This window comes from Eulemur rufifrons, chromosome 7 (genome assembly GCF_041146395.1).
Source record: "Eulemur rufifrons isolate Redbay chromosome 7, OSU_ERuf_1, whole genome shotgun sequence".
Classification (NCBI taxonomy): domain Eukaryota; kingdom Metazoa; phylum Chordata; class Mammalia; order Primates; family Lemuridae; genus Eulemur; species Eulemur rufifrons.
The window spans coordinates 202,871,347-202,943,435 of NC_090989.1; the positions used below are offsets into that span (position 1 = coordinate 202,871,347).

Consider the following 72,089-nt stretch of genomic DNA (forward strand, 5'->3'; position numbering starts at 1 on the left):
GCAACAACTGTCAGAATCAACTTTGTCAGAACTCTGAAAAATAGTCAAAGGTTTATGCTAAGCCCAAAAAGAGGCAACTGAAACATGGTATTTAAGGAAATCTCGAACCACTAGCTCACCACAAGATAAAGGAGCAAAAACTTCAGAAGCTATGTTAGTTCATTTGGGCTGCTATAAGAAAATACCATAAAATGGGTGGCTTACAAACAACAGAAATTTATTTCTCACAGTTCCAGAGGTTGGAAAATCCAAGATCAAGGTGCCAGACAATTTGGTGTCTGGTGAGGGCTGCTTTTTATAGATGGCACCTTCCCACTGTGTCCTTACATGAGAGAAGGGGCTACCTAGCTCTCTGTAGTCTATTTTACAAATAGTGCCATTATAAAAGAGACTACAGAGAGTTCTCATGATCTAATCACCTTCCAAGGCACCACCTCTTAATAGCATTACTTTGGGGGTTAGGATTTCAACACATGAATTTTGGGGGACAAACATTCAGACCATAGCAGGTTCCATGTAAGACAAAAAATATAATCTTTAAAAATAGTTCATAAAAGTTACTAAACAAAAAACCATACAAACTACAGCAAACAACAATAACAAATCCTTAAGAGGGGAAAGAATCTGATTTCCAAAACAACCACATTATAACATTAAAAATGTCCAGTTTTCAACAAAAAATTATCAGCCATGCAATGAAATAAGAAAAAAGCCTCATTTACCAAAAAAGAGAAAATAAGAGAAACTATCCTTGAGCAAGAACAGACATTAAACTTATTAGACAAAGACTTTAAATCAAATGTTCTAAAATATGCTCACAAAACTAAAGGAATCCAGGGAAAAATAAAAGAAACCAGGAGTACAATGTAGGAAAAAAAAAATAGAAGATATCAACAAAGACATAGAAACTGCAAAAGGAACAAAATAGAAATCCTGGAGATGAAAAGTACAATAAGCAAAATAAAAAGGTCACTAGAGGCTTTCAACAATAAATTTGAGTAAGCAGAAGGAAGAATAAGCAAACTTGAAGATAAGTTGTTTGAAATTATCCAGTCTGAGAAAAAGAAAGAAGAACAAAAATGAACAGAGTCTGAGAGACCTGTGAGACATATACAAAAATGAACTCAAAATGGCTCAGAGATTTAAATATAAATGCTAAAACTATACAAATTTTAGAATAAAACAGGGGAAACTCTTTATGACACTGGATTTGGCAATGATTCTTTAATACGACACAAAAAACACAGGCAGCAAGAGATAAAAATAGATAAATTGGACTTTATCAAAATTTAGAAAATTTTGTGCATCAAAGCACATTATCAACAGAATGACGAGGCAATCCACAGAATGGGAGAAAATATTTTCCAAGCAATCACATATCTGATAAGGAATTAATATCCAGAGTATATAAATAATTCCCACAACTTAATGATGACAACAAAAAAAAAGCAAACAACCCAATTCAAAATGGGCAAAAGACTTGAAAAGACATTTCTCCAAAGAAGATATACAAATGGCCTATAAGCAAATGAAAAGATGGCAATGAAAACAACAAAGAGATACCACTTCACACAGATTTGGATGGTTATTAATTTTTTAAAAAGAAAATAACAAGTGTTAGTGAGGATGTAGAGCAATTAGAATGATTGTGCGATGCTGGAACGGTGTAGCTGCTGTGGGAAACAGAACAGCAATTTCTCAAAACTTAAACAGGAAATTACCATATGATCCACAGATTCTTCTTCTGGGTATACATTTAAAGGACTTGATAGCAGGGACTTGACCTGATTTTTATAAACCCATGTTCATAGCAGCATTATTCACAATAGTTAAAATGTGGAAGTTACCCAAGTGTCCATTAATGGATGAAAGGATAAACAAAATATGGTATATACATGCCATGGTGTATATTCAGCTTTAAAATGGATGAAATTCTGATATTGGCTTCAACATGAATGAACCTTGAAGACATTACAAGTGAAGTCAGTCACAGGACAGATACTGTATAATTTCACTTACGTGACATATTTAAAGTAATCACATTCATAGATAAAGAAAACAGAATGGTGGTTGCCAAGGGTTGGGGAAGGGAATAGGAAGCTATTATTTAATGGGCGCAGATTTTCAGGGTAGATGAAAAAGTTTTGGAGGTGGATGGGGTGATGGTTGCACAACAATGTGAATATACTTAATTCCATTGAATTGTGCATTTAAAAATGGTTAAAATGGTAAATGTTATGTTATTTATATTTTCCCTCAAAAAAAAAAAAAAAATTCCTACACGTGTTTTAGGCTTTGGTCCACAAGCAGCTAAAGACGGATTCCTATGCAAAGGGAGACAAACAAGGGTGCCCCACGACTGCCGGGCTTCCTGCGGCAAGCTCATTCCTTACCATGGCACAGCTTCTATTCTTGGATGACAAAATACAAATATTTTCTTTACCATCCGTTGCGGTGTGTGACATAATGTCCATTTCACTGTTTTCCTAAAAAATAATGACAGATTAGATAAAGGTTCCTTTAAGGTTCAGGATCCTTCAGGTCACTCAGGACCTGACCCCAAAGTCTAAAGATTAGGGTTTCATGGTTCATTGTCCTCTGCAAGGTAAAAGCTGAGGATGGGGCGGGGCGCCACTGCAGAAGTAAAAACCTGGCTCTGGGAGTCGCCAGGGGTGTGACTCCTGAACCGGGAGGAAGAGGTTAGTGCCCCATGGAGCCACGGTTCAGGACCACAGAGCAGGTGACTCTGGCAGGTGCCGGGCGACTGCGCGTCTGGTTGGCTCTCCGCCCTCCCCTCCCATGGAGGACACAGAGTTGCGCCCACAGTCGAGACAGCGACGTCCAGAGGGACGGGGCTCACGGAACCGCCCGCGCCCGCCGCCAGGTCGCCGGGCCTGGGCTGAGCCCATGAGCCGGGGTCGCGCTGCTGAGCGGCCACCGTCACCCTCTGCTCCTCCTGAATCCCGTTTCTCTTCTTCCCGCCCTTTGTCCCATTCTCCCCAGTTGTTCTGCCGACTCCTCCCCACCACACACGAGCACACACGCCCGACGTGTTCCCCCTCCATGAAGACCTCTTTTCCAAAGAGGCGCAGAACTCGCCGGGGGAAGGCGGGGTGGGAGTGGAACAGCCCGGGATGAAGGGGGTCGGAGACGCTGCTCTTTTGTTCCTGAGAAAGAGATTCACATCCCGCACAACTGATGGGTGCATCTTCCTGGCCCCACCTGACAAACCCCTTCACGTGACCCAGTGAACTGGCAGATCTGATCCCCGGTAGTCTTTTATTTCTAAATCCTTCTGGATGGGAAGACCAAGTCCTATAGGGCTCTTCTCTTCCATTATGTGCCAGGTTACTCAGAATGGTTTTCCCAAGGGCTATTGTACTCAGCCAGACTTGTAATTATCAGCCCTTCTGGTGGGTGTGGTGTGGGCCATTCGTTCCTATTCTCTCCCAGTCGTATTCTCCGTTTCTGATTACCCTGTCTTGGTCTAGTCGACCTGGGAGTGATAAACGTTTTCATAAACTGAATTAACTTCTTGCTTTGAATATGAAATAGTGACCTTAAAAAAGAGAGTAGACATTGCTTTGCATTCTTCATTACTGAGGTTTGCTTGACAATCTAGTGCAGACAAAAGAGAAAGTGGTTCCTGTTAGGTTTGTTTGCTGTCAGAACCCGAAAAATATCATAAAACCTGTGAAACAAAAACCGCAGGAGTCTGCGGAGTCCAAGCCTATAAATCTAACTTCGACCACAGGCAGCTGCAGCCACACCGGCATTCCTATCCAGCCCCCGCCCCATAAGGCCCCCTGCCTTATCTCTGCAGGTGTTACTCCTCCCCTGCAATAAAACCCTCTATAAATCCCAACGCTTTCCCCTCCCTCAGGGTGGAGTTTTTCACTTCCGCCCATCTGCACCCAGATGCTAAAAATAAACAGCATTTTGCTACACATGAGCCTGAGCCTTCACGTGTCTCCTTCTATGCTCTGGGCTTAACAGTTTCTAGCCTGACATGTTCCAGACACTTCTTAGAGCAAAGTGAAGGCAACATTCTTAAAGGCCTTAAGAGTCTGAGCTTGACTTTCACATCTTAAAATGGGATAAAATGTTTCCTATATCAGGGCTCTTGTTTTTCCTACCTAGGGGCTTGTTCTGCCATTGTCCACATGGTTTTGTTCTTCACGTGTTTCCTCCTTCCCATTCTTCAAGTCTCAGTTTAAGTGTCACCTCCTCAAAGAAGCCCTCTCTGACTACCCTATGAATTCCTGTGCTTTCCTTCTGCTCTGTTGTCTCCCATCATAGTCAGTAACCCCTCCACTGGCCCCCAGGCTAGACGAAGGCAGGCAATATCTCGTTAATCACCAGAAATCCACTGCCTAGTAGTATCTAGCAGTTGTAGGCACTTTTTCTTTACTTAAGAAATATTTGAGGACATATATGCTCAGTGAAACAAGGACAAAGTCCCTCTCCTCAGGAAGCTGACCTTTTGTTGTGGCAAACACACCTAGGAAACTGTGTAGTGAAAGAACTGTGAGAAAAAGAGAAAGCTAACAATAACTGTGGAGTGTTATGCTACTCTGGGTGGTCACTGACTCAATTAGCTTAAATTCTATGATAATATATTTCATGGAATAAACTAGAAGCTAAGATTTAGGAATATATTAGATATAGGGAAGGTATCAGGTTAAATATGGACTTTGACTATTTAGGATGTATAGAAACAATAATGTCACAACTTTAAAGTGGGAAAACAGAGAAGACACATTTTCCTATGGCATGTAATTTTAGTCAGAATCTATATAATTCAGAATAGAAAGGGCTTGTGAATCTATCATAAACATCTATACATTCAACTACTTGCAAATAATTGTAGATCTAAACATTCTATGAGTAAATAAATAACTGCCCAGTTTTACCTTCTGAGCCAGTAGGTTCTGGTCTGAAAGAATAGGGAAGACCAGGAACCCACTGCAGAACACAAAGAAGTAATAGTTGAGATGGATAATTAATCACCCACCATTGACTAGAGAAGTATAAGGTTTAGAATTCAACATAACTTACTATAGTTTTAAAAACAAGTATTTTATTTATTTATATTTTTTATATTTTTATAATTTCTTTCTATTTTTAGTAGAGATGGGGTCTCGCTCTTGCTCAGGCTGGTCTCGAACTCCTGAGCTCAAACGATCCGCCCACCTCGGCCTCCCAGAGTGCTAGGATTACAGGCGTGAGCCACCGCGCCCGGCCAAAAACAAGTATTTTAATAAAACTTGATTATCTAATTTATAGAAAATAGAAGTATCTGTATTTATGAGTGAGTAATTTTATTACATCCAAATTGAGTCTCTTTTACATTTAACACTTGCATAGATGATGTGAATTGGGACACAGTTTGGTCCAGATCTTTTTTTGTGTGTGTGTGTGTGTATGTCCGAACATCGATTAAAATATATGAGTCTAAGTGAAAGGTATGAAAAAGAACCATTCCAGTTGCAAACTGGGCCTACAGAAAAAGTATAGGCCCGGTTGGTGTGATGCTGAGGTAAACTGGAGCCTTTCTTGGTACTTGAATCTCTTGCAGTTAGCTTTTTAAAAACTTTTAAAATTCTACCTAAAGGAGACCTTGTAGCCAATCATTCTACTTCCATTCATATTTTATCTTATGTTTGAAAACAAATCCTGTACTTTTGCTTTTGTCATTTTGCTGCAGTAATAGTCTTCTGGTTGCTGGTTCTAGGGTGTCATTCTAATTCTAAAGCACTTTCATTATTACTAAAAAGTGACAAAATATTTGATCACTCCTCTCCTCCCCATAATCCCTGTGCTATCAATATCTGAAAATAGGACATAAAGGTAGGCTTTTTCTGTAAAAAGGTAAAAATACATCACATAGCATCATAAAATAGATATCCTAAATCGAACAAGCTACCCGAGATAACTATTGGAATACAGCCTTAAAAATAACTTACCTTATTAAAATTTCTCTGGTCAGAGAATGTATTTCAGACAAAACATTACTTTCTTCTTGCATTTCACTACCTTATACATTATGTGAAAAATTTGTTAATAATAAATGCTTATTTTTAAAAAGCCAATGTTTCAACATTTGTATTGATCACATTGGAAAAGCCTTATGTTACTATTCAAAAGCCATCACAGAGCATTTCATTTAACCAAATAATTCTACATTATGAGTTTGAATAATAGTAAAATGGTTATAGCATCAAAAGATTTGAGGTTTCATTGGAATCTACAGAAATGATAAAACACCTCACACTATGTTTTAAAAAATATGAAAAGCTAAAAAAATATGACCCCGAGAATTACATCAACACTCACAAGGTAAGCACCAAGTATCACAGGTGAAGTCCAACTAAACTTCAAAAAGACCTATTCTTATAGCTTAAAAGCAATGCAATTCAAAACACAATAAACAGACTTTGGTTTCTGGTCTGACATGCAAACAGCTTGGAAGTCATTACTGTCATCCTCACAACAAGAATAAAGCTGAATAAACTGAAAACTAACAACTCTTCTTAGCTCAATCTGAGAATGGAGATCATAGGACAAACTGTTGTCCTGCAAATGTGGGAAACCTACAGGCAGATACAGAGAATCACAACTTATCAGAAGCAGATGTCCAGAGACAGATGCCCACAGCTGAAGTCAGTATGGCTAGCAACACTTTCACCTGTAATTCCTGAGTTGCTAGAGGCTCAATGTAGACTAGCTTTAGAGTTAAAAACTCTGAAGGGGCTCAGTCTTAGGGAGGGCCCCCATATTTTACAGAGCTTTGCAAGATCCTTACCAGGTTTTCACTATGATAATCAGAGAAAAATCCTTGTGATTTTTCTCAGGGTGGAGGGGAAAAGTAACCATTTTTGAAATATGCCCAGAGCTTTCTGTTGTCCTTAACAAAGTCTGCCCTCAAGAGAAACTATTTTACCAGAGTCTAACCTAATGGGGCTTTACCAAAGTCTAACTGACCAGGGGAAGGAAAACAACTGACTCCAGCCCCTGTTAGACTTTGATATGGAGGAAAAAAAATACATAACTTCAGCTTACTAAAAGACTGGGACTTAATCATAGGATTATAGAAGGCTTGCCCTCTGCCCACACATTACTACTGAATCAATAGTGCTCCTGTATAATATAATGGCAGGGGCTTATAGCTAAAAGAACTGGAAGCCTCGGGCCCTCTTTCTGGAGTTTATAAACACTCAAAGACAATATAGGAGACAAAAACAAGAACACTATGTAGCCTCTGACATCACAGCTACAGCAAACAGTAACCATAGCTTAACTCTTAGACAGATAAATATTAAACCTTACACTAAAGACCTATTTACCTCAGTTCCTTTTATGTGATAAATAATTTTTACTTTCAATAACAAATTACAATGCACTAAAAAGCAAAATAACAGTCTGAAGAAGCAAAGCAAGTATGACAACCAGAGTCAGAATTGTCAGAGATTTTGGAATTATCAGACTTGGAATTTAAAATGACTATGATTAATATGCTATGGGCTCTAATGGAAAAAGTGGAAAACCATGCAAGACCAGATGGGTAATATAAGCAGAGAAATAGAGATTCTTAATAAATAATCAAAAGGAAATGTTAGAAATTAAAAACACTGTATCAAAAATGAAGAATGCTTTCATGGGCTCATCAATAGACTGAACGTGGCTGGGAAAGGATCAGTGAGCTCAAAGGAATGTCAATGTAAGTTTCCAAAAGGTAAATGCAAAGAGAGAAGATATTTTTTCAAGATGGACCAGAATATCCAAGGACTGTGAGATAATTACAAAATGTGTAACATACACATAATGGGAATATAAAAAAGAGAAGAGTGAACATAAGAAATATTTGAAGTAGTAATGGTTGAAAATTTTCCAAAATTAATGATATGTACCAAACTATAGATCCAGGAAGCTAAGAGAATGTTCACCTAGGCATATAGGATTCAAACTGCAGAAAAGAAAAATAAACAAAGAAAATCTTGAAACAAGGCAGTGGGGAGGAGAGGTACATATAGAGAAATAGAATAAGAATTACATCAGACTTCTCTTCAGAAACCATGCAAACAAAAGGACAATAGGGTGAAGTACTTAAGAGTGTTAAAAGAAAAAAATCACCAACCTAGAATTCTGCATCTAATGAATAACTCTATGCCCACAAATCCAATAACCTAGATGAAATGGACCAATCCCTTAGAAGACATAATCTACCAAAACTCACACAAATAAGAAAAGGCTCTCTGAGTAGGCCTGTATCTATTAAAGAAATTAAATCAATAATTAGTAACCTTCCTTTGAAAAGCTCCAAGCCTATACAGTTTCACTGTGAATTCTACCAAACATTTAAGATAGCAATTCTCTCCCATCTTTTTCAAACAATAGAGTGGAAGAAATACTTTCTAACTCATTCTACAAGACAGCAATAGCATAAGACTAAAACCAGACAAAGATAATATTAATATAAGACAGAAAAACTATGGGTCAATATTTCTCATGAATATGGATGCAAAACCCCTTAATGAAGTAATAGTAAATAGAATTCAATAATATATAAAAGGAATTATACACCATAAACAAGTAGGATTTATCCCATGTATGCAAGCTGTTTCAGCATTGCAAATTAATAAAGGTAATCCATCTCATCAATATGCTAAAGAAAAAATCATATTAATAGATGCAGAAATACATTTGACAAATGTCAACCCCAATTTATAATAAAAACTCTCAGCAAACAAGAAATGGAGAGAACCTCCCCAACTTGGTAAAGAACATCTATAGAAAGCCAACAGGTAACATCATACCTAATGTTGACAAACTAAATGCTTTCCCCCTAAGATAGTGAACAAGGGAAGGCTATCCCCTCTCACCACTCCTTTTGAACATCATACTGAAAGTTCTAGCTAATGGAACAGAACAAGAAAATGAAATAAAAAGAATACAGATTGAGAAAGAAGAAATAAAATTATCTTTGTAGATGACATGATTGTCTATGGAGAAAATGCCAAAGAATCAACAACAAAAAAATACTTGGAATTAATAAATGATTATTACCTTGCAGGATACAAGGTTATCATACAAAAGTAAATTTCATTCCTATAAGCCAGCAATGAACAATTAGAATTTGAAATTAAAAGCATATCATTAGGCCGGGCGCGGTGGCTCATGCCTGTAATCCTAGCACTCTGGGAGGCCGAGGCGGGTGGATCGCTCAAGGTCAGGAGTTCGAGACCAGCCTGAGCAAGAGCGAGATCAGCCTGAGCAAGAGCGAGACCCTGTCTCTACTAAAAATAGAAAGAAATTATCTTGCCAACTAAAATATATATAGAAAAATTAGCCGGGCATGGTGGCGCATTCCTGTAGTCCCAGCTACCTGGGAGGCTGAGGCGGTAGGATCGCTTAAGCCCAGGAGTTTGAGGTTGCTGTGAGCTAGACTGATGTCACGACACTCACTCTAGCCCGGGCAACAAAGCGAGACTCTGTCTCAAAAAAAAAAAAAAAAAAAAAAAAAGCACATCATTTACATTAGCACCAAAACAATGAAATATTAATAGGTATAAAATCTAACAAAATACATACAATATCCATCTGAGGAAAACTGCAAAATTTAAATAAAAAATAAGGAAGTAGTAAATAAATGGAGAGATATTTCATGTGAATGGAGAAGAAGATTCAATGTTGTTAAGGTGTTAGTCCCTACAAATTTGGTCAATAGATTCAACATTCAACACAATCTCAATCAAAATCTCAGCAAGTTTTTTTTCAGACATTGACAAACTGATTCTAAAGTTTGTATGTAAATGCAAAAGATCTAGGATAACCAACTCAATATTAAAGAAGAGCAAAGTCAGAGAACTGACACAAACTAGCTTCAAGAATTATTAACACTTTATAGTATTAATAAGCTACAGTAATCAAAATTAGTAAGCTACAGTAATCAAAATAAGACAGTGTGGTATTGATGAAATAATTGACAAATAGATCAATGGAACAAAATAGAGTTCAGAAATAGACTCACACATATCATCAATTGATCTTTGACAAAGGAGCAAAGGCAATAGAAGGAGAAAAGATAGCCTTTCAGCAAATGATGCTGGAAAAATTAGACATCCATAATCAAAAAAATATCTATGTGGGTACCAAACTTATACTTCTTATGAAAAATAACTCAAAATGGATCATATTGGTTTAAATATAAGACACAAAGCTATGAAACTTCTAGACAATAATATAAGAGAAAATCTAGATGTCCTTGGGTTTGCCAATAGGTATTTAGGTAACACCAAAAGCATAATCCATGAAAGAACAAATTCATAAGTTTGACTTCATTAAAATTAAAAACTTCAGCTCTGTGAAGAACTGTCAAGAGAATGAAAAGACAAGCCGCAGATTAAGAGAAAATGCTCACAAAATATATATCTGATAAAGAAATTTTATACAAAATATACAAAGAACTCTTAAAATTCAACAATAAGAAAATAAACAACTGAATAAAAATTGAGTGAAAGAGTTAAACAGGTACCTTGACATAGAATACACACTTATGACAAAATATGAGAAAAAGCCTGGCATCATGTTATTATAAGTTGCAAATAACGAGATTTACAATGAGATACCACTCACTATACACCTATTAAAATGGCCCAAATCTAAAACACTGACAATATCAAATACTGGTGAGAATGTGGAGACTCTTGTTCATTGCTGATGAGAATGCAAAATGATATAGTAGACATCATCAGTTTACAAGACAGCTTGGCATACACAAATTAAGACAGCTAAAAAATTGGTTTGATAACTTATGTTCACACAAAAGCTTGCACACAAATGTTTATAGCAGTTTTATTTGCAATTGCAAACAAATGGAAGCAACCAAGATGTGCTTCAATAGGTGAGTGGATAAACTGTGGTACATATGTGTAGTAGAATATTATTCAGAGATAAAAAGAAATGAGCTATCAAGCCATGAAAAGACATGAAGCAAGATTAAATGCATATTGCTAAATGAAAGAAACCAGCCTGAAAAGCTACATATTGTATGATTTCAACTATACAACATTCTGGAAAAGGCAAAAATATGCAGACAATTAAAAGATGAGTGGTTTCCAGGATTTCAGGAAAGGAGGGTGAATAGGTAAAGACTAGGGGATTTTTATGGCAGTGAAACTACTTTGTATGATACTGTAATGGTGGATTTTACATCATTGTATTGGCGGAAATCACACCAAATGATAATATGCACTTGGCAAAATCCATAGAACTGCACAAGACAAAGAGTGAAAGCTAGGTAAACTATGTACTTCATTCATTAATTGTACAAAATGTAACACTAATTCAAGATGTTAACAAAAGGGGAAACTGTGTGTGTGGGTTAACGAGAGGGGCTATATTGAAACTCTTTGTACTTGTTGCTCAATTTTTATGTATACTTAAAACTGCTCTAAAAAAGTATATTAATTTAAAAATGCATGCTATTGTGACCATATGTCTCTAATTTGTTAAAAATTCAGATGTGTGCATAAAGTTTCAAGGAAGTTTTCCCCATGGAAATGCAAGGTGGATACAATAATCACTTTCTTATTTTGAGTTGCATATGTTTTCATGTAGTATTTGTGTAATTTTGAATAGCTAGCCTCCCACTTTTCCTCCCCAGATAAACCCTGCTGGTCACAGATGTTGATCTTTTATGTTTTCGAATATTTGTTCTATTTCTCAGCCTTATTCATGACAGATACTTGAATGCACCTTTACTTCTCTTGGCAGCTTTGTGTTTAAAGGCGTACTTCTGTACTGATGGTAAAGTGCTCTCCCCCACCACCACATGTCTTTTACTGTGCATAAAAAAATTAGATAGAATAGCAGAAATGAGCATCATATGCACATACCTCCCAGATTTAACAAATTTTCACCGTTGACATATTTGCTTTCTCTTTTGCTGAATTATTTTAAATTATTTTAAATATAATTGCAAACATTTCAGTATCTTTTAAACAATTTCCTGCATCGTTCAAATATCATCACACTTAGAAGATAATGGTAAATTTCCTTAATATTTCTGATGTCCAGTCCATATTCATGTTTACCCAATCGTTACTGTCTGTTGCAGCTGATTTTTTCTCCTGCCAGGATTCGATCGAGAATCACGCGTTGCAGTTTGTTGTTTTGCCCATAACCTCTGGGGATTCGGGAAAAACCTGGGCCTCAGAACAACTGTCACATCCAACCCGCTAATTAAGCGGAAAAATTATTTCCTTCGGGAGCATAGGTTTATGGGAATTGTAGTTTTCTATAGCACGTACCTCTCGCGCAGCACTCTGGGAATGGGTTCTCGGAACTCAGTCTGCGCATGTGCAGAAGCAGACCCAGCTCCTGCTGACCGCCCTCTCTGGCCTGAAAGTGACAAGATACCTGCATCTTTAGGTCTGTGCGGAAGCAGAGGGTGCGCATCTGGGGTGAGAGCGCCGGTTACAGGGCTCTGCGCGGCCTGGGGACCTCAGGACAGGTGGGCTTATGTGCGGGGGACTGGAGCAAGAAGTCTCGGGAATCCCCAGGCTGGCCCTCCCCTCCCCCAACCCCGCGCGCCGTGCCGCGGGCTGCAGGGGCGCAGGGGCGCAGGTCCGGTTGAGTCCTGCTCCGCAGAAGATGCTCGGTACCGGCCAGGGTGTGCAGGACTGCCAGCTCGGGAAGGGCATGTGCGCGTATAACGCGATGACGAGCAGAACTAGTAACTAGTGCTATTATTGTGAGAATTCAATAAGTTGTCATCTGTAAAACATTTCGTCAAGTGCCTGTAATAATCACTGTGTAAGATGTAAGCTGCTGTTATTATTATGAGACACTCGTTCTCATTGTTTGGTATTTTATTTAACCCTCACAACCCTACTTGTCTTTATAAACATGCCATTTTTAAAAATGAAAGGAATTTCATGGGAGTGAATATCCCAGGGCGCAAACTAGTAGGTGAGGTAGGTAGGATGCAGATACAGATAGGCTTGACTTCCTGTCCCTCCCTCATCCTAATTTCCTGTCTACCTAAATGCCAAGAGTTGCCAGTACCTGCCTAAAACCTTCGGAGCACTGAGGCAGAGTGGCCTGTCCTCGGATATGATTGTGAAATGAATGTGGACAAATGTCACCATGTGGTGGATATGTTCTGGGATTTGTGGAGTCTCCACAGAACCCCTGGTTGGGACTGAGCTGAACCCACCTGCACTGTTCAGGCTGTCTCTCTCCTCAAGATTGATGTTCTAGTGCAGTGCTGTCCAAGAGAAAGCTGCTGCGAAACACAAATATATTTTAGAATTATTCAGTAGCTAAAATAAAAAAGTAGAAATAGGCAGACAAAGCTAATCTTATAATATATTTTATTTAACTGATTACATCCAAAATACTATTTTGTGGCACTGACCAAACTTTAGGTGTTCATTAGCATGCGGCTTATGGCTAATGGCTACAGTACTGGAGAGCATGTTTCTAGTGAATTCCAAGAGTTGGGTGTAGGGTGTGAGATGAAGTTTTCAAAGAAAGTGAATTTGTTTCTCAGGCCCATGTCCCAGCCCCTCTAGAGCAAAGCAGCTCTTATGACAGGAAAGAGGATGTCCCAGGGACTCCTGCCACTTTGAAGAATAGCCCATTTGATAGAGACCTTTTCCAGAGCTTTAGAGCAGAGTCAGAAGATTTTAGAAAGGAGCAGGTCCTGAATGGCTTCCTCAGTGGCAGTTGTTGATTCCCCGTATAGCATGAGCCAGACATCCAGAAACCATCATAGACTCTGTGACCATGGATGCTGTGCACTGACTTGCAGAAGGTGGTGACCTGGTGTTGAAAAGAATGGGTGACTGTTGAGCTGAATAGAAAACTTTAATAGAGGGCCAGTGAGGCCATCATGTCCAGGGAAGACATAATCAGCTGACAGTCCACACTTGGAGTTGCTCTTATGCCGTGTCACCACATGTGGCATTTAGAGTTATGCTGATGCTCCCTCTTTCCTGATCACAGAAAATAACAAAATGATAGTAGAGGAAGAGTTTCCTAGATTTGAAGGCTGAAAATATTGGCCCTGAAATGAATGATTTTTGTAGAGTTACCCAGGGCAAAACCAGGAACTAAGCACAGCACTGTTCAACTAAACAGGTAAGTGCCATAAGCATCTTTTAGAATTGGCAACCAATTCAGAACAAAAAGTTTAAAAATATATTCCTTGCATAAAACGTCCCATTTTTATTTCAGAGTTTTCTGTGGAAGCTCTGAGTCGGGGTGTAAAGAGAATCAGAACTTGATTAATATGCTCTTTTTTTTTTTTTTTTTTTTTTTTTTTTGAGACAGAGTCTCACTCTGTTGCCCTGGCCAGAGTGCTGTGGCATCAGCTCACAGCAACCTCAAACTCCTGGGCTCAAGCGATCCTACTGCCTGAGTCTCCTGAGTAGCTGGGACTGTAGGCATGCGCCACCATGCCCAGCTAATTTTTTCTCTATATATTTTTAGTTGTCCAGCTAATTTCTTTCTATTTTTTTAGTAGAGACGGGGTCTTGCTCTTGCTCAGGCTGGTCTTGAACTCCTGAGCTCAAACGATCCGCCTGTCTCGGCCTCCCAGAGTGCTAGGATCACAGGCGTGAGCTACTGCGCCCGGCCAACATGCTCATCTTTTTTGACATTAGTTTTGACATTAGTGTTAATGAAGGTGGAGAGTTTCATGTCTGTAATATCTGAACCTATTTAATCCTCTGCTGTTTTACGTTTACTTGTCAGTCAGAAGGGAACATAAATTGTTAATACATCAACAAAATCTAGTTTTACCTACTCAGTGAAAATGAAAGTTTAAGTGCACATAATCCTGTCAGAGGTGCACAGGTTCAGGTGCTGCTACCTTTGTGTGGTCCTTCCCATCCCTTTTCAAGAGTCAAAGGGACATTCCTCGTTAGAAAGCATTTTGTCCAGCTGGGTGAGATAAGATTTTTAGGCAGGTGAATACACATGCTCCTTGATTACAATGGGGTTGTATCCTAATAAAAGCATTGTAGGCCGGGTGTGGTGGCTCACGCCTGTAATCCTAGCACTCTGGGAGGCCGAGGCGGGTGGATCGCTGGAGGTCAGGAGTTCGAGACCAGCCTGAGCAAGAGCGAGACCCCGTCTCTACTAAAAATAGAAAGACATTATATGGACAACTAAAAATCTATATTCCAAAAATTAGCCGGGCATAGTGGCGCATGCCTGTAGTCCCAGCTACTCGGGAGGCTGAGGCAGTAGGATCGCTTAAGCCCAGGAGTCTGAGGTTGCTGTGAGCTAAGCTGACGCCATGGCACTCACTCTAGCCTGGGCAACAAAGTGAGACTCTGTCTCAACAAAAAAAAAAAAAAAAAAAAGCATTGTAAAGCTTAAGCATACATAGTGAGTCGGGGACCATTTGTATGGGATCTGGAAGGCAGACCAGGTCTGTCATGACCCCATTTCTCTTTCCTCCTCCTCAGCTTAACCTTCACAGCTCTTTGTACTCTTCCAGGAACAGCAGAAAATGAACATGTCTCAGGTGAGTTCAGTTTTAAATAATCAGTTTGTTTTACAATGGATTTGATAAAGGTTTATGTGTCTGTACATTAACATGGAAAAGCAGAAATAGAAGTGGGTCAGACACATTCACAGGAGACACAGAAATACAGATGAATAGTGAGCAAAGGTGGCATGTGGATAGATGCAGGTCCTCTGATATTACAAATTTACGGAACTGAGCTCCACATTTATTTCTGAGGTTTTTGATAGCCATGACAGAGTGTCAGATAGTACTTAAAGATTTACATTGATGAGAAAGAGCAAACTGATTCTTCATGGGATGTAAAAATAAATGTATTTCTTGTTCTTTAAGTAGGTAATTTGGTTAACACCTTGCTAAATAACATAGAACATAGCCTGCACTTGTGCTTCACTGGAAGTAGAAAACATTATGCTAAATGAGAACTTGCTCAGTACTGTTTTTCAAGAACTCAAACATGGGGGTTAAATTAGACATTTTTCCGATGAATCAATAGACTGTCCTTAAAATTACCCTCCGTAAGTATTTTGAGTACCCATGATACTCAAGTTGCTCAGCAGATGGTTTAAAATTCTGTTCTCTTTCATGTTTCCACACTTTGCATTCAACTTCAAATCTTCATGTGATGCCATGGTTTCCCTTCCCACTTGCCTGTGTTCTCCAGTGATCCTAACGGGATTATAATCAAGTCCAGTGGGTGTTGTCCTTTCCTTTCCTTACTTGACTTTTGTGCAACACTGGCCTCTATTTCTCTGTCCTTCTGGAACGTTTCCCTGTTAGTGATGTTCTCCACTAGCACTAGCCCTGCTATACCTTCATGACATCACCTTTCAAGTGGCTCATCCCATTTCCATCCTTGGTCCTTTAATTTTCTCTATTTCTGAATGATTTCCGCTTCTCTTTTTTTTTAACAGCTTTATTGAGATTCAATTTACATATTGTACCATTCACCCATTTAAAGTGTAGAATTCCATGATTTTTTTTTAGTATATTCACAGATATGTACAGCCATCACCACAGTCCATTTTATGATGTTTTCCCTCCCCAAAAAGGAAACTTTGTACACTGTATTATCACTGCATTCCTTCCAAGCCCCAAGCAACCATTCATCTACTTTGCCTCTGTAGATTTGTTGAACCACTCTCTTTACTATTTCTTGTTGGGTAGTTTTGCCTTGTTATGAATTCTCTTAGTTTTTGTTAGTGGGAAAGGTTTCCATTTCTCCCTTTTTGGTGGATGCAGAGGATTCTTGGTTAATAGTCTTTTTCTTTCAGCATTTTGAATGTGAAATTTCTTTTAGCATTGCCTTCTGTCCTCCATGGTTTCTAATTATTAATAGAAATCAGCTTTTAATATCTCTCTCTTGCCACTTTCAAGATTGTCACTGACTTTGTCACAGTTTATCATGTGTCCAGATTTGGATTTCTTTTTCCAACTTTATCCTGCTCAAAGTTTATTGAGTGTTTGGGTGTGTAGATTAATCATTTTCATCAAATTTGGGAACTTCTTAGCCATTATTATTTCTAATATCCTGTTAGACCCTTTCTCTCCTCTCTGTCTGGTACTCTCATTATGTGTATGTTGGTAAACTTGATGCCGTCCTACAGTTCGTTTTTTGTTCTTACTTTTTCTTCCTGTTTCTTACTGTACAATCTCAATGGACGTGTTGTCCAGTGCTTCATTCTTTCTTCCACCTGCTCAAATCTACTATGGAACATATTTGAACATACTTTTTGGATGAAATTTTTGTTTTAGTTATTATACTTTTCAACTCTAGAGTTTCTATTTTTGGTCCCTTTTTTATAATTTCTATCTCTTTATTGATATCCTTTATTTGGTGAGATATTGTTCTCATCCTATCCTTTAGTCCTTAGATACCATTTCTTCTAGGTCTTTGACCATATTTAAAATTGCTGATCTAAAGTCATTGTCTAGTTAAATCCAATGTCTGCTTCTATCTGTTACACTTTTTTCCTGCATACGGGTTTTACTTTCTTGTTTCTTTTCTTGTTTTGCAATATTTTGTTGAAAACTAGTAAAGATCCTAGAAAATTCTCTGTTCCATAAAAACAAGAAGAAACTGGCAGAAATTATAGAATTAACTTTCTCAGAATTCTGAAAGCTAACTAAAAGTTTATAGCAACCTGCAGAACATTTATACAAGAAAAATAGCTGTATCATAGTAGGAATAGTGATCTTGTGTTATTTTAACTTTCCTTCTTTCCATCCCTCTCTCTGTGTTAGCTTTGAGAACCAACTGTCCGAAATAACTGTGAAAGCCAGCAGCCTGATTTAAAATAATGTGGCAATGCTAGAAGAATTTCTCCCCTCCCCCGGGGTTGTTGTTGAAATTTTTCTATTGATTTTTTTTTTTTAAACTAATTCAATAGACCCCGTATTTGTTGTGTGTGGTAGCTGAAGTCTCTGCAGAAATTTCCTTAAATGCTTGAAACCAGTAAGTCTCCTAGTTTTTGCCAAGGGGCCCTATGAATGCTGGGGCATTCCTTCAACTGTCACCCAGGCAGTTTAGAAGGCCACCTACATGCATAGGGCTCAGCACGTGCCCAGGGCTGAGCACGTGCCCAGGAAAGATGTGAGAAGACCCTACATTGTCCCCTCTGGGTGATCTTCAGGTTTGGAGTAAGCAGGAAGTGAAGGCTAAAACAGAGAACTTGCTACCCTTTGACCAGCATCTGCCCAGTCCTCGACCCCTGCCCCCTGGCCTCTGGTAACAACCATTCTACCCTCTACTTCTATGAGTTTGAGTTTTTTAGATTCCACATATAAGTGAGATCTTATTTGAGATATTTGTCTTTCTGTCAATTGAAAATAAAATAAAATTAAAAAAAAAGAAGCTGCTTGTACAGCTAGATTGGGTAGCTGCCAAGAAAGTATTACTAGTTACCAAATGGTGGTTGCATCTCCTGTGATTATATCTCTGTTCTAATATCTGCTGCTATTACTTCAGTGCAGGTCATGTTCTCTTATACTGGTCTCTTTGGTTCCAACTCCTTTGTAAGCTGTTCTCTGCTTTTCATGAGCTCTAGATTTATATATTTTTATACATTTGTTTATACCTAAGTTTGGCCAGGTGTATTTCCAGAGCTTATATGTATCTTGCTCAGCTCCCACGATTTGCAGTGATGATGCCCAGGGAGGGTGTGACTGTCCTAGAGAATGCCCAGGATAATCCATTGCAACGTGGAAAAAGAATTGTAGGGAGTCTACTTGCTTTGAATTTTTTTTGTCTTAAAAAATATCTAGAATTTATAAATATATATAAATGAATTGTGATAAGTTGAAAACCTTTTTAACTAATTGAGAAACAAGTTTTAAGACAAAATTAGGTCCAAAGTAGACCTTTGTAACCATTCATGTTAGAGACCCAAGAATAAATAGGAAGAGAATAGTTCTCAAAGGTATTTTCCACGTCACCTAACTATGAACCCTTGAACAACATGTGCTGTTACAGGCATCAGTGTCATTCGAGGACGTGACTGTGGAATTCACCCGGGAGGAGTGGCAGCAGATGGGCCCTGCTCAGAGGACCCTGTACAGAGATGTGATGCTGGAGAACTACAGCCACCTCGTCTCAGTGGGTGAGCAGACCGTACCACGTGACTCCCTCCAGAATATGTAAACTTTTTAAAAACTATCAAAACACATGGATCCTTTATAGAGATAAATGTTCAGGCTTTAGATTAAAAAGTCTAAGGTAATTGAAACCTTTAAGAAATAGAAACAATGTTCGTGTCATTACCTTACCATTGAAAATGTCAGATGAGCACCTTCATTTGTGGCTTTTCCTGCTGTATCTTTTTCCACCTTCAGAAACCCAAAAGCCCATTGATCTGGTCCATGTACCCTCTCAATTATTCCATTTACAGGGTATTGCATTACCAAACCCAAGGTGATCTTCAAGTTGGAGCAAGGAGAGGAGCCCTGGTCCTTAGAGGATGAATTCCTAAGCCAGAAGTACCCAGGTGAGTGAGTATTGACAGAAGGAGCCCTGGGGTAGTTGGACCTCAGGGAGAGAGCACCTTTGAAAGTTTTTTATTTTTAACTGCTTTATTGAAATATGATTCAGATCTCTCACAATTCACCCATTTAAAGTATACAGTTCAATGACTTTTGGTATATTTACAAATACAGTCAGCCCTCTGTATCTGTGGGTTCTGCATCTGTGGATTTAACCAACCGTGGGATGGAAACTATGCAGGAAAAAAATTTTGTCTATATTGAACAGGTATAGGCTTTTTTCTTGTCATTATTTCCTAAATAATATAACACCTGTTTACCCAGCATTTACAGTGTATTAGCTATTATAAGTGATCTAGAGATGATTTAAAGTATACAGGAGAATATGCATAGGTTATATGTAAATACTACACCATTTTATATCAGGAACTTGGGCATCTGTGGATTTTGGTGTTCTTAGTGGTGGGAGGAGGGTCCTGAAACCAATCATTCATGGGTATTGAGGGACAGTTGTATGTGCAGACATCACCACAGTCAATTTTCATCACCTCAAAAAGAAACCTGTACCGTTTAGTCATCACCCTCTTATCACTGTCATCCCTTCCCACTCTAGGTAGCCACTAATCTACTTCTGTCTCTATAGGTCTGCCTATTTTGGACATTTCATAAAAATGGAATCATATAATGTGTGATCTCTTGTGATTGGTTTCTTTTGCTTAGCATAATGTCTATAAGGTTCATGTTATAGCATATATCAGTATTTCATCCTTTTTATGGCCAAATAATATTCCGTTGTAGGAGTATACCACCTGTTTGTCCATTCGTCAGTCAATAGATACTTGAGGTTTTACCTTTTGGCTATTACGAATGAATAATGCTGATATAAACATTCATTTCCAAGTTTCTGAATGGACATATGATTTTATGTCTTTTGGGTATATGTCTAGCAGTGGAATTGCTGAGTCATGTTGTACCTCTGTATTTATCTGTTTGAGGAACTTGCAGACTAGTTTTCTAAGTGAGTGCACCATTTCCCATTTCTAACCACAGTATATGAATGTTCTGATTTCTCTACATCCTCACCAGCACTTACTGTTATCTGACTTTCTGATTCTAGCCATCCTAATGGATGTGAAGTGGTATCTCATTATGGCTTTGATTCATATTTCTGTATTAGCTGGGGCTGTCCTAATAAAGTACCATAGGCTGGGTGACTTCAACAATAAATTCTCACAGTTCTAGAGGCTGGAAGTCCAAGATCGAGGTGCTTTTATGGTGGGTTTCTGGTGAGGCCTCTTTTCCTGGCTTGCAGACAGCCACCTTTTTGCTGTGTTCTCACACGCAATGGGGAAAGAAAGAGAACACTCTGGTGTTTCTTCCCCTTATAAGGACACCGGTACTGTTGGAATAAGGCCCCACCCTTATGATCTCATTTAACCTTGGTTACCTCCTTATAATCCTGTCTCCAAATACATTACACTGAGGGTTGGGGCTTCAACATATGAATTTGGGGGCAGGAAGAGTCACAGTTCAGTCCATAACAATTTCCTTCATTACTAATAATGTGAAGCATCTTTTATATGTCTATTAGACTTTGTCTGTAATAATTCCAGGAATTTTTAAAAGAGTTTTCAATGTAATTCCTAGAACAAAAAAGTAAAATCATTTAGAAGTGAAGCGCACTTGCTGGAAGTTTTGTTGTGAAGCCATATAAGCAAATAGGATAACATAAAGATGGACATAATTTAGATCAAGCACATCTCCCAGTCACTAAATGTAAATGATTGGATCATTTTGAGTATCTAAAAAAGATATCCCCAAATAAGTAACTTAGAAATACTGTTATGAAAGAATGTTAAAGTTGTTGAGACAATAAAAGTAAAATAACAAAAGTTTTATTTTCTGTTGTTATTCACATTTGAATTTTGGCAATAATACATTAAATTAAAAGAAGCCTCTCTAGATCAAAAGCACAGGTAAGAGAAAACCTTTAAGAATTTGAAGGATTGTAGGCCGGGCGCGGTGGCTCACGCCTGTAATCCTAGCACTCTGGGAGGCCGAGGTGGGCGGATCGTTTGAGCTCAGGAGTTCGAGACCAGCCTGAGCAAGAGCGAGACCCCACCTCTACTAAAAATAGAAAGAAATTATATGGACAGCTAAAAATATATATAGAAAAAATTAGCCGGGCATGGTGGCGCATGCCTGTAGTCCCAGCTACTCGGGAGGCTGAGACAGGAGGATCGCTTGAGCTCAGGAGTTTGAGGTTGCTGTGAGCTAGGCTGATGCCACGGCACTCACTCTAGCCTGGGCAACAGAGTGAGACTCTGTCTCAAAAAAAAAAAAAAAGAATTTGAAGGATTGTTACAAATAATATGCTATCAATGTTGATAAAATATAAAATAATAGAGTTCTAAGAACTTAAAATTCATTAGAATTAGGATATCATGATATACCTCATCTGATTAAATAATAGGTATAGTCAACATTAAGTAAATATGTCTGTAGATTACATAAATGACATTTGTATTAAAGTAAACCATGTATTTGTATATGTGTATACCAAATGCAAATAACAAACCTTTCAATTTCCCATGGAATAATCATAAGACAGTGAAAGTATAGCATTAGTTTGAAGAGAAAATCCCAATAAATCCAACAAATTAGAATCACCACAAATAATAGTCTCTGAACGTAGTTTGGTAAATCTAGAAACTAATAATAAACAAAAAACTCCACATGAAAATTTAAAAAATTTTCTCTTTTAGACAGTATACAAAAAAGGAAATCAAATCCAAAATTGCATGATACTTAATGAAATAATAAAGTAACTGCATATTGGAAACTTCCAGATATAGCTAGCTAAATTAGGGAATAGAAGTAAATTTATAGTCTCATATTTGTTATAATAAATTAAGCAAGAATAGTAACAAAAATACACTAATGAAAGCAGAAGAATTTAAAAGTGAAATTAGAAATAAATTGGAAAACTAAGAAATAGAATGTTTCTTAGAATAAAGAAACAATAAAATGGATGAAGTTAGCGAATCAGAATAAGAGCTCAACGGAAAACGTACACTGTGTAGACAGCTGGTCTTTCCCACTGCAGATAAGTGGGGAAGGGATCGTGAGGTATCCATGTAGACCAAGGATTCAACTCAGTTAAAGACCTAATTATCAGAGTAAAACTAGAATTATTTTAGAAGATGATAAAGGAGAATTGGTTTATGATTCTTCTTAGGGAAGCATTTAATATAGAAGGCATTAACTGGGGAGAGATGGAGTAAATGTATTCCTTTCTACTTTACCCACTAGCATAGCTAAATATGTACTCATATACAGGCATAACTCAGAGATGTTGCAGGTTCAGTTCCAGACCACTGTAGTAAAGTGAATATTGCAATAAATTGGGTCACACAAATTTTTTGGATTTCCAGTACACATAAAAGTTATGCTTACACTATACTGTAATCTTTTAAGTATGCAACAGCATTATGTTTAAAAATGTGCATATCTTCATTAAAAAGTACTGTATTGCTAAAAAAAAAATACGCAGACATGAAGTGAGCATATGCTCTAAGAAAAATGGCACCAATAGACTTGCTCGACACAGGGTTGCCACAAACCTTCAATTTGTAAAAAATCAGTATCTGGGAAGTGCAGTAAAGTAAAGCACAATCAAACAAGGGATGCCTTTGTGTGTGTGTGTGTGTGTGTGTGTGTGTGTGTATGTGTATATCAGACATAAGATTCTGAAAAGTGGAAAGAAGAATGGAGCTGAACAATGAGGAACCTTGGCATCTGAGCAAATACAAGGTGGTTAGTATCAGCAGAGGGCTTGTGGGGAACTTGATCTTCCACCCCTGTCCCAAGTTAATGTGGAAGCCTTCTCTTCCACCCCCAGCGTGTCAGCAGAGATTAGTGGGGAACCTGGACTTCCATCCCCACTTGGCAGTTAGTGATGATGAACCCCACTTCTCTTTCTGGCATAATTTCAGAGGATGCTGGCTAAAACTGAGCATTAATTTTGATAAAGTCCAATTTACTAATTTTCTCTTACGGATCATGCTTTTTTTGTCCTATCTAGAAACTTCAAAACTAATAGATTTATTCCTGTGTTTTCATCTAGAAATTTTAAAGTTTCCTTTTGTACACTTAATAGATCCATTTTCTGTTAAATTTCATATAAAGTATGAGGTATATGTCAAGTTTAATTTTTTGAAAAGGGGAGTTTACTTATTCTAGTTCTACTTGTTGAAAGGACTATGGTTTCTCTATTGAATAGCATTCTACCTTTCTTAGAAAACAGGTGAGTTTATAGTTTTGGGTCTCTTTCTGGATTTTGTTCTTTTCCATTCATCTGTATGTCTTTCCTGATTCCAGTACTACATTAACTTGATTACTATAGATTGTTAATTAAATTTTGAAGTCAGATAGTTCTCTGTCATCTTCTCTGTGAATTTTTAAATGATCTTAATCCTAACAAAAAAAGCATGCTGGCATTTCAACTGGCTTTGTGTTGAATTTATTGCTTTAAGAGAATTGACATCGTAACAATATAGAGTCTTCTAATCCATAAACAAAATATTCCTTCCCATTTAATTAGTATTTAATTTCTTTCATCAATTTCTTACAGTTTTCAGAACACAGGCACCAAGGCTTTTTTCTGTTTGTTTGTTTTCATGCTTTGGTTAATGATACTATTTTTCTAATTTCAAATTCCATTTGATCATTGTTTTCATATGCATATGATTGTGTATTGGCCTTGTAGTCTGCCCTTTCCAAAAACATTTATTAGTTCAAGGAGGTTTCTGTAGACTTATAAATGATTTTCTTTGTGGACTTGCTCTATATCTTTTTGTTTTTATTCTTGCCTTATTGCACAGGCTGATACTTCCAGTACAATCTGGAGTAAAGGTGGTCATAGTGGACATCCTTGTCTTTTTCCTGATCCTGGATGGAAAACATTCAGTCTCTCAAGTATGATGTTAGCTATAGACTTTTTGTAGATTCCGTTTATTAGGTTAATGAATGGATTTTGAATTTTGTTAAAATTTTTAGCACTGATGTATCTGTGTAGTTTTAATTCTGTAGACTATTAATGTAATGGGTTACGTTGATTTTTTAAAAAAATATTTTGAGAGTTTTACATTTGGGGAATGAATCTCACTTGTCATGATTTATTTATTTTTTTATATATTTCTGTGTACTTTTTATTTTGAGGATTTTGCATTTATGTTATAAGGGATATTGGTCTTTAGGTTTCTTTTCTAGAATTCTCTCTGTCTCATCTTGCTATGAGGAAGAAGCAAGCCTCATAAAATGATTTGGGAAATATTCCCTCATCTTTCATTTTCTGGAAGAGATTCTGTAGAACTAGTGTTATTTCTTCCTTAGATGTTTGGTAGAATTCACTAGTTAAAATCATTTGGTCCTGGTGCTGTTATTTGGAAAGCTATATGTATATATGAGAACTGTGTGTGTATATATATATGTGTGTGTGTGTGTGTGTGTGTACAACATATATAATACATATTCAATTTCTTAAATAGATATTGGTTTGTTCAAGTTACCTCTTTTATTCTTGAGTGAATTTGATGATTTGTTTAATACCAAGAAATCTGTTCATTTGATGTAAATTATAAAATTTATGGGCATAGAGTTTGCAATGGACTGAAAGCTTGAGGCCCACTTCCCAATTCATGTGTTGAAACCCTGAACCTAGCATGATCTATTTGAAGATGGGCCTTAGGGAGGTAATTAGGTCATGAAGCACATTGTTGAAACTATTTGACATGCTTCCCTTCTAACTGTTTTTCTGAAAACTTGTGATTGCATATCTATAAAACCGATATATATTTAATTTTTAGAAATTATTTTATTAGATAGAATTAAAGAACAGATTTTGTAGCAATCTTAAGCCTTATTTACATATGCAAACATAGCTTTTATTTGGTCTCAGTATTCTGAAATTAGATTAGACATTCAGTTAGTAGATCCACCATTTTGAAGAATTAAGTTAATATGGTATATAGTAAGCGTCCTTTTCCTTTCACTGACAGCTCCTTTTGAAATAAATGTCTTTTACCTTATTCTGCCATTATGTTCTAACATTTGACATAGAATATTTTCCCTCTGCTTACAGTAAACTTTCACCTACCTTTTTCTCTCCAGTTAGATTATTCAAATAAAGTAGATTTTGATTTATAGTAAAAAAAAGAAAAAAGAAAGAAAGAAAGAAAGACAAGAATGAGATTAGAATGCCATTGTGAAAAGAGGCCATAGAGCTAGCTATAACTCTCTTTTGAGTGTGTGAGGATATAGCAAGAAGATGGCAGTCTGTACCCCAGAATACAAGTCTGTAACTCACAAGAATACAAGAACATGACCATGCTTGCACCCAGATCTTGGACTTCCAGCCTCCAGAACTGAGAAAAATAAATGCTTGTTCTTTAAGTTACCTAGTCTATGGTGATTTATTACGGCAGTCTAGGCCGAATCAGACAGAGTTTTTGTTAATGTTTTACCTCTTGAATGTGTGTTGTGTGAGTAGTTATGTCCCCTCTTGCATTTTTGATATTAATAATTTGTGTCTTCTCTGTTTTTTTCCCCTCTGCTGGTTTTTATCATTTAAAAAATCTTTTTAAAGAACTAAGCTTTGGTTTGGTTTTCTGTTTCCAGTTTCATTGTCTTCTCTAAGTTTTATTCTTTTCTTCCTTCCACTTCCTTTAAATTTAATTTCCTTTCTTTGTCAAGTTTCTTAAAGGGGAAATTTAAGTATCTGACTCAAGATCTTTATTTTCTATTATAAAATTTTTAAGCCACAAATTTGTTTCTGAGTACTGTTTTAGCTGCATCCACAAATTTCTATGTATTTTTTTGTTCTCATTCACTTAAAAATACCTTAATTTTCTATGAGACTTCCTCTTTACCCATGGGTTCATTAAAAGTGTGTAATTTACATATATTTTGTATTTCTCTAGAAAAATTTGTATTTACTGACTTGTAGTGTAATTTCTCTGTCGTTTGAGATAATCCTCTCTATATGATTTTTTTTATATTTGTGAAGATTTGTCTTATAGCCCAGAATAGGTCCTATCTTGATTAATGTTCCATGTGCACTTGAGAGGAATGTGAATTCAGCTGTTGTTGAATGCATCGTGTCTTCAGGTTTTGGAGGTGTGGTTATCACAAGTGCTACTTTATTTCTTTTACCTGTAGTGTTGGGCCTACCATGTATTCCTGCCTCTTCTCTTGTTTCTGTGCTTCTTCTTCTTCTTCTTTTTTTTTTTTTTTTTGGTCTTCTTTCCTTCCCTTAGCTGCTGTGAGTTCCTGCTCATGCCCTAAAACAACAGATGTGGTGTGTTCTTGCCCTTGCAGATTAAGATGTTTGTTCTATAAATTAGATAAGAATATGGTTCCAGGCAGAACTTTGGGAGTGGCTACTGTCAGCATCTCCCAGTATATCCCAAAGATGAAACTTTCTCAGGATTCTGTATGATCTTTCTTATGAGCCCCATTTGCCTCATGGAGAGAAATATTACGAGAGTGTGCAGATCCTGTTTCTGTGGCAGTGGAAGATTAGTTCCCTGCTTGGCCTCCTTGGAACCACAGGAGCATTCCATTGTTGTTTGGCCTGAGTACGGTGGGTATTGTCAAAAATGTTTTCTGTTCTGTAAGGTCACCTTTTTCTCAGACCTTTGGCTAGAAGGAACAGGCTTTTTTTGGAGCTCTCCTTGTCTGTGCCTATTGTTGGCTCCGAATTGTTGTCTTCTTCAGCACCCAGTCTAGATATATTGGAAGCAGAAAGAAAACCCTTGGAATTCTCCACTGTAATTTCTTAAGTCCTCAGGTCCATTTTCTTTTCATTTTGTAGATTCATCCTATGCTTTTTAATCTTTTTCTTGTCCAGGGATTTTTAACTATAAGAGAGAAGATCTGGGGAGGAAAGAGGTTACTCCATCTTGGCTGGCCCTGGAATACCTGTTTTTTTTTAAATAACTTGGATGAGGAGAGAGAAAGAGAGTGTCTGTGTGCATGAATTATTTAATCTTGGAAACATGACCAGAAACAAAAGAATAAAATACATAGCAAAACATGGGTATAAGTTCCTCTCCATGCAAAGTATAAGATTTATAATACGCTCTCAATTTTTCTAATTTTAGGATATTATAAAGTTGATGACCACATCAGAGGGATCAAGGAAAAACAAGAGAAGCCTCTGTGGCAAGTAATATTTATCAATGATGAAATATTGAATAAAGAAGGACATAGATTTTTAGAAAACCCATTTAATCTAGGCATAACTCCAGAGTTTTCAGGAAAAATACCCTGTAAATGTGACTCATGTAGAATGAATTTGCCAATTATTTCTGAATTAATTTTAAGTGAAAGCAGCTATTCAAGAAAGAAGCCTGATTACTTGAATGTACGTGAAAGATTGCAGCTTGATATTAACCGTGAGAACACTCATGCTGGAGATAAATCTTATGACTATAATAAAAATGTGAAAGCTTATAGTCATAAGAAAGATCATTGTCAAGGATCTCAAACTTTGAAGCAATCTTTTGAATGCAATGAATTTGAAAATGTTTTACATGATAAGACCGTCTGTATTACAGCTGGGAGTTTTCCAACAGGAGAGAATTCCTGTGAGGATGATGAATTTAGGAAAAACTGTGATAAAACCACAGTATCTCACCACATGAGAACTGACACAAAGGAGAAATGCTCTGATCTTAATGAATGTGAGAAATCCCATGACAAAACCACCATTGTGGAATACAATAAAGTTCACATGGCTGTGACACACTATGAACATAATGAAAGTGGGATTAATTTCAGTAGGCTGTTACCCCTTACTGAATCTCAGAGAACTTTTACAGGACAGAGTGCTTTTGAAAGCGATAAATGTGAAGAAAACTTTAGCCAGAGCTTAGCCCATATAGTACATCAGAAAACACAAACTGGAGATAAATCATGTGCATATAATGGATGTACGGATGCCTTCTACCAGAAATTAGACCTTACAATATACCAGAAAACTCCCATAGAAGAGAAATTCTACCAGTCTGGTGAATATGGGAAATGCAAGAAATCCTTTTACCAGAAAGCACACTTCATTCAGCATGAGAGGACCCATTCAGGGGAGAAACCTTACCAATCTGAGGAATGTGGGAAACGCTTTTGTTCAAATTCACACGCTGTTCAGCATCCTGGAACTTACATGAGGTTCAAACTTTATAAATGTAGTGAATGTGGGAAAACTTTCTGTCAGAAGTCAAACCTCACTAAACATCTAAGAATTCACACAAAGGAGAAACCTTATGATATCGGTGGCTATGGGAAATCTTACAAGTCACTCCTCATAGGACACCAGAGAACAGACACAGAGATGAAACTCTATCAAGGCAGTGAATATAGGAAAACATTCTCCAAGATGGCCCATCTCAAAGAACATCAGAGAATTCACATGGGGGAGAAACCCTATGAATGTACTGAATGTGGGAAAACTTTCTCCAAGACATCACATCTCCAAGCACATCAGAGAATTCACACAGGAGAAAAACCCTATGAATGTATTGAATGTGAGAAAACTTTCTCTCACAAGACACACCTTAGTGCACATCAGAGAATTCATACAGGGGAGAAACCCTATGAATGTAATGAATGTGGGAGATCTTTTACCTATAATTCAGCCCTAAGAGCACATCAGAGAATCCACACAGGTGAGAAACCCTATGAATGTAGTGACTGTGAGAAAGCTTTTGCCCATAATTCAGCCCTCAGAGCACATCAGAGGATTCACACAGGGGAGAAACCTTATGAGTGTAATGAATGTGGAAGGTCTTTTGCCCATATTTCTGTTCTCAAAGCACATCAAAGGATTCACACAGGGGAGAAACCCTATGAATGTAATGAATGTGGGAGATCTTTTACCTATAATTCAGCCCTGAGAGCACATCAGAGAATTCACACAGGTAAGAAACCTTATGAATGTAGTGACTGTGAGAAAACTTTTGCCCATAATTCAGCCCTCAGAGTACATCAGAGAATTCACACGGGGGAGAAACCCTATGGATGTAATGAATGTGAGAAAACTTTTGCCCATAATTCAGCCCTCAGAGCACATCAGAAAATTCACACAGGGGAGAAACTCTATGAATGTAATGAATGTGGGAAAACTTTCTCCCAGAAGACTCACCTCAGTACACATCAGAGAATTCACACAGGGGAGAAACCTTATGAATGTAGTGAATGTGGGAAAACTTTCTCCCAGAAGTCATACCTCAGTGGACATGAGAGAATTCACACAGGGGAAAAACCCTATGAATGTAACATATGTGGAAAAACTTTTGTCTATAAGGCAGCCCTCATAGTGCATCAAAGAATTCACACAGGGGAGAAACCTTATGAGTGTAATGAATGTGGAAAAACTTTCTCCCAAAGAACACACCTCTGTGCACATCAGAGAATTCATACAGGGGAAAAACCCTACGAATGTAATGAATGTGGAAAAACTTTCGCAGATAATTCAGCCCTCAGGGCACATCAGAGAATTCACACAGGGGAGAAACCCTATGAATGTAATGAATGTGGGAAAACTTTCTCCAAGACATCACACCTCAGGGCACATCTGAGAACTCGCACAGGAGAGAAACCCTATGAATGTAATCAGTGTGGGAAGACTTTCTCTGAGAAGTCATATGTTAGTGCACATCAGAGAATTCACACAGGGGAGAAACCTTATGAATGTAATATATGTGGGAAACCATTTGCTCACAATTCAACACTCAGAGTACATCAGAGAATTCACACAGGGGTAAAATCCTATGAATGTAATGAATGTGGAAAAACTTTCTCCCAGAAGTCACACCTTAGTGCACACCAGAGAATTCACACAGGGGAGAAACCCTATGAGTGTAATGAATGTGGGAAAGCTTTTGCCCAAAATTCAACCCTCAGAGTACACCAGAGAATTCACACAGGAGAGAAACCCTATGAATGTGAAGAATGTGGGAAAAGGTTTGTCCGTAAGGCAGCTCTTAGAGTACATCACACCAGAATGCATACCAGAGAGAAAACCATAATCTGTAATGAATTTGGGAAGCCCTGAAGAAACTGATAGCTTATTTTATAATACACAGTGGAGAAACTCATCTCCCATAGACTGGCAAATTGTTCCCTTAACCATTTCCTTTTCCACTAGGCTCATAGCTTGTCAAAAACTCCCAATCTTTTGTTCATCCAGATGGGGCCGACCATAGAATGTGATGCTAATGATATATATTACATTTAATCCTGGCCCTTGAAATAAATCACCTTACAATCTTCTTGGTATTTGTTAAGATGGAGTGGAGATGAGTTCTGCATCAGACTTGGGTCCTCTGTGTTGAACATGATAGAGCACAAGGTCAAAGAAGCTAAAGTCTGAAAAATTGTGTGGAACCAAATTCTCCACTTCCAGATACTCGCCAGTTGGATTTTTTTTAAAAAATAAGAATTAAGTTTATATTCTGTTGAGCTCTTACAGGTTTGGACTAGTAGCTAAATACACATAGTTTAGCCAACTCTCTGTTAGAGTGGGATGAAACCCTATGAATATAACAAATTTTAGAAGAACTATAAGAATTCAGCTTATCATTGGACATCAGAGACTTTGCATGAAGAGGAAAACTGTCAATATCCTGAATGATCTGAAGCCTTCATTAAAAATCAGAAAAATTAAAATTTCAGGGAAAAACACAAAGCCTTCATCATAGTTAGTTGCATTAAGCAAAAAATCAGAATAAAATTTTATATTTTGAATAAATAACATTTTTCAACAAATATTGAAAGTCTTTTTTCAGATAATTTTTTCTGAGTAAATATGTCGGTTTCAGAATTGAAGATAAAATCTTCGCCTAGAACTGATGTACTAAAATTTGTATGTAACATCAAAAATTTTATAGAAAAGATACAAGAAAATATTTACGTATAGAAAACCTCACTTTTGAATGGGAAGTTTTAAAAATGGAGGAATGACCTAAATTCTGTGGAAAATACCAATAAACATTTGTGAATAGTCTCTGAGCTATGTAGAACATCCATATGAGTCTATGTATAAACAGGTGATTTATTATTGCTGGTGAGTTCTAGTAGGAGCCAACAGCCAAACTTGTTCTGGATATGTCCGCTTCCTTTTCTGAGTGTGTCCTCAGAGTGTGTCCTCTGTTGGCTTCCCTCAGCTTGGTGCTGATACTATTTCAGTCTGCCCACTATGTCTGAATATTAATCTTGCCCTCTTTTTCTAGGACCTTGGAGATCCCTGAGATTCCCCAAGCATTCTGTGTGTGTGTGTGTGTGTGTGTGTGTGTGTGTATGGGTGGTAGTGGTGGTATTGATTCTTACATGCATTTTTGAGGCCTTCATTTTATCCCACTCTTGTGGTTCATTTTGCACTGAGTGATTATAAAACAAGTTATCTCTTCAGCCCCGTTGTATGCATATAGCCTCTGCATCCAGTCTGGGATCTTTTCTCCAACATTTTGATGCCTGCTCACACTGTGCATTGTAAATTAGTAGTATTTCTACAAAGCTGAGACAGCAGGTTTTGGAATTGGAATGAAAAGGGCTACTTCATGGCAGAAGCACAGCACTGGTGCTGAAAAACAGACTCACTTATGGTAAAACAATATAATATAGTATAAGCCAAGAAAACCTTTGGTTATTCTGTCATCATTTTAGCCTACATGGTTTGGTCAGCACAGAGAAGAAAGTAAACAAAATCATTTCTAAAACCTGGACCACAAAAAATTTCTCTCAACCCTTTCTGCAAGTTTGGTAGATTGAGCATGAGGACAATAAATCATTTGAATCTCTGAGAAAAATTTCCCTAATCTTTATCCTTTGTTTACACTGTATGAAGGGAAAAATGATGGTATGTCTTTGTCTTTAGCATTAATTGGAGGACAGGTATTTCTTTGACACTGGGTTGTTATCAGTTAATGTAGTGCCAAAAACAAGAGCCAGGAATAAAAACCCACCAGTGGACGAGGGTTATATCATCGAACCCCCACATCAGAGACTGGATCATCACTCCTGGAAGAAAGGTACTAGCAGCTAAGGGAATCTGTTTCCCCTTTCTTAGTTTCTGACACCTTGATGTAACTTGAGTTTATTACAGTGTCCAAAGGGAAATGAGAGCCAAAACTCATGTTTCTACATACTTAATTTTTAGAAAAGTATAGATGAAAAGGAAATTAACCCTGTGTACTTTTTTAAAAAAAAGTAATTTTAGATTTAGATTAGAAAAATTGCAATGATCATTTCTGTGTACTCCTCACCCAGTTTCCCTTATTAATATATTACTGTTGTACATTTATCATAACTAAGTAACATTGGTACATTGTTAACTAAACACTTTTTTCCCCCAGATTTCACTAGTTTTTCCCTAATGGCCTTTTCTATTCCATGATCCTATTGGTGTTCAGAAAATGATACCCTAAACTCCAGGCCTCAGAAGCAATGTTTTCTCTGACCTTCTCTGCCCTCCTGTTTCTCAGCCTCATTCTTCCCCAAGGCTAGCCACAGAAACTAGAATACCTTTTCCCCAAGGTGGATTCTATTAATAGAAACCAGAACTTTTTCCCCAAAGCTGGCCATAAAACCTAAAAATGTTACTCTTAACTTTCTGTGTAAGAACTGGCCATGAAGAAATTCCCTGACCTACCTTATTTGATTATAGGTCATGAGACCTTCATTCCAGAAAGGATCCTGCCCCACACCTGGAAGGAAGGAATGCTGCCCAGAGAGGCCAAGAACAACCTAGGCAGACAGGCTTTGCTGGGTTCCTCCCTGCTCCCCTCAGCCTATTACTATTAGATATGCTCTTTTTGTCCAGTCATATTTCTACATGGCTGTCTTTTGTTATAAGAGTGTCTGCTGTGCCCTTTATGATAGAGAGGAAAGATATCACACCCTTTCCACCCCTACAATCCAAACCAGGATCCCATATTGCATTTGGTTGTCATGTCTCCTTAGCCTCCACTGGTCTGTGGCAATCTCTGACCTCCTGCATTTTTGATTACCTTGATAAGTTGAGGAATTCTTATCAAATGCTTCATAAAATATTCCTCCTTGGGGACTTATCTGGTGTATATTTTTTTTTAAATAATTGCACTGGTGTTAGTAAGTGTTGGGTAGGAAGACCACAGAGGTAAATGTCATTCTCGTACATATGCTGTTAACGTGAATGATCACTGATGCTAATCTTTATCACCTGGTTGAGGTACTGTTTGCCAGGTTTTTCCACTGTAAAGTTACTTCTCCCTGCACTTAATAGTTTTGTTCATACAACAACCTGCTTGTCTATGCAGTGGGAAGGTTATATAAGCATTCTCCAGTTTACAAATGGATTGTAGATGTGACACTCATTTGCTGGATATTTGGTATTATCTATTTTTTCTGGAAATATTATTGCAAATAATGGCTAAGCTCATAAAAACCTATTTTGCCCATTACGTGCCTTGTTGATAGCACTAATAACAATCCAGCATCTAACCACTGTCCCCATGGGGAAATGCAACATTCTAGGTGAGGGTTTCTGGAAGCTAAGCATGCATAACAATAGAATGTGCATGTTTCCCTTGCAGGTCCATCCCCACAGGCTGCCAGGCTCTAGAATTAGGGACTCCACCAGCTTAAAACCTCTGGTGAAGACTGTTTGGTCCAGAAAGGGACAGCTAGAAACTGGTGATCCAGCACCTCTTGTATTATCCTGGATAGAGATGGAGACCATCTTTCAAAGTGAGGTATCACAAGGATGGAAAAACAAGCACCATATGTACTCACCATCAGATTGGTACTAACCGATCAACACTAAGGTGCTCATATGGTAGTAATATTCACTGGGTGCAGGTCAGGTGGGAGGGGGTGGTGGGGGTGGGTAAACTCACAACTAATGGAGGTGAAATGCACTGTATGGGGGAAGGGCACGCTTGTAGCCCTGGCTTGGGGGAGGCAAAATGTTTGTACCCCCATAGTATTCTAAAATAAAAAAAAAGTAAAACAAAACAGACCACTGAATAAACTAGATTATATGTGCCTTATGAGCAGATAACTCATGAGACAGAGAAACAGGTTACACCTTAAGAAATGGCCACAAAGCCTAAATCTACAGAACTGACTGCCACATTGCCAAAAATAATAAAACTAAAGTGGTGTACTAACAGTGGCAATTAAATAGGAGTCAATTGCTAAAGAAGGCTTATAGGACCCAAAATGAAAATTTTTAAAAATCTACAGTTTACTAAGGGAAGAGGATACAATACAGTAACATCATTGAAGTAAGTATTTACGTTACAGCCAAAGGCTGCCTCACAGCAAGCTGTCTGGATAAGGGCCAGGCATGTGCTACTGCCAGGTAAGGAATTAACATGTGCACAGAACACCTCAGAACCCCCCAAATGGGTTCTCTGCTGGGGTTTCTTCCACTCTGCTGGACATACAGATATATTCTCAGTAGCCAACCACCCCCAACAGCAGAAAGCGCTGAAGGGTTCAGCGAAACCAGGTGTAAATCGTCAGTCTCACTGTTACCAGTAAACACTGCTGACAAGCTGCTCAAACCTGCTCCAAAACATCTTGGACTCATGGCGACAAAGCAGCATTATTAATCAGTATGTTTTATTCCTTGATCAACGGTCAGTATGTGCAGACACTTTAGCTCAGACTAAATTCATGTCTGCTGGACTTTCACAGCACAATCCACCGCTCCCCCCACGCTAAACTGTGGTCACAGCCTTTTATAACAAAACCATCACTCTCATTTGACAGAATCATTTGGCTTTCAACAGTATATAATCAATAGACAATCAAAATGTACATATAGATTTCAAAGAGTTGTAATAACTCCTGAGGGATTGTGTATTTAAACCATCTTACAATGCCAACACAAGCTGTCACATGTTTTTTTTTTTTTTGAGACAGAGTCTCACTCTGTTGCCCGGGCTAGAGTGAGTGCCGTGGCTTCAGCCTAGCTCACAGCAACCTCAAACTCCTGGGCTCAAGCGATCCTCCTGCCTCAGCCTCCCGAGTGGCTGGGACTACAGGCATGCACCACCATGCCCGGCTAATTTTTTGTATATATATATTTTAGTTGTCCATATAATTTCTTTCTATTTTTAGTAGAGACGGGGTCTCACTCTTGCTCAGGCTGGTCTCGAACTCCTGACCTCGAGCGATCCACCCGCCTCGGCCTCCCAGAGTGCTAGGATTACAGGCGTGAGCCACCGCGCCCGGCCTGTCACATGTTTTTGTACATTATTTCCCCTGATCTATAGCTGTCTGTACTGTATGGTATACATCTATTGAGATTTATACTTCTATTAGTATACAATTATTGAGGTTTATATAGTTAAGAATCCTCGCTAATTTGTCATCATTCAAATCTAAATCTTCCTTAGGCCATTTCTACTCTACAGAGGTAACATTCTATGAAACAAGAGCCATACGAGACAGCCACGTTAATGTTCCACACAGTCATTGAGCTCTGATCTGTTCATCGATTAGAAGGACATGGATCAATAGGGGAAGTATGTATATTAGGTTGGACATTTTACAACTTCTTCATTTTCTTTTAAAGTAGAGAAAGTTTTCATAGTTTTTTGCCCCAAGGAGCATCTCAGTCAAAGCTAAGAGAGTATATTATTCATTTGTTGTAAACCTCTCTTAAAATACCAAAGTTATCTTAGATTTTTCCCTTTTGTAACACTTATTTATTCATTCTGTCCCACTCAGCAAGAATCCACTTCCCCCCATTTATGATCAATTTTAAAACAAACCTTTCCCTCCTAATGAGTTACTCTGATTAAGCCATAGTGATTGTAGCAAGATGAGACACCCCAGGGCTTCCTCTTTGGTCCCTTCTCAGGCATATGTGGTCGGCTTGGTTAAGTAGAGAAAAATATGGCTCTCCTGTCCATTAGGCACCAAAACTTCAGCGTAGGCAGCCCCAGCTTGGTGAGGTGCAGGGAAAGGATCATTCAGCCCACCAGTCTCTTTGGAATTCTCAAGGGAATAGACGTATTCTCTGGTTTTGTAATGTTACCAGACACCTGAACCTTAATTTTAGCCCCGTTATAGAGACTGCCAGCATTGTGGGGAAAAAAATGTTGTGAAGTAGGGAAGAGTTGCATGTAAAATCCTTTCATCCTCTTTTCTATCTTCCCTGGTACCACCACAAAAGCATACTAATTTATCTGATCAGGACCCACCCTTAGTTCCCTCATGTTAAGTTACAAAACAACACTGGAGATTTATAGATCAGCTCTTCAATCCTTTGTCACCTTCCATCTTTTTAAACAGGTATTTTAATTATTCATTTCACTTATATATCAAACCATTACTTTAAGGGTAATATGGAATATAACATTTCTTTCCACAGCATTGCACTGCATGGGCAGTCAAGTGAGTACCTTCATCTGAAGAAATGTAACAAAGACGATAAACTAATACAACATATATTTTGTGCTAGTCCTTTGATAATATTAGAAGATTCATTGGGTACTTGAAGCCAACCCTGGAAAATCTATCCAGTTCTGACAACAGTCATTTAACATCATTCAGAACAATAGCTACTCAGTTAACTATACCCAGAGTAAGCAATACTTAACAGCTAGTTACTAGACCTTCTAATGAAAATTCAGCTGTTAAGCCTGTTAAGGAGTTGCCTTGTATATGATGAGTCATTTTTCTCTTCTTTCAAAATGTTTTTTATGTAGCTTTCAACATTCTTACTATGATGTGTCTTGGTGTGGATTATTTTGTGTGTATCTTGCGTGGGGTTTGCTGAGCTTTATAGAATAATATTTTTTTCTTAAATTTGGGAAGTTTCCAGACATTATTTCTTCAAATATTTTTTTCTGTTTCTTGCTCACTCTCTCCTGTCCTCCCATTATGTATACACTGGTGCATTTATTGGCTTGCCATCTTCCTCTGAGGTTCTGTTCATTTCTATTTTTTGGATTGCATAATTATCAACTTATCTTTCAAGTTTCTTATTCTTTCTTCTGCCAGTTCAAATCTGTTGAGTCATTCAAGTGAATTTTTGGTTCAGGTAATGTATTTTCAACTCTAAAATTTCCATTTATTTTCATAATTTCTGTCTCTTTATTAATACTTTCTTTTGCATGAGACATTGTCATCATATCTTCCTCTACCTCTTTAATCATGGTTACCTTTAGTTCTCTGAACGTGTTCATAACTGCTTTCAAGTCCTTGTCTGCTAAGTCTCACAGCTGGGCCTTCTCACAGGCAGTTTATACTACCTGCTTCTTTTCTCATGTGTATGGGTAACACTTTTCTATTTCTTTGCATGTTTTATTTATTTATTGTTGAAGATTGGATATTTTTAATAATATAGGCCTGGTGCAATGGCTCATACCTGTAATCTCAGCACTTTGGGAGGCCAAAGTAGGAGGATTGCTTGAGGCCAGGAGTTTGAGACCAGCCTGGGCAACATAGTAAGACTCCATCTCTACAAAATAATAAATCAAAAAAAATCCAGGCATGGTGGTACACACCTGTAGACGTAGCTACTCAGGAGGCTGAGGCAGGAGGATCACTTGGAACCTGGAGTTTGAGATTACAGTGAACTGTGATCGTGCCACTGCACTCCAGGCTGGGCAACAGAGCAAGATCCTATCTCTAAATAAATAAATAAATAAAAATAAATAAATATATTTTAACAACTCTGGATACTGATTCCCCTGCCCATGGGACTTAGTTTTTTGTTTGATTATTGAGTGACTTGGCTGGACTTTTTCGGTAAAGTCTCTTTCCCAATAGTGTTCAGCTTCTGATGTTTCTCTTCAGACAGCACAGCTTTGGGCATGTGCACAGTCACCTTAGGATGACCCTAGTTTCATCAGGACTCACTTAGGTTGTCTCTTTTCCTGATTTCTCTGTTAAGCTGTCTGCCTCTGTTAGTCATGCCCAGCTGTTTGCTTCCACTAATTTCCAGCTGATTGCTTTATTGTGTGTGACAGTATCCTGGGGCATAAATTGTTCTGTAGTTTAGGCCAGTTAAATTTGTTTTCTTTTCAGGGGTATTTTTTGAAGCCAATGTTTCCAAGTTTGTTCAACCCTAGGAGGGCTCTTCTTAGCTGGCTTTTTTCTTGGTTTTATTTGGTAAACTAGCTGGCCTAGAGTTCAGCTCTTTACTGTCCTGGAGCTACAAGCCTCTTTGTAATTAATTGCTTACAAAAAAATCTCCACTATTTCCAAGAATTGCCTTAGGCTTGAACTTCCCCAAACTCTGTTCCAAATAAAGTCAGAACTCTTGGGGAGAGCATTAGAGCTCTCTGTTTTTATGACCTTTCTCTCCTCTGGGACAAAATCTTCTCACCGCTGCTCTGGATCTGGGGCTGGAGACAGTGGCCCACTTCTCTCAAAGTGACACCCCTGTTTATGTGGAATGAGGGCAGTGGCCTCTAGTCTTCTTGGCTTACCTCTCTGTTAGGGAACCTCTCCGTATGAGCCCTATCAGCCTGCCATGCATGAGATGGAGACTTTGTTCTACGAGGGATGGAGGAGGAGAAGGAAACTCTTCCCTGCACTCACCTGGAATTTCGCCGCTGTGCCAAGCAGTTGGGAGACTGAGTTATTCTGCCAGCCCTCTCTTCTAAAGGAGACATTGTAGCTCTTGGGTGAAAGCTGGGAATAGAGAGAACTTCATCTACTTTGCCACACCTATTCAGAGTAGAGATTCTGTAGGTTGAGCAGGGGAAGGAAGTGGAGGGAGGGAATCCCATCACAGCTCAAGTGCTGGAAACTCTCAACTCTTCTTACTGAAATTTAGTAGATTTTTGAAGAAATTTTTCTTCACTTTCTGTATAGCCTTAACATAATTTGCACATACTTTAAAAGGTTGTTTTTTCAAAAAGATAATTTAAACTAGTTATGGTTATTTCACTGAAGAATATTTAAAGAAAAATATCCAGATACCAAAATTCAAAATGCCTGATATCTAGTAAAAAATTACTAAGAATGCAAAGGACAAAAATATGATCCTTCATGAGGATAAAAACCGATCACTACAGAAGACTCATTTCTAACACAGAAGATAGAATTAGTAGACAAGAACATTTAACAAGCTATTTTAAGACTTCCCCTTTCAGCTCCAAGATGTAAAGAGTTTAGAAGCTGTCACTTCTGTCCTAACAATAAGAAAAGCTGGAAGAAATGGAAATCAAAGCCTTTTTATTCTATGCCATCAGAGAATTCAGGTCACAGGGCAAACTTTCACTCCAAAATCTAGAGAGAGACAGGCACTTCCAGAGATACACATCTGAGAGCTGCTTACCTGGAGCAGAGGCCACAGAGCCAAAAGTTCGTAGAAACACTTAAGTAGTGACTTTGATGAACTACTGGAGGCTGAGTGTGACTACTTTGAGCAGGAGAAAACTTCTGAATTCTGAGGATCCCAGTTTTAGGGTGACCCTTTTACTTTTACTGCAGGAATTGCAATAGATTCTCAGAGTAGAGATTTAAGAAAGATGCCTCATGGCTCTAGTTTGGGAGGGGAAGAAGAATCCATGTAAAATATACCTAGAAATGTCTTCAAACAAAGTCATAATCACCAGGAGAAAAGATTTTGTCAGAGACTTATCCTGGCTGAGAGAAGAAAATTATTCCCACTCCAGCCAACTTCAGCCTTTTTGTATTAATATTATCTAAGAAGGAAAAACAGAGGTTGGGGCTTCAATGAAATAGATTGGGAATTCTGTAGCCTGAGAAGGGAGTGGGAGATGGGGAGAAGGAAAGCTATATACCGTTGGAAAAGGGTCAGAAATACTTGTAAAGTTCACAGTTCTGGCACATAGTCCCATTTAGAGATTTAGATTTAACTGGAAGATTACAGAGCACCCCAAATTCCCCAGACCATACTGCTGCACCAGCAGGATCACATGGAATAATAGTGAATTACAGTTGAAAGAGTTCCAAGAAACAGACTCTCTCTGGGAAGTCCAGAGGAGACAAAAATATGGACACTAGAGGAATTTGCAGCCTTTGGTACTTGTAGCTAGAGCAAATAGTAACCACAGCTCAACTCCTAGCTATAAATCCCCACACTGTAGGCCTATGACCTCAGTCTGTATTACCCAATACTTACTTTCCAACCAAAAATTACGTGGCATGCCAAAAGACAAGAAAAAATACCATATGCAGACAAAGCAATCATCAGAGCAGACTCAGCTATGACACAAATGTTGGAATCACACAGATAGAAAGTGTAAAATAACTGTGATTAATACATTAAGGGCTCTAATGGAAAAAGTAGACAACACGCGAGAATAGATAGGTAATATCAACAAAATGATGGAAACTCTAAGAAAGGAAAAATAAAAGAAATACCAGAATAAGATTAGGATTAATGTCAGAATAAATAAAGAACTCATACAACTTAAAGACAACAAAAAACTACCAAACAACTGAATTTAAAAATGAACAAAGGACATGAATATATGTTTCTCCAAAGAAGATACACAAATGGCCAATAAGGACATAAAAAGATGCTCAACATCAATATTTATTAGGGAAATTCAAATCAAAACCACAATGAAATACCACTTAAAACCCACTAAAATGGCTAACGCACACACACACAGATTGTAAAAAGTGTTGGCAAGGATATAGAGAAATTGTTGATGCATTGCATTATTGGTGAGAATGGAAAAATTGGTGGTGCAGTTACTATGAAAGTATTGTGGTTCCTCAAAAATTAAACATGGAACACCATATGATTCAACAGTTCCACTTCTAGATATATACCTGAAAGAAAAAGCAGAGACTCAAACAAATATGTGTACACCAATATTCATAGCAGCATTATTCACAATAGCCAAAAGATGGAAACCACTCAAATCCCCATCAATGGATGAATAGGTAAATAAAATGTGCTATATACAGTCAATAGAATATTATTCAGCCTTGAAAAGAATTAGCTTTATAGGGCTGCCATAACGAAGTACGAGAGATTGGGTGGCTTAAAGAGCAGAAATTTATTTTCTCACAGCCGGGGGATGGATGTCCAAGATCATACATCAGCAGAGTTGTTTCTTCCCTTTTTGATATTTGTCTTCTCCCTCTGTCTTCACATGGTTTCTCCTACGTGCTTGTTTGTGTCCTAATTGCCTCTTGTTATAAGGACACTTGTCATATTGGCTTACGGTCCACCTCTATGACTTATTTTACCTTGATTGCCTCTTTAAATACCCTATGTTCAAATTTGGTCACATTCTGAGCAGCTGAGTGTTAGGACTTCAATATATGAATTTTAGGGGGACACAATTCAGCCCACAACATGGACGAACCTTGAAAACATTAGGCTAAGTGAAATAAGCCAGACATAAAAGAACAAATATTGTATGATTCCACTTACATGAGGTTCCTAGAATAGTGAAATGCATAGAGATAGAAAGCACAGCAGTTATCAGGGGCTGGGGAAAGAGGTGGAACTACAGGGAGTTATTGTTTAATGGGTACAGAGTGAAATAACTGGAGATGGACAGTTGTTATGGTTGAACAATAATGTGAAAATACTTAATGCCACTGAGTTATGCACTTAAAAATGATTAAAATGGCAAATTTTATGTTATGTATATTTTAGCACAATAAAAAATAAAATTCTAGAATAAAAAATATAGTAACAGAAATGAAGAATGCCCTTGATGTACACTGATCACAGCCAAGGAAAGAATCAGTGATCTTGAAGATATTCCAATACATTGGAGAAGGAAAGAATGATATTAAAATTAAATCTTCTAATTTTCCTAGTTTTAACATATATAAAAGATAACTTTTGAAAAAAGTAATAGTTACAATGTGTTACATGATTTAGGATATGGATAAGTGAAATTGACAGCAATATCACAAGGGACAGGAGGGAAGACATGAGAATACTCTGTATAAGTTGCCTGCATTACACATGAGGTAACAGAGTAACATTTGAAAGTACACATAGAATGCAAAATGTATACTATAAACTGTAGGTCATCCATTAAGAACTTTATAAGAGAAGTATAATTAATATTCTAAGAAAAGAAATAAAATAGAATCATATAAAATTATCAGTCAAAAGAAAAAAGGCAGAAAAAGAGTAGGATGAACAGAAAACACAAACATGGTAGATATCAGTCCATCTATATCTATAATCACTTTAATTATGAGTGGCTTAAAAATGCTATTATAACTATATTCCACATGTTCAAGAAGGGAGAGGGAATCCTATGTATATTAAAGAGAAACATGGCTGATATAATCTCCAAAATCAAATTTCTAAACATAAAATATAATGTCTGATATATAATAAAAATTTACTGGATGACAGTAACAGCTGCTTAAGCACTGCAAAGAAAAAGATTAATGGACAAAAGTCACAGCAATTGAAACTATCCAAAATTTCACACATATAGGAAAAAACAGACTGAAAATGATGAACAGAGAATGAGTAACTTGAATAAACTGCAAGCAGCTAAATACATGTACAATTGGAGTTCCCAAAAAGCAGCAAAGAAGAGAAAAATAAAAAAAATATTTGAATAAATAATGGCTGAAAATCTACTAATTTCATGATAATTATAAACCCACAATGCCAAGAAGCTCAATGAACTCCAAAGTCCAGAAACATGAAAAAATTACACCAAGACACATTAAAATCAAACTCTAAAACTAGAGTTGGATAGCCTTAAATGCAGCCAGGTGTGAGGGTGCATTAGATACAATGTAGCAAAGAATAAAATAAGAATAAAAGCATATTTCCCATTGGAAAAGAGCAATCAGTAAAACAATAGTGTAACTTTTCTAAAATACTGAAAGAAAATGAAAGTACTGAAATAATTCTATACTTTCTCTATCAGGGAAGTCAGACTTTCAAAAATTAAGGCAAAATAAAGACCTTTTCACACATACAAAAGCTAAAAGAAGTCATTAGCAACAGAACCATACTACAAAGAAATGTTAATGGAAATCCTTTAGGCAGAAGGAAATAATACCCAATAATAGCCTCTACTCTAAGGAAAGAAAAGCATCAGAAATTATAACTACATGGGTAAATATTTGTCTCTTATTATTTAAATTTCTTTTAAAGATAATTGTCTAAACAGAATAATGATAATATATTATTATAACATATATGTATAAGTAAAATATATGACAACAAAGCAGAAAGACTGAGAGGGGAGAAATGGGGTATACTGTTGTGAGGTTCGGATACTCTATGTGAAATGGTATACTATCACTTGAAGGTAGAATGTGATAAGTTTAAGATATATACTATTAACCCACAGCAAATGTGAAAATAACAAAATAAAGAATTATAATTAATGAGACAAAAAGGAGCTAAAATACGATTAAAATGTTTAATCAAAAAGAAGAAAGGGCCGGGCGCGGTGGCTCACGCCTGTAATCCTAGCACTCTGGGAGGCCGAGGCGGGTGGATCGCTCGAGGTCAGGAGTTCGAGACCAGCCTGAGCAAGAGTGAGACCCCCGTCTCTACTAAAAATAGAAAGAAATTATATGGACAACTAAAATATATATATACAAAAAATTAACCGGGCATGGTGGTGCATGCCTGTAGTCCCAGCTACTCGGGAGGCTGAGGCAGGAGGATCGCTTGAGCCCAGGAGTTTGAGGTTGCTGTGAGCTAGGCTGAAGCCACGGCACTCACTCTAGCCCGGGCAACAGAGTGAGACTCTGTCTCAAAAAAAAAAAAAAAAAAAAGAAAAGACTGTTATTCTTTTCTTCTTTTTGATTAAACATTTTAATTATAACAAGGGCAACATACATAACCTAAACTCTTGTATCCCCACAATATGCTGAAATAATAATAAAAAAAGAAAATATTTGGAAAAAAAAGAAAACAATAAGAAAACCCCAAAAATTATAAAAATAAAAAACATACAGTATAAAAAAGAAGAAGAAAAGAGAACAGATGGAACAATGAAAATCAAAATTGGAGACTCAAACCTAACCATATAATCACATTAAATGCAAATGGTTTAAATACCACAATTAAAAGTCACAAATTATCAGATTAGTGAAAAAAGAAAAGACCAAACCATATGCTTTTTAGAAGAAACATACTTTATATTTAAAGAATCAAATAGGTTAAAAGTAAAAGGATGAAAACATATATATCATGCTAAGAGAAGTCAACAAAAAGCTGGTTTAGTCAAAACATTATTATTAGACAAAGTGGATTTCAGATCAAAGAATATAACTAGGGAAAAAGAAGATCATACACCGTATTTTGGGCCTTAAAATAGGCCACAACAAATGACTTATTTAATTTTAATTTAATAGAATGAATTAGATAGCTGAACAACTAATTTATTTTAGTTAAATAATAAATCAAATAAATTAAATTGATTAAAATAATTCAAGTCATATATGTTTTGTAACCACAACTGAATTTAATTATAAATTAATAACTAAAATCTCTAAGGAATATCCACAAACATTTGAAAATACGGACAGTATATTGAAATAAATGAAAATGGAAACAAGATATCACAATGAGTGTAAAACAGTACTAAAGCAGTTGTAACTGGAAAAATTATAGAATTTAACATATATTAATAAATAAAAATGTCTCAAATCCACAAGAAACTTAAGAAGGTAGGGGAAAAAGGGCAATTGAAACTCAGTATAAGCAAGAAAAAAAGATAAGAACAGAAATTAAGGAAAATAAATACCAGAAAACAATAAGAAAAAACAATGAAACCAAAAGCTTATTCTTTCAGAGAAACCTATAAAATTGGTAAATCAGGAATTAGAAGGAAAAAATGCCAATAGTAGGAATGATGAAGGTGACATGATTATAGATTTTACAGATGTTAAAAAATAAGAAAATACTATATACAACTTCATGTCAATAAATTTAGTAATTTTGATAAAATAGATGACCTCCTTGAAATACACAAAGTACCAAAGCCCACTAAAGAAGAAATATGTAATGTGAGTATCCCTGTATCTATTAAAGCAATAGAAATTGTAGTTGCAAAATCTTCACACATAGAAAACTCCAGGTTCAAGTGGCTTCACTGGTGAATTATACCAAACATTAAAAAAAAAAGTAATACTGATTCTACATGAACTATTGAAGAAAATTGATGAGGAGGTAATATTTCCTACCTCATTCTATGAGGTCAGTATTACCTCAATATAAATGTCAAAGACATTACAAGAAAAGAAAAGGAAACCAGAGACCAACATCTCTCATATATAAATTATAGCAACATACAAAGAGAATAATATACAAGAACCAAGGGTGTTTATCCTAGAAATGCAAGATTGGTTTAACATTTAAAAATTAAGAAGTATACTAAGAAAAAAAGAGAGAAGACAAAACCAGAAATGAAAGAGGAGACATCATGACTAATGCCATAGAAATATAAAGGATCCTAAGAAACTACTATTAGCATATATACACCAACAAACTGGATAACCTAGAAAAAATGGGTAAATTCCTAGAAACATACAACCTACCAAGACTAAATCATGAAGAAATGGCCTAAACAGGCCAATGAGTAAGGAGCTTGAATCAGTCATCAAAAACCTCTCAAAAAGGCAAAGCACATGACCATAGGGCTTCACTGCTGAAGTCTACCAAACATTTAAAGAACTAATACTGATGCTTCTCAAACTCTTCCAAAAAATTGAAGAGAAGACAAACTCATTTTATGAGGGCAGCATTAGGTGAATATTAAAGCCAAAGACACCACAAAAAGAAAACTACAGGTCAATATCTCTAATGAATATAGATGTAAAGATTCTCTACAAAATAATAGCAAACCAAATTCAACAGCATATTAAAAGTATCATACACTATAGTTCAATGTATGAAAATTAATGTGATACAGTTAACAGAATAAAAGATAAAGATCACATAATCATCTCAGTAGATTCAGAATAAGTATCTGATAAAATTTAACACCCTTTCCCATTAAAAACTCTCAACAAAATAGTAACAGAGGGAAATTATGTCAACATATTGAGGACATATATGAAAAGCCGACATCTAATATCATACTCAAATGTGAAAAACTAAAAGCTTTTCCTCTAAGGTCAAGAAAAAAGCAAGGATGCCCACTTTCACTACTTCTAGTCAATATAGTAATGAAAGTCCTGTCCTGAGCAATTTCTCAAAAAAATAAATAAATAAATAAATAAAATGCATGCAGAAAGGAATAAGTAAAATTATCTCTGTTTGCAGATGACATGATCTAATATACAGAAAACCCTAAAGACTCCATAAAAACTGTTAAAATTAATAAATGAATTCAGCAAGGTAGTAGGATAAAAGATCAACATGGAAAAATCAATTGCATTTCTATACACTGAAAATAAGCGATCTAAAAAGGAAATTAGGAAAATAATTCCATTTGCAATAGTATCAAAAAGAATAAAATACTTAAGCAAGGTGGTGAGAGACTTACAAATTGCAAACTACAAAATATTAATGAAAGAAATTTAAAAAGACAAAAATAAATGGAAAGACATCCTGTGTTCATGGATTGGAAGACTTAATATTTTTAAAATGTCTATACTACTCAAAAACTCTACAAATGCAACCAATCCCTATGAAAATCCCAATAACATTTTTTACAGAAATAGAAAAAAAATTCTAAAATTCATATGCAATCACAAAGGACCATGAATAGCCAAAACAATCTTGATTTCAAAATATAGTGCAAAGCTACAGCAATTAAAACACTATGTTAATGGCATAAAGGCAGACATACAGACCAATGGAATCAAATAGAGAGCCCAGAAATAAATCTACATATTTACAGTCATCTGATCCTTTTGACATGGGTGCCAAGAATGCACAATGAGAATAGGATAGTCTCTTCAACAAATGCTGTTGGGAAACTGGATATCCACATGCAAAAGAGTGGAATTGGACCTTTATCTTATACCAAAAATTAAATCAGAATGGATTTAAAAACTTAAATGCAAGACCTGAGACTGTAAAGCTCCTAGAAGAAAACATTCGGGAAAAGATAAGGGGTTAACTTCCAAAATATATAAGGAACTCAACTCAACAGCTAAATAAATAAATAAGTACCTGATTTTTAAAATGAGCAAAGGACTTGAATAGACATTTCTCCAAAGAAGACATAAAAATGCTCAACAAATATATGAGAAGATGCTCAATGTCACTAATCATCATGGAAATGTAAATCAAAACCACAAGGTATCTCCTCATACCTGTCAAGATGGCTATTACTAAAAAAAACACAAGTGTTGGAGATCATGTGGAGAAATGGAATCTTTAAACATTGTTGGTAGGAATGCAAAATGGTGCAATTACTATGGTAAATAATTTGGAGGTTCTTCAAAAATTAAAAGTACAGTTACTATTTCCACCAGCAGTCCCACTTATGGGTCTTTATCCAAAAGAACTGAAATCAGGATCTTGAATAGATACTATAATACCATTACCATCTTCATTGCAGCACTATTCACAACAGCCCAGATGTGGAAACAGTATTAATGTCCATTGAAGATGAATTCATAAAGAAAATATGGCATATATGTACAATGGAATACTATTCAGCCCTTAAAAAGGAAGAAATACTGCAATATGCAACAACATGAATAAATCTTGAGGATTTTGTGCTAAGTAAACTGTAAAAAAACAAATCCTGCATGATTCACTTATATGAGATACGTAAAAGAGTCCACTTCATAGAATTGAGGAGTAGAATGGTGATTTCCAGGATAGAAGTGAAGGGGAAATGAGAAGTTGCTTATCAATGGATATAAAGTTTTAATAATGCAAGATTAATTAACTTTAGAGATCTGTACAATATTGTGCCTATAATTAATAATATTGTAGCCTGAAAAATCCATTAGGAAGGTAGATGTCATATTAAGTATTCCTACCACAATAAAATAAAAATAAAAAAATTTAAAAATCAAGCATTGTAGTTCATCAAATTAAGAAATTAAAAAAAGAATAAAGCCATGTTATCTCAATATACTCAGAAAAAATAACCCTCATCAAACTACATTTAACAGGAAACTTCCTCAACCTGACTAAGGTAATTTACACAAAACCTACAGGTAATGTCACGCTTAATGTTGAAAAGCTGAATGCTTTCCGCCTGAGATCTGAAATAAGATGAAGATATCAGCTCTTACCACTTCAGTTCAATATTGTAATACAGGCAATAAAGCCAAAAGTTTAGTGTTCATAAAGTTGTGCAGGAACTGGAATTCTCATACATCAATAGTCATTTAAAATGGTACAGTATATCCACTTTGAAAAATATTTTGGCATTTTTTTCAAAAGATAAACACATGCCCACCACGTGTTCCAGATATTCTGCTCCTACGTATTTACCCAACAGGAAAGAAAGTCTATTTTTATACAGTGACTTGTACATGAATGTTCATAACTACTTTATTTGTAATAGCAAAAAACTGAAACCAAGCCAAATGTCCATCCACTGGTGAATGTATAATTGTGATATATCTGTGGTGTGTAATACTGCTCACCAATAAATACAAATGAGCTGATGATAACACAGATTACAACAAGATGAATCTGAACATAATTATGGTGAGTGAAGGAAGACAGACAAACAAGAGTACACATTGATGATTCCATTTATGTATACAGCCAGAAAATGAAAACTAATCTACAGCGATAGAAAACAGACCAGTGACTGCCTGGCTTGTCAGGGAGGAGTGGAAAATAATTATTGCTAAGGGGTAACAGGAACATTTTGGGGTGATGGATTTTTTTAATCTTAATTTTTAGTGATGGTTTCATGTGTATAAATACACATGTCAAATATTACACTATACACTTCAAATATGTGCAGTTTATTTTGCATCAATTATACCTTACTTTGGAATGAGAAACAGGCAATATACATTAAATTTCCTCTGTATTACTTTCTTTCCCAGTGCTTCAGACAAAGATGTGGGGTGTGGCAATCACAGCTGTTATAGCTAAACTGGCCCAAAAGATCTGTTGAACTCAGTGGCAGTAAAAAAACGAAAAATCATTTTGCTTGAGAATAATTTCTCTTTTTAACTTCCTATGCTAATAGCAATTGCATCACCATTTCTCTCCCTTTCTCCTTTTGATCTCAGAAATGATTCCACAGGCAGACCCTGAACACTAACCTTGACTGGAACAGCAGGATAATCTCATGTGATTTCTGAACAAGCTGTGGTGTTTATAACCCCCAGTCTTAGAATTGTCCCAGCTTCTTCTCCTAGGCATTCCTTGTGCTACCACACAGAGTCATGGCAGGCACAGGAAATGGAGAATTCCTCATAAAGCTGTTAAGGGACTGAGGAGTAAGTAAGACTGTCTCTCAAACATTGAAGGATTCCCTAAAATGCACATACAATCTCATAGACAGCTATTGAGTTATTTGTTCAGCTATGTCTGGTGAATGTTTCTCCAGGTGTAGGTTTCCTTAATCCTCCTAATCTAAAGATAGTTGAGATTTAACAGCCCCCCTTTTTTCCCTTGACTAACGGTCTTAAGCTATAAAGCTATGCAGGTAAATAATCGGCAGAACTCCTTGGAAATCGCCTTATTTTAAGACCTCAAGTAAAAACGATTACTCAAATCTTACCCCTTGAAGAATTGAGGTAATTCTCAGATATTTAGAGTTTCCTCTTCCTGCAGCATTTACCTTACATGTCTGTGTTTAACCTGGAACATGCTGATGCTCAAGAAAGTGATTTTCTTACACTTACCTCTTTGGAATTATTTTTCCATTCACACTATTTTCTCATAGGTCTGTTTGCATTCACAAGGTACCTGTGGATGGGTGAGTTTGTGCGTCAGATTTAGACTTAGGTCACTCAAATTTTGCAGGGATCGCCCTTATTCCAGTTTTTCATAATAGGAGCATCACCAACACCAAGTGCCATAAAATATCCACATGGAAGGATGATCTACAATATGTGTCATCTACAGGACTCCCAGCAAAGCCTTGACCTTATTCCCTGGGGCTATTTTAAAGCTGAGCCTTGTGCATCTCTAGGTGAGCCTACCTGCCTAAGACTCTAACTCACAGGGGTGAGCAAGAAGTTCTACAGTTAAAATTTAGTGGAATTTTCTCACATTATTTTTTCAACATTTCCAGAAAAAAAATTATTGACTTTGTTGGGTTTTCTTTTCTTTTGTAACCTATAAGAATGTTCTCTCTACTCAGTACTTTTTGCCTGCAAACAAACTCTGACTTCTCAAAACTCTAGTTGAACCACTTTGCTGTGATTCTGAAGACATTATCTTCTGCTATTTGCATTTAACATGCCAAAGTTTTGGCCTTAGGAACTGGCTGGAAAACATTGGCCACTGTGGACTATACTCAAAATGTTCTTCAATATAAAGAAATATTTGGTTGAGAATGGCTTTTACATTGGAAGATCCTAGGGATGGTTGAAACATATGAGAAATGGTCATTGGTCCGTTGTTAATAAGGAGGAAGAAAATTGTCAGGATAGGGATTGAACTATTGAGATCTGTCACTGCAAGAGTCAGCTTAGTTTCTTTCCAAATGAGAAAGCAGTCCTCTCAAACTCCCTCACATAGCCTTGAAACATGCCAACAATCTGGGCTTCTACTGTCTAGATGGGGGCTGCTTCTCTTGAATTCTCTGCACTTAATTTGAAACAATAAAATATAGGCCATTTTTTAGTATTCTGCATGGTGTCTGTGTGTACATATATAAATATATATGTATGTGTACATATAATATGTGTGTGGATCATTCAATATTTTTTGAAGTTTTATAAAGTTTAATAATTGCATTACTAAGATTGCAGTTATTTCTAGCATATTGTGTTAGAAAGCATGCTTAACCTCTCTGAGAGAGCCCCAGAGACCTGGGAACATTTATTTGTGTAGAACCACATGAAGGCTGAATTTGTGGATTTATCATACACTCAACAATAATCCAGTACTTGGTGAAGGATATTAAGACACTTTCCTGGACATTTTTTGCAACTTCACGTGAATCTACAATTATTCCAAAATAAAAATGTTTGAAAAGTAACTGTGAAAAGAAATCTCCTGATAAACATAAAAATAAAATTGGAAACTTTGTCAGAAACAGACTGATAGGCTTTCTGTGGTTGCCTCTTATGACTGTTACTTGATTCAAAATTTATTTATTTTAACATCCAGTAGATAAGTCCCCTCATGTCAGTACTGCATAGAGTGCCTCTTGTGGTTTTCTCTTTTGGCGGGGGGGAGTTTTGTTCTTTCATATTAATTTTACATCAGCTTATAAAAGTCCTTAGGAAATCTCAGTGAGGTTTTGGCTGGAACTGCACTGATAGTTGGGGTAGAATTTACATCTTTTATGATTTTGACTCTTTTTATTATACTTATAGTATAAATTTCCATTTATTTGCTTTTTCTTTTTTCTTTTGTGAATAAATTCACCATTACAATGGTGAAACCACAGTATTCATCTCCCAGGATAGGTTAATTTTCTTACGATAGTGAGTGGGAGCTATAAATTTTTTTTTTTTACCTTTGGTCAGGTTTACCCCTAAGTTCATAGAATGTCGAGTTGCTATTGAATAACATGTTATTAATATTTTAAATTAAACAATTACTTTATTTTACCAATTACTTCATTCCTAAGTATGCTAATCCTAAATTAAATAATCTCTCCTCACTGATGTGTATGTCCCCTCTGTAAGACACCATGTGACTATGAATTCTAGGTGTGATTCTGGACTCTCTATTCTTTTTCTGTGAGCTTACCTACAGCATACTGTCTTATGATTCTAACTTTATAAGCCTTTATTAGTAAGGCACATCTTCCTAGTATATATTTTCTTCTTCAGATATTTTGTGAGTTTTCTTGTATCTTTCTTTCAAATGAATATGAAAATCTGGTTGTCAATGTCCTCACTCAACCTGGTGGATATGTCCAGTGGGAAGGCATTGAATACATACATCAAACTGAGGTGTAAGATGCATTGTATGTGGAATTATCTCATCCATGAACATGAATCTGATGTCAAGTTATGAGCATTGATAGCTCAAAAAGATGTGTTTAGGATTTGAGAAGAACATAAATGACTTCTCTTCCCACAGAAATCCCCTCCAAAATTGAAACAAATTCAAGAAAAAAAAAATTAAATGAAGTTCAAAATATATCTCATGGATAACGCATAGGAAACAACCTATAGGGTTGGATCTTAGCCATTTTTAAAGCTCCAGAACTTAAAAGGTCTCCAGTTTACACCTGAGGCTGTTTTCAGGCCTGTCAGCCATACTAAAGTTGGAATGGGTTGGTACTTTGGGATAGACATTCTTGTTCCCAGATTAGTGCCAACTTTGCTCTGTTGGCCTCATCTGTTCTAATAAGACCCTATACTGGGGACATCAGAAGGTGCCTCACACAATGGGAATATGGTGTTTGGAGTGGGGAAGGCAAAAGTAGTGAGCTAGCAATTTCAAGGTGTGGGATACATTAAGATCAACCCACTTAGAAAAATGGCCTTAGCAACAATTTCTTTACCAGGAATGCCCTTAGCAAAAACATCCAAGAACAGTGCCCTCAGCATCAACACATTTAAAAACAGTGACAGCGAATCTTATTAACAATTGCCCTTTGCAACAAATCCTTAGCAACAACACTCTTAGCATCACCACCATCAGGGGGAATAATGTTTTAGGACAAACATTGTTAGCAGGAACCCTCTTGGCCAAAGACTCAACAACAGTGATCTAAGCAACAGTGTCATTAGCAAAAATGCCCTCAGCAACAATATTGTTAGCTACAACTGTTAGCAATAACACACTTGGCTGAAATCAATACTCCTAGCAGCAATACTTTTAGTAGTATTGCCTTAGTAATAATGGCCCTTAGCAACAACTCTCCCTAGGAACAAATAGCTTAACATGAACACCTTTATCAAAATGTCCTTAAAAAAATGATCCTTAGGAACAAGGCCCTTAACAAAAATGGCCCTTAGAAACAACCATAGACACAACACTCTCCAGCAATAGTGCCTTTAACAGCATTGGTAGCAATAATGGCCCTTAACAATAATGCCCTTAGCAGCAGCATTATAAGCAACAGTGGACCTTACTTTACTGAAAAACCTCACAGCAATGATAGCCTTAGCATAGTTGCCTGTAGCAATATTGCCACTGGGAATTAGGCCAATTGCAACAATGCTCTTGGCAGCAATGTCTTTAACATCAATGCCCAGAGCAACAATGCCCTTGGGAACAATGCCATGTCCATTTAGCTCCATAAATTCCCATGATCCTTTGGAAATGGCCAAACCACAGCCTTTTGAAACCATGGCCTTTTAGTGTATCTTAGCAAATACACCCTTAGAAAAAATGCTTTTAAAAACCATGCCCTTAGCAACAACAAAATTAGAAATAAATCCATTAGCAACAATGCCCTTAGTAAAAATGACCATGACCTTTAGTAACAACATTAGTAACAGCACCCTTACCAATAGCACCTTAGTAAAAATGCCCTTAGTATCAACCACTTAACAAAGCTATAGCAACAAAATACTTAATATCAATGAACTTAGTAACAATGGCTCTTGGAGACAATGCCATTCATGACAATGCCCGTAGAATCCACACCGTTAACATCACCATTAGCTAAAATACTCTAAACAGCACTGTTAATAATATCCTCAGTAAAAATATCATGAGCATCACCCCCTTAGCAATAGTGCCCTCTAACCAATGCCCTTAGCAACAGTGCTCTTATCAAAAATTGCCTTACCAACAATGCCTTTAGAAACCATGGCCCTTAGCAAAGACACCCTTTGAAACAATGTCCTAACAACATTGCTATTAGCAACAATCCCTGAAGACCAGCACTCTTGACAAAACAGTATTATTTGCTCTTAGAAGCAATGACCTTAGCAACAATGGCCCCTAAAAACAAAGCCTTGGTCATAATGTCCTTAGCATCAACCACCTTAGTAACAATGGTCTTATCAATAATGACTTTAGCAAGAGTACCTTTACCAAAATTCCCCTTACCACCAATGCCCTTTGAAGGAAATACCCTTAAAGGCAGCACCTTTAGCCACAATGGCTTTAGCAAAAAATGTCCCTTGTCAGCAACACCTTATGAACCACCTGAGAAATAGTGTCCTTAACAATATATAACAATATCCTAAGTAATAATGCCCTAAGCAATAATATACTTAGTCATATCATCCTCATTAGCAATGCTCTTTGCAACAAAAGTCTTAGAATTAGTGCCAATAGCAAACAGCACCATTAGAAATCCTGTCCATAGCAATAATACTTTTAGCAACAATAGCCTTCAACAATTATCTTACTAACATCACCATAACAACAATGCCCCCAGGAACAACATACTTAGAAATAACTTCCTTAGCAACAATGACCTTAACATCAGTGCCAATTCAGATATCACCCTTAGCCACAATGGCCCTTAAGCACACTATGTATGGCAACAACATCAGTAGTAACAATCACCTTAGTAACCACAGCTCTTTGCATCAATGACTTTTAGCAAAAACATGCTTAGCATAGTGCTCTTAACAAAGGCCCTTAGAAACAATGCAGCTAGCATCAATGCCCTTAGCAACAGAGCCTTTAGAACAAATTTCTCTTAACAACAGCACTCTTAGCAACAGTGTCCTTGACAACAACTTACTTAGCAACCATTCTTTTAGCTAAAATGGCCATTAGTAAAATCACCTTTAACAACAATGCCCTTGGGGAAGATACCTTAGTAACAGTGTCCTTAGCCACAATCCCTTTAGGAGCAATGACTTTGCCAAAATGCATTTACAACAACACTGTTAATAATAGTGTCCTTTAGCAACAATATTCTTAGAAACAATGCTCCTATTAACATTCCCTTAGGGACAATAACCTTAATATCACTGTTCCTAATATGAATTAGCAACAATTACCCTCAAAACAATACCCTTAGCAACAGTGGCCTTAGAAACAGTTACCCTAACAATGGCTTTAATGACAAATGACCTTAGCCTCAGTGCCTTTAGTAACGGTGTTCATAGTACCACAATATTGTTAGTAATAATGTGTTTAACTTCAACATCTTTAGAAACATTGTTCTTAGCAACAATGGCCCCAAACAACAAAGCTCTTAAGGATGAACTTAGAAACAATACCCTTAGCAGCAGTGCCTTTAGCAACAATTACCTTAGCAACAATACACTTTATAAAAATGTCACAATAATGCACTTAACATGAACACTCTTAGCAATAATGACTTTTAGTGATAATTCCCTTAATTACAGTGTTCTTAGCATCAAGACTCTTAACGTTAAAACCCTTAGATTTAATTCCATAACAACAATGTCCTTAGCAACATTCCCTAACAATACTCTTAGGAACAACGCCTTTACCACAATATGTTTAAGTTCAATGCCATTAGCAACACTGTCCTTGGCAACAGTAGCTCTTAGTGACAATGATGTTAGCAGCAGTGACCCTCAGCAATAATTTTCCTTGCTTACAACACCCTTAACAACAATGTCCTTAATAGTAACACCCTCAAAAGGAATGGCTTACTAACAATGTCCTTAACATCAATGCCTTTTGGAACATCAACCTTGGTAACAATAGCTCTTAATAAGAGTGCCTTTGGTATCAGTCCCCTTAGCATCAACACTATTCAAACCAAGGCCCCTTAAAAAATAATTCTAGTAACAGCACACTTACAAACAGTACCTTAGGAACAACATCCTTAACTAAACCCTCTTTGCAACAATATCCTTAGGAATAAGTCCCTAAGCAATAGAGTCATTAATAGCAATGCATTTAACAGTGATGATTCTTTGCTATAATGCACTTAACAATGAACATAGGAATAATACTCTTAGCAATAAAGGACTTGGCAAGAACAACCTTAGCAACAATACTCATAGTGATAGTGTCCTTAAAATGAGTACCTTACTAACAGTGCTCTAAGGATTGACCAATTTAGCATCAATGCTCTTTGCAACAGTCGTTCTAGCAAAAATACTTTTAGCAACTAACACTTTAGCAATAATGTACTGAACAATTATTCCCTAGCAAAAATGTACTTAACAATATCCTTAGGAAAAATACTCTTAGCAACAATTTCTTTTAGTGACAGAAAGCTTAATACCAGTGTCCTAAGAAACAATGCCTCTAATATCATTGCCCATACCGAAAATATTCTTAGCAACAGTAGATCATAGCAACAACACACTTAGCAGCAACTCCCTCTGTTACAATGTACTTAATATAAATGTCCTCACTCACAATGCCCTTAGCAATAGTGACTCTTACAGACGATACCCTTAACAATACTTATAATAATGGTTTACTTAGCAACAAAAATCTGGAGCAATAATGCATTTAATAACAATGTCATCAATATCGATGTTCCTAACCACAATGGTCTTAGTAACAGGGGATTTTAAAGACAATGTATTGACAACAGTGTGCTGTATAACAATACCCTTAGCAACAATGCCTTAGTAACAACATCTAAACAACCATCATAACTACAATGGCCTTTAACAATAATGCTCTTAGCATGAATTTTTTAGCAACAGTACCTTAAGCAACAATACTTTAGCAATAGCACCAATTGCAACAATGCTCCTAGAAGTAATACTCCTAGAAACAATGCTCCTTAAAAGTATTTATTCTAAACAACAATGCTCTTAATAACTCATTTAGAAACAAGGCACTTACCATCAGTGACCTCAGCAAAAATGTCCTTAAGAATGGTGCCATAGCAACAGTATCGTTAGCAGCAACACTCTTAGCAACATTGGCCCTCACCCTCAATGCCATTTGCAACAATCTAATTATCAACAGATTTCTTAGGAAACATAGCATTCTCAACAAAAACCCTTAGTAACAATTCCTCTAACAACTCTGTGACCGATGTCCTTGGTAACAAAGCCATTTTCAGTGATAAGCTTTAATATTAATTGCCATTAAAAACAATTTCCATGGCAACAATGACCTAACAACACAATCTTGGTAACAACATGCTTAAAAATAGTGCACTTAGCAACAACTATTTTACATCAATACCTTTAGAAATATCTCCTTTAGTAACAATGGCCCTTAGCAATAATGTTCCTAGCAACAACACCCTAAATCACAACCCTTAGCAACCATAGGTTACTGGCAACAATGTGCTTAGCCAGAATGACCTTCATTAACAACAACCTTAGAAACAACACCAGGAGAAACAGGACATTTACCAAAAGCAGCTTAGTAATAATGTCTGCAGCATTAATCCCCTCCAAACTGATGGCTTTAGCAACAATACACTTATTAATTATGGTCTTAGCAACTCTGCCTTTAGTAACAAGCTCCTTGGCAAAATGAGTTTAGTAATAATTTCCTGGCAACAATGCACTTAAATTCAAACACACTCAGCCTTAGCAACAATGGCTTTTAGTAAAAACAACCTTAGCAATAATTCCTTAATAGCAACCCCCTTAACGACTATCCACTTGGCAACAAAACCCTTAACATCGACACCCTGAACCATAATTGATCTTAGTGACAATGCCGTTAACAACAATTCTCTTAATAACAACTTCCTTAGCATCACCCCATTAACAACATGTAATATATACCACTCCCTTAGGAACAACCATTTAGTAACAATGCCCTTAGCAACAATGACCTTATCAACAATGTCCTTTCCATTAATACCCATACCAATGCTTTAGTAACAATGTCACTTAGGGACAATATCCTTAACAACAATGTCCTTAGTAAGAATTCGTTTAGCAACTATGATTCTTAGCAACCTTGTCTACTAGCAGTCCTAGCAACAATCCCATTAACTACAACAATGCATTTAGCAAAATGGCTCTTAACCACAATGCCATTAGCAAAAATGACCATTAGCAATACCATCTCTCAAAATAATACTGTTTGCAGCAATGCCTTTATCAACAATGTCCTTAACATTAGTGAACCTTAAAAACAATGATCCTTAACAACAAGGTTCTTAGAATCAACTCCTTAGCACTTTTAGCAATAGTGCCCTTTGTTACAATTCATTAACAACTGCATTAATTGCAACAAAACCCTTAGTAATGCTCTAACATTAACACTTTTAGCAAAAAATACTCTTGATAATGACATTCTTAGCATAACTTAATTAACCACAATGGATTATATACACTGCACTTAGAAAGACTACTTCCCTAGGAACAACACCCTTAATAACAATTACCTTAGCAATGATGTTCTTAATAACCATATTCTTAAAAACCATGGTCTAACATGTTATATGCAGTGCCCTTAGCAATGGTGCCATGAGCAATATCCTCTTGGTGACAACACCCTTAGCATCCATACTCTTAGCAACAATGGCTTTTAGAGACAACAACCTTAACAACAATGTCCTCAGCAACAAAGCCCTTAACAAAAGTGGGTTTAGAAACAACTATCCTTAGTAGTGATACTTAGAATCAATCACTGGGCAAAATGACCTTAGCAACTGTGTCCATAGTAATGGTTCCCTTAGCAACAATCTACCTAGGAAAAAAACAATGACCATAATACCATTAGCAACAATGCATTTAACTTCATCACCTATGGCAACAACGTTCTTAACTAAAATAGCCCTTAGCAACAAGGTCCTTAAAAATACTCTTAGAAATAATGCACTTAGCAACTGTGCCATTAGTGATACTTCTCTTAGCAACAATTGCATTAGCATCAATATTTGTAACATTAATGTCCTTAGGAATAGCACCATTAGCAACAATTTTCATTGATTTTTAACACCCTTAGCAAAATATAATCCCCTTATCAATACTGGCTCTTAGATACAATATCTTAACAACAATGCCCTTAACATTAAGAAAAATGCCCTTCACAAAAAAAAAAAAAAAGCCCTTAGCGATAACTTTTTTTTTTTTTTTTACCAAGAATGCCTATGACAATAGGATTACTAGCAACAGCATGCTTAGCAACAAGTTACTTAGCAATAATGCCCATAATGTGAAGACCTTGTAAAACAGCGTCCTTAACAAAATAAGACCCTTAGTTACAGCTTCCTTGGAAAGAATAACATATGTAATAATTCCATAGTAAAATTGCCTTTGGCAACAACTTTCTTAGCAACAATACTCGGAATCAGTGCTCTTAGTTCCCTTAACAACATTGGCCTTAGCACCCTTGGAAACAGCAATCTTAGCAAAACCTTTGTTGGCTACCAACCATAGCAACAGTGACCTAAGCAACAACACCTTTAGTGTCAATTCCCATAGAAACAGTGGCCATAAACAAGGCCATGAGTAACAGCAAGCTTAGCAAAATATCTTTAGAAACAACACACTTAGCATCAACAGCTTTAAGAACAACCTCATTATCATAATTGCCTTTAGTAAAATTGCCAATACCAGCCAGGTCCTTAGCATTGATTCTTTACCAACAGTGTCCTTAAAAACAGCACTAGAGGCAATAACTCTGTAAGAAACACTGTTATTAGCAATAGCACTCATATGGACAATGTGTTTAGTAAAAACACCCTTAGCAGTTGGTACCCTTGGCAGCAATACATTTAGCAACAGCACTCACAGCAAAATCTTTTTTTAACATTCTTAATATCAAGGCCTTTAAGAACAATGACCTTAACAAAATGGGCGATAACAACAATTTCCTTAATTCCAACACTTTTTTCTTACAAACAATACCCTTAACACCAATGTCCTTAGCAACAGTAGCCTCTGTTATAGTGGCCATAACCATAATGTCCTTAGTAACAACACCTTTAGAAAAACATCCTTTGCAAGAGCAACATTAAAACCAATGCCTTTGAGAATAGCATACTTAATAAAAGACCATCAGCAACAACATCCTTAGCCACAACACCCTTGGCAAAAAAGTTATTAGCAACTACACTCTTAGCAACAAAGTCCTTAGGAACAATGGTCTGAGCAGAAAATGCCTTCAGCAATAATTTCGTTAGAAACATTGGTCAAAACAATAACACCCTTAGCAAAACGTACTTTGCAAATGCACCCTCAACATCAGGTCTTTAAAAAGAGTGCCCTTACCAAACTTTCTCAATATCAACACCTGTCTTAGTCCATTTAGTGTTGCTATAAAGGAATACCTGAGGCTGGGTAATGTATAAAGAGAAAAACGGCTTATTTTATTCACAATTCTGATGGCTGGAAAGTTCAAGATTGGGCATCTGCATCAGGTGAGGGCCTCAGGCTGCTTCCACTCATGGCAGAAGGCAATGAGGGACCAGTGTGTGCAGAGATCACATGGTGAGAGAGGAAGCAAGAGAGAGAGAGAGAGAGGCACCAGGCTCTTTTTAACAACCAGCTCTGGTAGGAGCTAATACAGAACTCACTCTCCCTGAGGAAGGGCATTGATCCATTCATGAGGGATCTGTCCCCATGACCCAAACACCTTCCATTGGCCGTACCTGCAACACTGGGGATCAAATATAAACATGAGATTTGAAGGGGACAAACATCCAAACCATAGCAACACCCTTAGGAACAATATCCTTAGCAATAATACCGTTAGCAAAAATGCCCTTAACAACAGCTTTCTTAGCAACAGCACACTTAACTAACAGCTATCTCAGAAAAAACTTCATTTTAAGTAACATCTTTAACAATGCCTTTAAGAATAACAACCTTAAAAATGGCTTCCAGAAAAAAATTTTTTTGCAAACTTTCCTTTAGCAACAACTCCTTTAGCAAGAATACTTTTTTCAACAGTGTCTATAACACATTTTGCTTTGCAATGTAGAAACAAGTGCACTTAGGGACAGCATCCCTAGCAAAAATATTCTTTGCAACAACATTCTTAATATAAAAGACTTTAACAATAATCTTCATACAAAAGTCTTTGCAAAAACACACTTCACTTCCTTTCAACAGGGTCATAGCAACAACACCCTTGGTTACTGCACTCTTACCAAAACTTGATTTGCAACACTACCCTTATCATCAATGCCTTTAAGAGAAGTGCCCTTTAAGGAAGTACTTTAGTAAGTACTTCCTTATAACATCATCTCTAGGAACACAGACACATGGGGAAAGTGCCATGTGAAGATGAAGGCAGAAACTAGAGTGATGCATCTACAAGCCAAGGTGTGTGAAAGATTTCCAGCAACTATCAGAAGCTAGGAGAAAGGCATGGAACAGATTCTACCTCAGAGTGCTCAGAAAGAACCAACCCTATCAACACCTTGATTTTGGATTTCTAACCTCGAGAATGGTAAAATAAATTCTGTTGTTTTAAGCCACTTAAAACAACAGGTACTTTGTGGTACTTTGTTATGGCAGCCCTAGGAAACTATAATATGATGCTCGTAACAAAAAGGCAATGACTTCGTTAGCAACAACACACCTTATCAACAATGACTTTAACAACAGTGGCTATAGCATCAGCTCCCCTGGCAAGAGTAGCCATAGCAAACACACCATTAGCAGCAGTGGCTATAGCAGCTACACCCTCAGCAAAAGCACCTCAGTACAAATCCCTTAGCAAAGTTGGCTAAAATACACTAACCAAAAAAGTCCCTTTCTAAAAACTTCTTTGGCAACAACAATCTTAGCAACAAATTTCATGGCAAAAATTCCCTTAGCAACATTGCCCCTAACAATATCACCTTTAGCAATAGTTTTTTCTTAGCAATAGTGGGCACAGCAACATTGCCTTAGCAAATGCACTCCTAGGAAAAACTTTCTTTGTAACAGCACAGTTAGCAACACCTTTAAGAACAATGTCCTCATAGCAGCAAAATTCACAATTGCAAAGATGTGGAAACAACCCAAGTGCCCATCAATACATGAGTGGATTAATAAAATGTGGTATATGTATACCATGGAGTACCACTCAGCCATAAAAAATGGTGAACTACCTATTGTATTATCCTGGATGGAGCTGGAGCCCATTCTTCTAAGTGAAGTATCACAAAAATGGAAAAACAAACACCACATATGCTCACCATTAAAGTGGTACTAATCAATCAACAACAACAAAAATGTCCCTAACGTAAAGGCCCTAGCAGCAATATCATTAGCAACAACATGGCAACAATAGCTATCTCAGCAAAAACTTTATTTGTAATCATACTCTTAAGACTACTGCCTTCAAGAACAAGGCCCTTAACAAAAAGACCCTGAACAACAACCTTCTCAACAATGCCCACTATGAGTTCAGTTTATAAAAGCTTTGCAATGATATTCTAGTTTGCCACACCTATGTGCCTCACATACCCTAGTCTGAGACCTAGGCAAAAGTCTACATCATAGTTCAGTTCTCAAAGTATTTGTTAGAGTTGGTTTCACACATGCATAGCTAAGGAATAAGCACAAGCAAAGAATTCCCTTCTCTGTTTCTCCTGCCTGTGATCCTCTACCCATATTCTTTTTCCCAGGGGTACCTTTTCCTGGTGTTCTAGCTAGAAAGCTCTATGTTACACACTGCTTGCAACTAGGCCAACCTTGGAGACATGTACTGAGATAAAAGCATGTGGGGCCACCACAAATGTCCTCACAGCTTTTATTACCGCTTCTTGGTGTAGGATTAGGGGAGCCAAGGAAGACTTTTTTCCACACAGGCCTCCTTGCTGCCCCTGAAGAGCCAAGAAGGCTTTGACACAGCGGCTGCCTCTATTTCAACAGTGGAGACGTTTGGGGGCATCATCTCATTCCTGGCATTTAAGAGGCCAAATTGCTCCACCTCATGAGTCTGTTTCCACCATGCTGGAGTGGGGAACTTGCATTTATTGCCTGGTGCTAGGGTATCAAAAGGGTTCTAGTCTTTGAAAGTGAAAAATAATTCCATGCTGTAGGGAACCCCCACTCCTGGGACTCTCAACAGAGGGTGGGTTTCTACTGGAGCTTGCTCTGTGGCTGTTTGTAGTTCCGGTTTCAGGCTGTTTCACAGCTCAAGTCTGAATACATAAGAGGAAAGAAGGAGAAGGTGGAAGAGGAGGAGAGGAATAAGAAAAGAGGAGAAAAGGAAGGAGGAAAGAAGGAAGGAAGGATGGAGGGAAGCAGGGAAGGAGGGAAGGAGGAAGAGAAGAAGGCAGGGAGAGAGCGAAGGAAGGAGGAAATAAGTTGGGGAACTCACTGCTAGGTCATCCTTTAAGCCCTGCGTTCTATACCAAGTCTACCTACTCTTATTCAACTTTCAGAGTCCTCTGATAGTAACATTATATATTTTGTTCATGATTTTTAGTTTATTAAAACTAAAAAGGAGACAGGGTGGAATGTATTTACTGTATCTTACGCAAACTAGAACTCTTCAGTTGAGATATGTGAAACTGCACTTTCAAAATGTCTGTGTTAAAATTTTGTAGCAAATGATTAATATGACCAAAACACTTAAGGAAAAAATAGCAAGGCAGAAATTCTAATTATACCAGCTATCATTTTTTTGTTAAATGCTTAATATTTTCATTTCAGATTTTACATATATGTAAATATATAGAAACAAAGGGGATATAAAAAGCATATTAAGAAGAAAATGCAGTGTTATTTAAAATCAAAGAACACATGTACAGCTCTTACTGTTGTAATTATAGAAAAAAAGATCTCTTTTGTCATTAAAGAGCATTTTAATTTTTAATGTATTTTCCTTCTTTTGTTTAGTTACTCAAATACTCAAAAAGTAGCAAGCTGCCCTAATATTTACTTAGTAGAGGGTGTTTTAGGTTTCTAACTTATTATATTGTTTATGTTTATCATACAATTGAGAGCCTTTATATCAGAAAAGATACTTACATGTCAAAATTGCTTATAAATGTTTTCTCACATTAAAATTGTTTCACTACCATATAGAAATCAAAGTTCCTCTAGTCCACATAAATATCACTACAATATATTTGTTTGAACTTTGAGAAAACAAAAAAATCAAACATATTTTTCTTCATGGTGTTAACTTTAAAGCAAATTTAGTTATCTGTAATTTATTGAAATTCAAAGCAGTTATTTTATTTATAACATTTTTTAAAAGGTGCCATTTTCGTTGCATGTGTGTAAGCACTAATAACATTGCTATGATGCTCACCTGTTGCACAGCACTGAAAAGATATGATTATTATGTGGGGAAAGAGTGAGCCAATACAGCCTTTCAACATTTAACTAGGCTATTCCCAATTTCTTGGTGAATGAGTGGAGGAAGACTGAGGCCCTGATTGATGTCTCTGCAATTGCTTAGAAAACATGGACACCCTAGAAAATTACTCTTTTTTGACCATCCCACCAGGTTCCTTAAATATCTTTATCCCTTTACTGAGCAGCAGTTTGGATCAGAAAAAATGAGCCATTCCTGATGATGCTCAGATACAAAAAAGCTTTGGGGAGAAAGATATGGTTTCCAAGTCCTAGGGAGCAAACCTACATTCAGGGAAGATCCCTGATGGTAGAGTTCCCTGGGTATTCCTGCAGAAATCAATGGCCACCAGGCTTCCTTGTTTTTAATCACAAGGTACACGAATCATTGCAGGAAACCAACAAAATGGACCCAACGCAGAGGAAGGTGGAGACGAAAAGGGTAAGACCCAATTCTAGAGATGGTATCCATGACCTGGATGCAGCTGTACACAAGGCCTGTCCTTGAGCATTTTAGTTATATGTGTTAAAGTAGGTTTGAATTGAGTCTTTGTCATTTACATCCAAAAACATCTTGGCTATGTTCAGTGAATGTATCTATTCTCTGAAAATTCAGGAATAGTAATACAGTGACCTGTTATTTAATTCTTTAATAATATAAATTTCAGCTTCAAGAAAAAGAAATGTTAAACTCTAATGACTTTATTTCTCCTGAAAATTATTCTGGTACTTAAAGATATGAAAAAATTATAAAGAATAAGTATATTGGCTTTATATCTAGTCTAGTCTACATACCATCTTTTCTAGCATTAGACTACTATACATAGTCTCCATAATGAAAAAATATAATTGTTTTTGTCCATTTAATAAATTATTAGCATCAGTGATGTTCTGCATGTTCTAATAATTTTCTTCAAATAAATTGGCTAAATCTGCTGCTAATTTTACCATATGTTTATTTCATACATTTATTTCATAATTCCATGTCTAATTTTACCCTTTCTGCTTCATCCATGAACAGGTAGTTGTTGCCTTACTATGTATTTTGCTGCATTTTATCTATAAAGCTATTGTCCAACATCTTGCATACAAAATCTGGCTTTTCTCCCACACCCCAAAATAATCTTGCGGAAATCATAGAGCACATAATCTTAATGCTAAAATGGTTATAAGAACAATTGCTTTATTCCACAGTCCTCTGTATGAATACAAAATTCCAATCTCTATTTGGTATCTATTTTTAACACAAGGTTTTTGGCTCATCATTACTATTTCATTATTAACTCTTAAATTAAAAACGTAACATGGTGCTGAATAATTGTTATGAAATATTGCATAGAGAACTACCATTAAAATAATATTTATTTCAATTATATTTTACCATTTCATTTAAAAAATCAATACAAATTTTCTTATTTCTTTTAAAATGGATGTACTTATCAATTCAAGGCAAATAACTGTCAAATTAAGTCACTGTCCGTGTATATATCTTTTAGTGAACACAAGTTGAGAATTTAGCACTGAATTTTAAAAGATTTAGTTTTTATGTAGGTTTTAAAATTTTATTTTTCTTAAGTCTCAAAAGTCTGAAACCTTCAAGATAGGAAATCGACAGGGATTCCTGAGTTTAAAAGAACATAGAAAGTAAAAAAGGAGATATTCATGTAATTCTTAACTTTGAGGAAGTCAGCGAGGTGAGGATATTGATGTGGAGATGGACATTGAATGTAAGAGAGGTTGGCATAAGTCAGGGTGCTATGTGCTGCACTTACCAGCCCCTTAGGGACAGTTCAAAACTGACTTATCTTTTTAGATTCCAAAGATTGTAAGAATAATAAGCGTTATAGTTGATTATAGTCAACTGAAAGTCTAAGAGAAAAAGTTCTCTTAATGTTAATTAGTTTAATCTTTTCTGTAAATCCGCTTCAAAAGCAAGATTGAATTAAACAAATTGTGGTAGTTATTTTTTTTTTTCTTTTTGGTACGTGTGTCCTGCCTATAATAATGTCCTTATCTGAGAACTGATTCCACATTGTTGGGCCCTGCCCACTATGTTTGTATTATGTCCAGCGCCTGAGCTGATTAGATTAAGGGGGAACAACTGACCCAAACTGGGCTAACCACATTTCCTCTCTCAATTTGGGAATTGAAATTGAGAAATAGTGCTCTGTCCTTATAAGTCATTTTTATACTACTTAGAATATTTCAATTTGGAATCTCTTGTGCTTCCATATTTAACCAGAAGCTTGGAAAAGCAGATATATCCAGTCCGTTGAAAGAAAAGGTACAGCAATGTGGAGAGAGAAGTCAAGAAAAGAGATCAGAGGGCCTGGCTAGAGATGTACTTAGATTTCTTGTGTCTGCTCATGGAGTTCTTTCCTTGCCTTTCCTTGCCTTGGTTTCAGTTCTTCTTGAAGTTCCCACGTTCCTACCTTTAGAATAATGTCTCCCAATTTAGAGTTGGTTACACATCAAACAAAAGAATAAGACAGGAACATAAGTAGAAAATTTTTTGAAATAGAAGAGAAACTTAATGATACCTCATAGGCCATTTATGTTCATTGTTCTCTGCCCCATCTATATGGATCCCTTAAATAGCCTCTTAGCGTAGTCTATTTCTTGTTAAATAATGTGTTTAAAAGGACCAAAAGCTAAACCTTGACAAAATACCAAGGCAAGATCTGACAAGATCACAGAGTCTTATTGCTGAAGGTGCACAGACCCTTCCTTGAGGCCCTCTTCGTGCTCAGCTGTCATTATGGTGTGAGGCCTGGTGCAGAGATTAATACGACAAGGTGTCGACTCACAGCCAACTAGAGGAGACAGACAGTAAGCAAATGATTAGAGTGTAGAATGTGCCGTAATGGAAGCAGTTAGGGGGTCATGGGAGTACAGCAGACGGGGTATCTACTAGCTTTGCTTTGAAGTGTGAATTACAGCAGTCTTGAGGACTTCAAAGACGGGTGTTTTTTTCTTGGAACCGTCAAGGATAGACAAGGATAGAACATATTAATATTTCAAAATAGGGCCTGGAGTAGATGAATGTAAGAGAGTTGAGCAGTTGGGGACATTCTAGACTGAGGGGAAGCCATGGGCAAAGGCAGGAAGGTGACAGTAGTATGAGGTGTTCAGGAGCACTGTAGTTGTTTCAGAGTGGCTGTGACTCAGGGGCCACAGGGTGGCACAGTGTGTCGTGGAGATAGAACTGGCATAGAGGCAGGAACTGAGGAACAAAGGACCTTCTTACAGGGTTACCTCTCACAGGGCTTAGAATTTTCCTGCAGGTGATAGAAAATCACTGTTTGAATACACTCTCAGACCACTTTGAGAGCAAGCACATTTCATTTCTAAGGATATTCATTCTTGAGCCTGTCTTGTGTTTGCCTGCAGTACAACTTCCTGTAGCTCCATCCACTGATTACAGACCTGCTTACGGTGAGTCTAACATCTCCTTCATGTGATAATCCTGTAGGGTTTGAAGTTGACCATTCTGCTTTTCCCTGAGTTTTCTCTCTCCTGTGATTAGCGTCTTCCTCTCTGTCTGATTCCTGGCATGACAGGGTCTAAGGCCCTTTATCCTCCTTCTCTTGACAGATTCCGGTTTGTTGATATCTTACTGAATTTACGAGAGCTGGAACTAAGCTCAAGGTCCTCAGCGTGGTCCTGCACAACACTGGGGCCAGGGACGAACTCACTCCCCTCAAACTCACTAAGACAAGAAGTGACCTCATCAGACCACAGGCTTCTATCCAGGCAAGAGGGGCATAAGCTCAAGTCACTTTAGTTGAAAAGCTTTATTCTAAATCTGTGTATTTTAAAACTAAAATGTCAGGCTATATTTATTGCCATCTTGCTTGCTTAGAGGAGTTCTTTATTCCTCTCTGCTAAGGTAGTTTTAGGTTTTCTCTCTTCATCTTACATAGACTGTTCCTTCCAGTTCTGAGTTAGCTGAGAATTTCATTTCAATCCTCATCCCGGTCAGTGATAAGAGCTGAATAATTCAAATTCCTCTCTTTCCCATTCTCTGCCACACCCGTGGCTGATGACGGGCAGTGTGCCACGGGGATGGGGATGTGTGTGCAAGGTGCATGATGGGGTTGGAGCAATGACGGTGGCTGGGACAGGAGTGGGTTAGCCACTTCATCATCATCTCCCTGTCCATTCTTTAATGCATAAAACTAACCTTTTTTCAAAGGTTTGGAAATAATTCATGCAGTTACAAGTTGTGACTCAAGTCATGTCCCTTCTGATCACATTACCATCAAAAGCAGTCGTTGAGGGTCTTCAGATGGCAACAACACCAAGAGTTGGCATATGTTGAATTCTGTAGCATGTATGGCAGAGGGGAGAAGCTGTGTGGAACCCAGAAGTGTGCCCGTGCAGCTTCAACTAGCACAGCAGAACACAACACAAGAGGTGGCTTATTTGATTTTTTTGTTGAAGTTGTGAAAAAATATCGAAGAACTAATAAATACCCGAGTTTAAAAAAGAAACAAGAAAAGAACTTTATGTACAATAACTAAATAGGATTTATCCCAGATTTACAAAGCTAGTTCAACACTTAAAAATCAATTCATGTATTCCATCATATCAATGGCTAAAGACGAAAAACCATGTGATCTTACCAATACATGCATAAATAGAATTTGACAAAAATCTAACAACCATTCATGATAAAAACTCACAGCAAACTAGCAATAGAGGGAAACTTCCCTAATTAGATAAAAAAAAATCTGCAAAAAACCTACAATTAACATGATATTTAAACATGAGAAACTAGGTACTTTCCCACGATGATCAGGAACATGGCAAGGATGTCTTTTTTAACCACTCTTATTAACTTTGTGAAAATCCTTACTAATGTAATAAGACAAAGAAACAAATACAAGGAATACAGATAGGAAAGAAAGCCGTAAATCTGTCTTTGTTCATAGATGCCATGATTACATATACAGAAAATCTCCAAGGGAGGGCTGAGCATAGTGGTTCACATATGTAATCCTACCACTTCGGAGGATGAGGCAGGAGGATTGCTTGAAGTCAGGAGTTTGAGACCAGCCTGAGCAAATAAATAAATAAATAAATAAAAAGAAAATCTCAAAATGAGCAAAAAACCTCTTAGAACTAATTCTATGTGTATAATAACCTTGTTATAAGTGATTGAAGCAAGTATGCAGAATACAAGGTTGATATAAAAAATTAATTATTTTTCTATATATCAGCAATGAACAATTGTAATTTAAAATTAAAAACATAGTGCACCATTTACATTAGCACCAGAAAATGAAATACTTAGGTATAAGTCTAACAAAATATGTACAAGAAGTATATGAGGAAAACTACAAAAATCTGACGCTGAAAGTCACCACAGAAGATCTAAATAGAGTTATTGCATGTTCATGGATAGTAACACTCGATATTGTTAAGTTATCAGTTCTTCTAAGTTGATATATAAATTCAATGTAATAATTTTATCAAAATCCCAGCAAGGTGTGATATCCATACTTTATGGATATGGACAAGCTGATTCAAAATTTATAAGGAAAGGCAAAAGACCTAGAATAGTCAACATGATATGAAAGAGCAAAACCAGAAAACTGACATTAATTAGCTTCAAGACTTACACTGTAGAGCTGCAGTAATCAAGACAGTGTGGCATTGGTAACAGAATAGACAACTAGGTCAATGGAACAGAATAGAGAGCACAGAAATAGACGCATGCAAATATAGTCAAAAGATCTTTGACATATGAGCAAAGTCAATTCAATGGAGAAAAGATAGTCTTTTAAACAAATGCTATTGGAACTACCGAACTATTGCATGCAAAAATTGAATCTAGATAATGATATTACACCTTTTATAAAAATTATCTCAAAACAGATCATGGATCTAAATTTGAAGTGCAAAATTATAAAATTTCTAAGAGATAATAGGAGAAAATCTAGGTGATTTGGGGTTTGACTATGAGTTTTTAAATACAACATTAAAAGTATGACCCACAAAAGAAAAATTTGCTGAGTGGAACTTTATTAAAATTAAGAACTTCTGCATAAATGACACTGTTAAAAGAATGAGAAGATGAGCCACAGACTGAGAGAAAATATTTGCCAAGATATATCTGATAAAGGGCTAGTTCCAAAATATACAGAGAACTCTTAAAACTCTGCAATAAGAAAACAACAATCCAATTAAAAAGTGGACAAAAGTCTGAAAAGACACCTGACCAAAGAAGATATACAGATGGCAAATAAACATATGAAAAGATGTTCAACATCATACGTCATTAGGGAATTTCAAATTAAAACAACAATGGGATACCACTATACAACTGTTAAGATATTCAAAATCCAGAAATGCTGACAACACCAAATGCTGATGATGTTGTAGAGTATTAGGAACTCTCATTCATTGTTGGTGGAAAAGCAAAAATGGTATAGCCACTTTGGAAGGCAATTTAGCAGTTACTTACAAAACTAGACATAGTTCTATCATATGATCCAGTCACAAAAAGACATGGAGGAAACTTAAATGCATATTTCTAAATGCAAGAAGCCAGTCTTAAAAGGCTAAATACATTATGATTGAAAATATTTGGCATTCTGGAAAAAGTGAAACTATGGAGATAGTGAAAAGATCAGTGGTGGCAAGATGTTTGTTGGAAGGGAGGGAGGAGTAAGTAGGTAAAGGGTGGCAAAGTTCTAGGGCGGTGAAGCTATTCTGTATGATAGTGGTGGATATAAGACATTATGCATTTGTCAAAACCCACAGAACTGTACATCACCAGTAGTGAACCCTAATGTAGACTATAGGCTATAATTAATATTGTAGCAATATTGGCTTATCAATTATAACCAATATAACATATTAATGCAAAATGTTAATAGAAAATAGGGGAAGCTGCATGGGGGAGAGTAGAGGAGATATATTGGAACTCTTTGTGCTTTCTGTTAAATTTTCCTATAATCCCAAAACTGCTCTAAAATATAAACTCTATTAATTAAGAAAAACTGAGATTCTCCTCCCCGCTACATGTGGCAAACTTGTTGGGGAGAGAAAAGGAAGGGGTAAAATGTTATTTCTGTCCCACACCTTTGCTTCTAATAATAATGAGCTGGAAAGTCCCTGTTAAAATGACAGGCTCTGTGTCCTGTGATGTTGCCGGGACCCCTCTCCCACAGCCTGGGTGTTAGGTCTGGGTGGCCACCTGTGTTCATTTCCAAGTGTCTCGTTTCTACAAACTCATCAACCCTTAGGGGACTTAGATCCCACACTGGTCTTGAGAATTCTTTGGCCCTACCACCCCTGGGGTTTCTCGCTGGTCCCTTGCTCCTCATCCCACCCTCCGTCTTCCCTTTTCTTCTTACTCTAAAAAAGTGTGTTCCAGTAAAGGGCAGTGGGTGGATTGCCTTGAGAACATTTATTTTCTAATGTAGGTTGAGCCTCAGTTTCTTCTCTACTTTCTTTA

At 36.9% G+C, this 72,089-nt stretch overlaps 1 protein-coding gene across 1 annotated transcript; it reads left to right on the forward strand.

Annotated features, from left to right (window-relative positions):
• Positions 1 to 12,352: 12,352 nt before the first annotated feature.
• Positions 12,353 to 31,325, forward strand: ZNF658 (zinc finger protein 658). The gene is made up of 6 exons (XM_069474039.1): positions 12,353 to 12,464; positions 14,972 to 15,028; positions 15,386 to 15,538; positions 19,011 to 19,137; positions 19,426 to 19,521; positions 27,679 to 31,325. The coding sequence occupies exons 3-6, from the start codon at positions 15,524 to 15,526 to the stop codon at positions 30,627 to 30,629; spliced, it is 3,189 nt and encodes a 1,062-aa protein (XP_069330140.1). The 5' UTR covers positions 12,353 to 12,464; positions 14,972 to 15,028; positions 15,386 to 15,523; the 3' UTR covers positions 30,630 to 31,325.
• Positions 31,326 to 72,089: the final 40,764 nt, after the last annotated feature.

Coding starts and splice junctions, on each gene's coding strand:
- ZNF658 (XM_069474039.1), top strand. Junction 19,138..19,425: donor CAGCCACCTCGTCTCAGTGG/GTGAGCAGACCG, acceptor TTCCATTTACAG/GGTATTGCATTACCAAACCC. Junction 19,522..27,678: donor CCTAAGCCAGAAGTACCCAG/GTGAGTGAGTAT, acceptor TTCTAATTTTAG/GATATTATAAAGTTGATGAC.